General features: G+C 33.4%; 1 protein-coding gene and 2 pseudogenes across 1 annotated transcript; all 3 read right to left on the minus strand.

Annotated features, from left to right (window-relative positions):
* Window positions 1-3,023: 3,023 nt before the first annotated feature.
* Window positions 3,024-3,143, minus strand: LOC136220992 (5S ribosomal RNA; annotated as a pseudogene).
* Window positions 3,144-13,823: 10,680 nt separating this feature from the next.
* LOC136220411 (BON1-associated protein 2-like) lies at window positions 13,824-14,640 on the minus strand. Its single transcript, XM_066008231.1, has one exon. The coding sequence runs from the start codon at window positions 14,572-14,574 to the stop codon at window positions 14,020-14,022; it is 555 nt and encodes a 184-aa protein (XP_065864303.1). The 5' UTR covers window positions 14,575-14,640; the 3' UTR covers window positions 13,824-14,019.
* Window positions 14,641-18,205: 3,565 nt separating this feature from the next.
* LOC136220296 (BON1-associated protein 2-like) lies at window positions 18,206-18,944 on the minus strand (annotated as a pseudogene).
* Between the last annotated feature and the right edge of the window lie 53,145 nt (window positions 18,945-72,089).

Raw genomic sequence — 72,089 nt, forward strand, 5'->3', positions numbered from 1 at the left:
AAATATCATTAATTGAGATATTTTAAAAATCAAATGTGATCAAATAATATATCAAAATTAAACACATGAATATTTTCGATCGATAAACGGGCAAATATTGCTGTCTGCAAACACCAATATTCAAGACCATATTTATATCCCAAATTTTAGGGATAATGTATCGAAATGGATCTATGGTTTTTGGAGAAGTGTGAATTTAAGTTTCACGTACAAAATAGCATCAATATAAGTTTAACTTTTAAAAAATGATATCAATTTAAGCCTCGAGAACGGATTGGACACGTAATTCCTATTACTTTGTTAAGTTCTGATTTCTCCCTCCACGTACAATTGATAGAACTTAACGGAGTAATATCAATGTCGTGCCTCGTTCCGTTATCGAGGCCTAAATTGGTACCATTTTTTAAACGTTAAACCTAAATTGGGGAGAAAATCTGTTGTCCCCAATTCGGTATCCCTTTCCATGTCTTTCTCACAAAAAAAAATGATCATTTTTAATTAAAATAATATATTTTATGAGTCAAGGGGACCCATATAATTAAAATGGACCACTTTTTGTGAGAGGGACATGGAAGGAGACACCGAAATGGGGACATCAGATTTTCTTCCCCTAAATTGATATTTTTCCAAAACCATAAGACATATTTTTGTTAACTTATCCCAAATTTTATTAAATCAAGCAATATAATTAATAACGCCAGAAATTAAAATATGACTACTCAAACTACCCTAGAAGTAACAAAATAATAAACCTAAATCATGAATTCAAACTTGGATCATATAATTAAATGTCTAATACGATGTCGTTTTTTATTGTTGGAGCCCCAAACCTGTACGCCAGTTACAATCCCAAAACCCTTTCACGGCCAATCGGAACCGCCGGCGCCGCCGTAGCATCTCGTCAGAGGCGGTAAGATAAATATTCCGGCAATTTGACCTTCACAGAAAGATTAATAATACCGTTCCTTTCACCACTTGGATCCCTTAACCTATAACTCAAGAAATTCAAATGATTCGCCGGAATATATCCACCGGTGCAATCAGCGATCGGCATTCTTGCGGAACCAATAATTCTATCTCCCCCCAACGACGCCGTTTTGCAGTGGACTTCGATCGTTATAAAGCTTTCACGCAGAGGCATGTCGAGTATGAGTTTTTGATTCCACGATGGATAGCTTCCTCCTTCTGTATCCATCTTCGTTGTACGATAATTCTGATTATTATCAGTTTTAATTAAGACGTATGTGTTCTTCTTCACGTTTTTCCGATCAATGCGTAAATCTTCGCCGGATAATACTGTGATTTCTAGGGTTCTGTACTCGCTTCCGATTTTGTTAAAACGACGTCGGAGAAGAGAGGTGTAGCGTGAGGAATATATACATAAGGAATTGGAGTTTGTGTTTATACATAATGGATAATGTTTGACTAGGTAACTAATTTCAGAAATTTAATGAGGGAAGTTTCTTGGAAGCATCTAATTTATATTATTTAGTAAAATAAATAAAATCAATTAGGGCTAATTTTAAATAAATTTACTGTGGTTTTACGTTTGTGGATCGATACTTGTAGTTTTTTTTTTGTTATAAATCGAACCACTTGGTTTGCAAAATTTTCAATTTTTATTGAATTTGACGAATTTAACCGATAACGATCTCAAAATGAAAATTTTCAAGAATTAAAGTTGCTTAATATCATATTTACTATTGAAACCACATTTTTTATTTTTCAAAATCATCATTTTTAGAGTTTTATCTCTCTAAATATTAAATTTCTCTCTTATAAAAAACAACACCTAATTAAATTACCTCAAACTTAAAAAGTTGAAGAATTAAAGTTGTTAAAAATATTATTTAATTGTTGAAATTTTTTATTTTGAGGTCGTTATCAATCAAATTTGATAAAATCAACAAAAATGAAAATTTTACAAACCACAAGGTTCATTTTGTAACCAAAAAAACCATAGGGACCAATCTGCGAAACGTGAAATCATAGGGCATTTATATATATGAAAAAATTACAAATAAAATTTATTGTTGTTCATTGATTTCACATGGATAGGTGTGTGATTTATAAAGGCTATGTTTGGTAAACAGGGGGTTTAAATTAAAAGTTTAGATCACTTTAGAGGTTTTTGACTAATCAAACTTAAAATATGTGTTTGGTAAATAGAGATTTGAAAGAATTTTTGGGTTAAAACATTTAATTTTGAAAAAACTAGTTTTATGAGCTTTTTCAATTAATTTATCAGTCATCTCTTTTGAATGATATTTTTACGTCTAATTAATACCATTTACTTAAATAAATGTTATTTGTTCCCTTAAAAAAAATAGAACGTATAAACACATCATCTAGTTATATTTTAGTGGTAAATGTGAATTAATAAATCTAAATTTACTATTATGTTTTTGAAAATTATATTTCAATTCAAAATTAATAATTAAATCAATGAATATTATTGGAAATTTTAAGAAGAATGTAAAATATTAAGTTTTTATTTTAGTTAATATTCAATTATAAATTAATTAGTATACATTAGAAAATGTATTATATAATATATTTTTTTGGTAGGAATGTATTATATAATATCTAATATAATATTAGTAATTTAATTCTAAAGTTGATGAAAAATCTTACCTTTATTAGTAAAAATCTAAAAAATAATTTTATTATTTAAATATATTTGGTATGCACTATAAAGATCTTAATTATAGCATGTATATATGTCATTTTTTAGAATGTAATTAAGAATATTAACTATTAAAAAAATAAAATAAATACCCATAAAATATCAATGTTCTTATTTATCTTCTTACATAAACACCTATTAGTAGTCCGCTAAGTTTTATCAAACATTACACAAACAACTAGTTAAATCAGCAAACCAAAAATGTAATTAGCTAACAGCTAACAACTTTGTCAAAGAATGACAAAATTAGCAAAATAAAAGAAATTGATTTGACTAATAATATTTACCAATGACGTGATATTTGAAATGTTTTATTTATTTTTTTAATTAAAAGTTTGGGGTGCGATATGAGAACTTTCCAAGATGTCACCAATCTTAGTACGACTCTCGTCCCAAGCACGTTTAACTTCGAAGTTCTGATGAAATCCGGTACATTAGTGCTGGTATGATCGTACCCTTAAAATGTTATATTTGATAATTGGTAGAAATTAATTGATTTGGTTGATTAGAAATTCGATATTCCACTTCAATTGAAGTTAAATATTAACACTTCTAGAAATTAGGCGTGGCTGTTCAAATCAGTCGATTCAACTTTGAACCACTCAATTGAAGTTAAATATTAACACTTCTAGAAATTAGGTGTGGCTGTTCAAATTGGTCGATTCAACCTTGAACCACTCAAAATTGGGATCCGAATTATACCATCTTTATTAAAATATGTATTATGCACTCGAGGGATTTGATCCTTACTCTAACTACGAGTGCTTAATCACCAAGCTAATATTTACTTCTCGCTTATTATTAACAATGTAGATATATACACGTATTCTACCAATTAAGCATTTATGGTTCTTTACTCACGGTACTATTACACCCGGATCTTAATTCTAATCTAATGGTTTTACTTTCAAAAGTTGAAGCGGTTTTGAATTTTGAGTAGGCCTATCGTTATAAGCAATTTCAGCTATAAGGTTATTTCTAAAAATTTCCCGCACATATTGGCTCAGGTTGTAGTGAAAATTATTTTTAACAATTAATTCAGGTTCATTAAAGCCGCAACATTCATCAACGTATCGCTATTGCCTACGAGGACGCCAATATGTTGAATAAGAAGTGTTTCAGAGGGAATTTGGTCATGAAAATTGCTATTCAGAAGGCGTTCAACACACTTGACTAGAATTGTTTTCTTGAGATTCTGGAAGCGTTCGGGTTTTCTCTCAATTGCAGGGATTGGATTTTTGGCATTTTTTCCTCTACTAGAATTTCCATTATGCGAGGTTTGGAAGTTGGCTGCTTATTGTTAGAATTATGGTTAGAACTTTGGTATTTCAATTGTAATATAATGGAGTTGGTAAATATATGTTGAGGTCATCGAATGACTAATGTAGTAGGAATATGAATTATTGTAGAATATATATTGAAGAGCAATGCCAAAATAAATAAATAAATAAATATGATATTATGATATTTGGATAAATTGGAGACTCCTAAGTTTTGATTGTGGTCTTTCTATTTCATGCCCGATGCCGATTGAGGCCGTCTAGGGTCGGGTGTAATAGTTTGGTATCAGAGCCTAGATTAAATTCTTCGAACCTAAGGTTGATAGTAATTGAGGAATATCGATATTTGGTGATACCTAAGAAATAATCGATAGTAATTGAAGAATATGAATATTTGGTGATAGCTAAGAAATAATCGATAGTAATTGAGGAATATGGATATTTGGTGAAAACTAAGAAATAATTTGGAATTTTTCGAGGATTGAGTAACTAGCTAATGATGGGAAGAAATGAGATTTGATGGTTAGTAAAATATTGGGTGTATGAAAATTAGTAAATTATTTGATATTTGGCGATATAGGTAACATACATGATATTAAGTATGACTTGGAGATGATATTTGAGAGTTTAATAGTTAGCTTACAACCATATATATATGAGATATGAGTAAATTATAACTTTGAGCTAGAGATAATAGAGAATTGTCTATATAGGTGCTGCGGGAGAATCAGATTCGTATCTGAATCTTATGATGCATTTTTCTACCAGATAGAGGATGAATCTGTCATAGAGTTAAATGAAAGTTCTTTATTTTTGTCTTACGTTTCTAGGGGTTTTTGAATCGTCTTAATCGGACTCCGTATGAAGAAGTTAGGTTGGAAACGACATTTGTTAGTCTTTATTTTTCTCTCAGTTATTTTCTTTGTTTGAGAGGTGTACGGTCAGGGGACCTACTATCTCCAACTCTCTTCGGGATTGTGAAGGACTTTCTTAGCCGCTTGTTGACTAGTTTAGCATTCCAGAATTCTGTCACTATTATGACTTACACGAGGACTACTTCCTTCCCCACACATTTTTTATACACAGATGATGTTCTAGTTTTTGGTGCTGCTAATATCTTTTATTTAGACACATTAAGTCTGATTTTTTTGTTAAGCATTTTTTTTGTTAAATTAGCTAATTATGAATATCTGATTCAGTTAAAAGAAATGTTCTTCATTTCATATATATTTAAAATAAGATTTTTTTTATTATTCCAGATAAGGTTTTTACAAATTTCGTATAGTCAAATTATAAATATCAAAAACTGATTCTGTACTATAAACGTAAAAATTTCGAACGCATATAAAATTATTATTAATTTGTGTTCAAAGCTAACTTTAGTCATCAAAGATTTAATGTGATTAGCAATAAAAAAAATTATGAATTTAATTTGTTCAAATAAAAAATAAACAGCTTAATGCAAAAAAAAAAAAAAAAAGGATCAACGGATTTTTTGCCTATTATAAATATAAAAACACGATATAAAAAGTTAGGTCCTTTCTACATAATATGATACAGGGCGTTTGGTATTCTATTGGGACAGAGATAAGGATAAAGGTTGAGATAAGGATAAAAATATGATAGTCAAGAATTATTATTCAATGTTTGGTACGTGGGATAGAGATAGAGATAAAATAATACATTTTACTATTTTAATCTTATTTAAACGGCATGACATTAATTTGAGGGATAAGATTGACTTTTCTATCCTATTAAAATCGCATGAGCTTATCCCACCTCCTTATACCATCATCCTCTTAGGTATAGGATTTGAGAGATAAGAGACTTATCCCTTATCTGTCTCACTCTTCTATCTCCTAAACAAATACAGAATAACTTATCTCGTGTTTTTCTTTTTATCTCTATATCATCTTTTATATCTCTTATAACAAACACGTGGTTACAATTCACTTTGGTTATCTTCTATATATTATATAAATTTCCAAAACTATATCTAATGAATGTAAACAATATTTTGAAATTCAATCTTAATTAAAAAAAATTAATATTTCAATTCAATTCTCAATTTTTTTTTATAATCTTAATCTTTTTATTTTGAAACTTTAATATACTTCAAAAATCTTTAAAATCCGTGTTCAATCCTAATTAAAACTATTACAATAAATATTTCAATTGGTTCTTCCTATACAATATGGTTCCAATTCAATATGGTTTTCGGCTATATATTATATAAATTTCCAAAACTATATCTAATGAAAGTGAACAGTATTTTCGGTTCAGTTTTAAATTAAAAAATCAATATTTTAATTCAATTTTGAATCTTTTTATTTCAAAATTCAATCTACTTGAAAAATCTTCAAAATCCGTATTCAATCCTAATTAAATCTATTAAAATAAATATTTCAATTAATTAGCATTTTTTCAACCATGGGATGAAATTTTAATTATTGATAAATAAAATGCAAAATTACATATATAACCCCAATATTCAAGACCATATTAATCCCAATATAATTAATAATTCCAGAAATTAAAATATGACTACTCAAACTTAATAAAAAAAATTGAGTAGTCATATTTTAATTTCTAATACATTGATCAAATATATAATTAAACTTCTGTTTTTTTTTTAAATATATAAAATAACAAAATAATAAAACCTAAATCATGAAGTTTTTATTTTTTCTGAAAGAACTAAATCATGAACTGAAACTTGGTCAAATGTATAAGTAAACCTCTAATACGTTGTCGTTTTATTCTCGGAGCCCCAAACATGTACCCCAGTACAGTTCCAACGCCAAAACTCTTTTCACGGCCAATCGGAATCGCCAGGGCCGCCGCCGTAGCAGAACATGTTTTTTGAGGCAATTCCACCTTCACTGAAAGGTTAATAATACCATTCCTTTCACCTCTTGGATCCCTCAACCTATAACTCACGAAATTCAAATAATTCGCCGGAATATCCCCGCCGGTGCAATCTGCGATCGGAATTACTGTGGAACCAATAATTCTATCTCCCCTCAACGACGCCGTTTTACAGTGGACTTCAATCGTTATGAAGCTTTCACGCAGAGGCAGGTCGAGTATGAGTTTTTGATTCCATGATGGATAGCTTCCCCCTGAATCCAGAGTACGATAATTCAGAGTATCAGTTCTAATTAAGACGTATGTGTTCTTCGTCACGTTTTTCCGATCAATTCGTAAATCTTCGCCGGATAAAACTGTGATTTCTAGGGTTCTGTACTCGCTTTCCATTTCGTCAAAACGGTGTCGGAGAAGGGAGGTGAAGCTTGAGGAGAAACATAGAAGAAGCTTGGTTATGGTATATTATATATACGTAGGGAATTGGAGATTTTCTTTTCCTTTTATGGATAATGTTTGAATAGGTAATTAATCTCGGAAATTTAATGCGGGACGGAATTTTGAATTTTGTTAACGTGATATGTTGGTTCTGTTTGGTAAAAAGTTTATTTTTGGTAAAACTAAAAACTTGAAACACTTTAGAGGTTTTGACTGGTCAAATCTTTAATAATAATAATTGGTGAATAGAGATTTGAAATAGTTTATTGAGTTTTAAAAGCTAATTTTGGAAAAGCTAGTTTTTTAAACCTTTTCAATTAGCTTATTGCTCCGTCTTTTTACCCTTAATTACTACTCTTTAACCCCAACTAAAGGTTTTACTATGTCCTTATTTGTTATTTTACACAAAGAGCTACTAAGCAATCAGCTAAGTTTTACCAAATAAATTTATATAATCATCTAGTCAAATCAGCTAACAAAAAAAAAAATAATCAACAAATAGTTAATACAATCAGATAATATCTATCAGCTAATTGATAAACAGAGCCATTAGTTTAATGTAGACCTCGGCATGGGCCGGGCCGGGCCGGGCTCGGGCCGGGCCTGTCGGGCCTGGTGATAAAACCTGATAAACCCAAGCCCAGCCCAAGCCCACACTAATTAGATTCGGGCTCGGGCCTAAACAAGGAATCCCAAGCCCGTCCGCCCAAGCCCATATCTATATTTAAAAAAATCAATTAAAATAAAATACTAACTTTTTTTTAATAAAAAATAATAAACATAATAGTTAATAAGTCTTGAAAAAATATAACAAACTAATACTTAAGTTCGAAATAAAATTACAACATAACAATAAAAAATAACTATCTAAAATTACAACATAACAATAAAATATAGCTATCTAAAATTTATATAATTAAATTTATAAATATATATATATATATAACGGGCCGGGCCGGGCCCGTCGGGTATTTATATAGCCCAGACCCGCCCATTTACCAGGCATGCTTAATCGGGCTTGGGCCGGGCCGAGCCCGACACTAATTTTATGTGTCCAAGCCCGGCTAAATGGGCCTGGGCTCGGGCCGGGCGGGCGGGCTCATCGGCCCATGGCAAGGTCTAGTTTAATGTCATGTTACATTGATTTGATTATCTGATACCAAATCAAATGGTTTTAGTCAATTTTTTTTATTTGGTAACTTTGTAAAATATGTGTTTTTTTGTGTGTACAAATACAAATATTATATGCTTAATAAATCGATCATGTGAAATTTATTTGTATTTTTTTATATATAATTTAAAGATTATTTAGATGTTAAAATGTTGTTATGTATCGATAGTTGGTAGACATTATTAGTTAATTTTCTTTTAAAATATTTATCCCCAACAATTGCTAATTATCAATTCTAATTAAATATTTTTTTATCTGATGTATGGAGTAAAGAAAACGAGGTAAAAATAAAAAAAATAAAACAAATACTTATGTCAATTTGGTTAAGTTGATTCGGTTTATTATTTCTAGACGCGTTCATGGGTTTGGTCGAACCGGACCTAACTTGAAAGAAAACTGATTCTAAAACCTAACTCAACCAACTAATTTATGTTAAAAAAATTTAATTAGAAATTATTGAAAATATAAATATGAATAACAAAAATACAACAAATTAAAATATTAGTTAATTATTCAATAAAACTCAACAAATATAATTTTATGTAATAAAAATATATTTAACAAATAATAAAAAATATAAAATGTAAATAGTATATGGGTGGGATAGGGCAGGTTGAGTTTGAGTTTTTACGAATTTCAAGTCCAACTCATTCTATACGTTCTTGAGCGGGTTCAGACTAGATCATGCCAATTTACAAATATACATGTACAAACCCAATTTATTAGTTGCTTGTTGCTACACAGATATTAATTGATTTTTATTGGCCAAAAGCATCATGAGGTCCCTGATCTTTCATTGTTTAGTGCATTAAGCCATCAATCTTTCATTTAAACACATTGACCCCCTGATCTTTCATTGTTTGGTGCATTAAGCCATCGATCTTTCATTTAGACACATTGAGCCCTTGAACTTTCATATATGGATGTATTAGGCCCTTCCGTAAATCAATCCATATATGAGTGTATTAAGGGCCTGTTTGATTCATCAAAATATAAAATTATACTGAACTGTTGCTACTAGTTTTAAAATGTATAATATGGACATGTTTTAAATTAATCAACAAATAAATTATAAAATAAAAATTGTATTATATAAATTAATAAAAATAATTTAACTAAAAAATAAAAAATTTATTGAACGCAACAAAACCTTGTTTTTCGATAATTATATTCTAAAAATAAAAATAATGTTAAAAAGGAAACATATTTTGTGCAAATAAAAAGGATAATTTTGTCAATAACAAGTAGCTACTAAAAACAGCTATTCATGAAAAGTTCTTTAGAGCTTTTCGTGAAAAACTCCAAAATGATGGAGTGTCCAGAGAAAATGCTAAACACTTCGGTTATATAAACCTAACCAAACAGGTCCTTAATACACCCATATATGAATTGATTTACGGAAGTGCCTAATACACTCATATATGAAAGATCAATGGCTCAATGTGTCTAAATGAAAGATTGATAGCTTAATGCATCAAACAATGAAAGATCAGGAGTTCAATGTGTCTAAATAAAAGATCGAAGACTTAATATACCAAACAATGAAAGATCAGGTGCCTCATGATACTTTTTTTGCCATTTTTCTTTTAAAAACAACTATCAATATATGTTTCTTAATCCTAATCAAATATTTTGTATTATACTATTAGAAATAAAACAACAAAAATATGCCACAAATACAAAAATAAAAAATAAAAAAACCAAACGCACGCTTAGTATTTTTTTCTTTATTGACGACTTTGGAATTGACTTTGTCTCAATTAAAATCTAATGATCGAAATTGAAATATGTAGCAATTACACGTAAGTAATGTCATCAACGAATTTATTATAGATAAAAACATACAATTCAGAAATACATCGAAAGATCTTTAATATACATATGCAATTTTATAGATTATGATAGAGCAATAATAGACAATGTATACTATTTTTTGCTCCATCCAGAATCGATTTTATAGTTTTTCTTCTTCTTAAGAATGAGCTACTGATTTTTTAATGAATTGGATCTATTTGAGAGTAGAAAAAAGTCACATGTATTTCCATGAATAAGAACTTGATAACTCGTATAGGGAGACAACACTCATATAAATAGATAAAAGTTTGATATTAGTAGATTGGTCAAAAGTTTTATTCAATAAAGAAAAAAAATATAAAGTAAAGAAAGTTTTTATCTTTCAGTTAAAATTCGGAAAAGAAAAATCCAAACCTCCATAAAGAAGTTGAGATTTTTTTTTTACGGTTACAGTTTTACAAATAACAAATTATTTGATAATCTCAAATTAATTTTTTTTTTTTATTAAAGGCTGGTTATCGAGAAAATCTCAGATTAGTTATGTTTAATATATTTTAATCATTATTTATAAAATGAACGGTTGTGATTTAATTATTCAATAATTTTTAATTATAAACTGTTGCTCGTCTTCTTTCTCTTCTTTTCCATGGTCAAATTCTCATAATAAAGTAAAATCTTTATAAATTAATATTCGATAAATTAATAAAATTTTAAGATAATAATTTCTTCTGGTCCCGATCTGGATCAGTTCAGTAAATTTATACTCGATAAATTAATATCTCTATAAATTAATAAAATTTCAAGATCACAACATTATTAATTTATAGAGGTTTGACGGTATATTTCAAACTTTCTTCTTAAATGAAGTTTGTCTTGTTTCTTTCTCCTCCCACCGGATTAGGTTTTCAGTATTTTTTTATTGTTTTTTTAAGTCGGTGTTCATATATTTTTTGATCTTTTTATCAGCCTGAATTGTATCTGCTCTCTATTATTCTATTATTTATACCTTTTTTCAGATTTAGTAAAAGTGGAAATGATTTACTTTATCCGTAGAATAATATAAATCTATGTGGTTGGATAAAAAAAAATTATTCAGATCCGATTATTTACTCTTTATAGTCATTTTAATTCTTACCGCTTTCTTAATATACTTGTTATTATTTCATTAAATGAATATATAAGTATTTTTATATAAAAAATAAAACAATTGATAAAATAATTGAGACCACAACATAACTAAATTGAGAGAATTTGAACTTTTTTTTAGGGAAGAGAATTTGAACTTTTAACTTCCTTAATAAATTTAATTTAATTTAAGGTTAATTATAAATAGATGCAGTGTGGTTTTATGGATTTGCAGATATATATGATTTAAGGTTAATTATAAATACATGCAGTGTGGTTTTATGGATTTGCAGATATGCACCTATGATTTTTTTGTTACAAACAGAATTATATAGTTTGCAAAATTTTCATTTTTTTTAACGACCCCAAAATGAAATTTTTTAAAAGTTAAATGATATTTCAAATAATTTTAAGTTTTCAACTTTTTGGGTTTGAGGTCATTTAGGTGTTGTTTGTTATGAGAGAGAAGGTTAATGTTTTTGAGAGAGAAAACTCAAAAAATGATGATTTTGAAAAATTAAAAATATGGTTCCATAGTAAATATGATACTAAACAACTTTAATTATTGAAAAAATTTCATTTTGATATCGTTATCGGCCAAATTTAACAATGTCAATAAAAAAATAAAAATTTTACAAACCACAGGATTACGCTAGTAACAAAAAATATCACATGTACCAATCTACTACAAATCTGTGAAACCAGAAGACATCTATTTATAAATAACGCTTTAGTTTAAAAGTCGTTTTTTTAAATTTTTGAAAGGATAAGATACCAAAATAGACTTATGGTATTTTGAGAAGTATTAATTTAGCTTTCATATACAAAATAACATCAATATAGACTTAATGTTTAAAAGATATTCTAATTTAGACTTCGAAACATAACACAATAAACCATTTCCTTTTTTTAATAAGTTTAATTTTTTTTTAATAAAATTGAGGAAAATAGATGGATCTTTCTTAAAATTACAAAAAAAAGCATTTATGTTACTTGTAAATGGAAAATACAAGTCAAGGAGCTTTGACCTTGTCAAAGTCAAACAAGAAAAAAAGGCTGCATGGAACAAATTGCTGTCTTTCCGTGCAACTACACGGATAGATAAATACGAATAAATTTTAGAAATAATGTGTAATTTTATCTCTAGTGTTTTGTTAAATTTAGTAAATTTAAAAAATAATTATTAAATTGTCGTTTCGATCATGAGTCTCGTCATCTACACTTTACATATGCGTCAGTTTATTACTAATTAGTAACAAAGTATAAACATATAAGTAGACGTGAAAAAGATATATACTATATTTTATACAAGTTGGAAAAAAATTAAGATAATTTATCGAATTTAGAAATATTAATTTCCAGTTTTATTATTAAATCATAAAAAAATATGAAATCTTTTTTAGAACCAACAGAAACGCAATTGATATAAAATAAAAAAACAAAATATCCGTTTTTATAATGATGTCTCAAATTGACCGAACTTGTCAATATTAAAGGTAAAATTGCTCTTTAGTTAAGAATAAAATTGTAAAATTTTAGACGTTAAGAATAAAATCGCTGTAAATGTTAATAGATATTTTTGCTTTTTTTTTTCTAAACTTTACTACATATTTAGTGCATGAAGTCATTTTTGGTGTTGGATAAACAAAATTAATATCACAGTAAAAAAACAAAATTGATATCACAGTCTATAAGAGTAAGAAAAAGGCATAATATTCATTTTGATTCCTTAAACTAATGCTTCAAAGTTAATTATGATCTTAAATTATTAAAATCATTAATCAGATCTCCGAATTAAGTAAAAATCACTAATTGAGTCCCTATTCTATACAAAAATCATCAATCGAGGCCTCACCAAAATTCATCCAGTTGAACAGTTTCAGACCCTCTTTTCCAAACTCATTTTGAACCAAGGCAGAGATTATTATAGTGTATATCAAATAGTCACAGTTTCTGATTTTAGGATATGATAGAGACTCAATTGATGATTTTGCTTAGTTCAGAGACCTGATTGATGATTTTGATAGTTTAGGATCCTAATTGACTTTGAAACTTTAATTTTGAGAACCCAAATGGATGTAATACCCCCAAAAAATGTAATTATTTATATGATAATTACTTCTATCCAACAACTGTTTTAAATCTACTACTTTAGTTTTTAGGTTTCAAATCTATATAACTTACTAATATAATTAATGAATTATTCACGAATAAAGTTAATAAACATAATTAATAAGAACCTTGTGAGCAAAGCTCGTAATATAAAGCTGCTCGCGAGCGATTCATATACGCTTTTTTAATAAAATGAATTCAAATAGGATGTTGAGCATGTCCATATTTTGTCGAGCCGAGTATGAGCAGATCAAAACTCGGCTTGATTACAACTTTATTTGAATAACCTCAGATACAAGGATGGATTCAAAGAGACTTGAGTAGCAACTAGTCGTCGAAAAATGCCAAAAAATCTATAAAACATATATTCGGAGTTTTAATTTTTTATATAAAAACATCTGAATTATATTAATTTAGCATTTATAAATCTCGTGACGGTTCAGCCGGATTAATTGTATCTAATGAAAGAAAAATCATAAACAAATTAACATATGAGATTTCATTATTAGTTATTCGTTTGTAATTACAAATAATGCACTCGAAATCAATTAAGCACGAGTTGCACACCAGACAGGGACGCCGGATACAACTCCACCGCCGTGATAATACGAATTCCCTTGCACCGGCGACCCCCATCTCGTCCCTGAATAAAAGGAAGAAGAAGAACAATTCTTTCTCACCGGCGGCAAAACATAATCGGCCAAACCTTTCACTACTTTGACAGAAACATTAATAATCCCATTCTTTTCACCTCTTCCATCTCTCAACCTATAACTCAACAAATGCAAATAATTTATCGGAAAATAACCTCCTGAGAAATCAGACACCGGAATCGAAGCTGTTCCGATCAGTCTATTCTCCGATCCATTAATCCTGCATTCAACTTGTACAGTAATAAAACGAGAATGTGAAGCCATTTCCATTTCTAATTTCTGATTCCAAATAAGATTGCTTCCTCCTTCGTGATCTGCTCTCGTTGATCTACAATTGAGATTATCTGTTTTTACGACGACGAACGCATCTTTTTTTACTGGTTTTCCGTTTAGACGGAGGTTTTCTGCTGATAAAACGGTGATTTCTAGATTTTTGGATGATGATTCCATTAATTGGAGGATTAATTAAGAAATAAGTTGAAATTGATAAAGAATAATCTGAAGAGGTGGTTATATATAAGGAAGCATATCGGAAAAAATGAAGTTAGGGAGACATGAGAGAGAAAGACTGCCGATGTTTCCTTTTTTTTTTTTTATACCTCATACGACGTGTCGTCAAGGAAGCTTCTTCTTAATATAACAAAAAAAGACCAGAGAAGAATTCTTTTAGAATACGTGTGGTGTGTGTGACAACGGTCTGATTAATAAATTAACATTATCTTGTGTACTTTAGGTATTCCCTATGTTTTATAAATTAACAAAATGTGTGAGATATGTAAATGGATATCCTTAGTTGAGCTAGATTTATAATTAGCTCTAAAAATATATTCAGTAAAACATCAATTAATTAATTAATGTGTATGGATTGAATTAAAAAATTAAATATTATAGGATAATTTTTTTTTCTAATGGATCGGTTTAACCTTCGTTTAATATTTAGGGTCCGTTTGTTTTACCTACAGTTTGTTGTTACGGTTTGCTTTTTGCTATTTACTGTTGCTGCTTGCTGTTACGGTTTGTTGTTTGTTATTGGAAAAAGCTGTTTTTCCAAAAAGCAGAAAAATTCTCTGCTTTTATAAAATGCTGCTTTTCAGGTGTAAAAAGTAAACAGAAGGTCACTAACCAAACATCTAATACTGTTTTTTAGGTGTAAAAGGCAAACAAGAGGTCACTAACCATACACCAAAAACTCTCTATTTTAAAGTGAAATGACAAACAGAAATAATATACACCTTAAGAAAAGAGATAAACAGAAATACGAAAATCAGCAACCAAACACCACCTTAAGAAAAGAGATAAACCTTTCTTTAAATGGAAAATAAGGATAAATACAAGTCAAGAAGCGTTGACTATGTCAGAGTCAAACAAGAAAAAGCTAAAGGCTGCATGGAACAAATAGTTGTCTTTCCATGCAACTGCACACATGAATATGATAAATCTCTTGTGCATGAAGTCATTTGTGTGTGGGATAAAAAAAAATTAATGTCACAGTAAAAAAAAAATTGATGTGACATCTTAGATTTTAGTATTTAAAATCTATACTAGTTTATTCATAAAATTTTATATAAATAAATAGATAAAAAGGGATTTTTTTCCTAAATAATGCTATTTTTAGCATTATTTCCTTATATAAATCCATATTAAAAATAATATACACTGTAATATTTATTTTTTTTAAATTATAGGGCTCGTTTGTTTTACCTACTGTTTGCTATTTACTATTACGGTTTGTTATTTGCTGTTTACTGTTACGGTTTGTAGTTTGCTGTTGGAAAAAACTGCTTTACAAAAATACAGAGATTCTCTGCTTTTGTAAAAGGCTGCTTTTCGGGTGTAAAGGGCAAACAGGAGGTCACTAACCAAACACCTAATACTGCTTTTTAAATATAAAAGGCAAATAAAAAGTTAATAACTAAAGACCTAAAATTTTCTCTTTTGAAGTGAAAAGATAAAAGCGGCATAAGAAGGCAGCTGAATCGGTGAATAAGGCACCGGTTTGAAAAAGTATAAAGACCCTAGTTGTTATTTAATAACTGGGATCAATACCATGTCTGTCAAAAGCAAATATAGAAATACAAACTGGTTTCACTGACACCGATAAATGCATCACTGGTATCAGATTGCATGTGAATCTCACCTAATGTTTCGTTGAGTTCGAAACATTATTGAAGAAAAATATATTCTATCTAGATAATGTTTCGTCACTTTTTTTTTTTTTGAGATGCATATGTTTTGTGGTTTTAGACCGAGTCAAACTGGATAATGTGTTGTTCCCCCAAATATTTTTCGTATGGTTTTAGGTACATGAGAGCATCTCCAAGGGACTCTTAGTGAGCTCTCTAAAAATAATATAAATAATTGACTCTTAGTGATTTAAGAGTGACTAAGATATATCATCTCCAACAATGTTCCATATATTCACTCCTTATTTATTATTTTATTATTAAGATCATTCTTTATTGTTACATTACCAATAGTGTGAGGAGAGAGACACATCAATAATAAATTATTAATAAAAAATAAAGTTAGGAGACACTAAGAGGTGGAGAGAGGCTTTCTATTAATAGAGATGATGGGGAGACTCTTAGTGATTTAAGGAGCCACTAAGTGGCTGTTGGAGATGAATTTTCATTCTCCCTTCTCAAATTTTAACTTAAGAGCCAATTTAAGAGACTGTTGGAGATGCTTTGAGCTATGAGCTATTTTAGTATTTGACTTGTATTAGTCACGTAATTTTCTTAAAAAACCATTATGTTTTAGGCCTAATACACAAATAACCTTTTGAATTTATTCAAATAATTGCCCCTCAAACTTTCAATTGTAACAACTTACTCCTCAAATTTGTTCAATTGTAAAACATAATCTCTCAAAATTCTCCAATTGTAAAACATAACCCTAAATTACTGATATGAACTGCAATTGAAGAAACACGTGAAATACAAAAGCTGCAATGCTCGTGGAGTGTGATAATTAGATCTTTGGCGTGATACGAATCCGGGGAAACATTTTTACGATTGCTTCAAGTATAGGGTAAAAAAATTCGCAATTTGGGGTAATGTTTTACAATTGGACAAGTTTAATGGATAAGTTGTTACAATTTAAAGTTGGAGGGGACAGTTGCAACATTTGGACAAGTTCAGAGGGTTATTGTGTATTAGGCGTATGTTTTAATTAAATACTTTCTTGGTTTTAGGGTTACTTATACAACTGGCCTAATTAAGAAACTGATTTTCATTTTTAGATCCATTACGGCACATGCTACTTGTATTGTCTATTTTTTATAAAAGAGATGAGTTTGCGCTTAAACATAATGAATCTTGGTTCGATAGCTCACAAACAGACCCAATTATAGATTCATGAACAATCTCGATTTTAATTTTTATGAACAATCTTGCGAGTAAGTTCGGTTTGATTATTTTTTAATAATAATATTTGTTTTATAGAAGAAGAAATGTAAAACTACGTGGTTCATAAAATTTAAGTTTTGTAAATTTAAAAAATATGGAGCTTATGAAAATAATTAACGAGTTGTTCGTTAGTAAAGTTCATGAACCTAATTAACAACCTGCTTATGACCAAAACTCATAAACAAATAAATATGCTATAGAGAGCAGCTCACAGTCAGATAATTTTCTTAATAAAATTTCAAACAAGTTTGTCAAAGATTTTTTTGGTCATTCATGTGCTTTCACGTTTTGTCATACAGACACCTGTGATTTTTTTTTGTCAAAAACGAGAACTGAGGTTTATTTAACGACTTTATCCTATTTAATAATTATATTTCTATAAAAGGAGAAATATAAAACTATCGTAGTTTTATAGGTATCAAAATTAGTAGTTTATGAACATAATTAATAATAAGTTGTTCGGGAATAAAATTAATTAACAGAATTAGAAAGCTTATTGCGAGCAAAATTCGTAAACAAATAAATGAATTGTTCACGATCATATCATGATCATATAATTTTTTTTACTGAACTCAATCAACAATAACAAATGGTTGAGTTCGAGCTCGAGTTTGTCCATATTCTATCGAACCGAGTATGAACAAGCTAAAAATCGACTCCATTGTAGCTAAAAATCGACTCGGTTACAATCGAGTTTTTGAACAACCTCGAACCGATTAATTAGATCTAATTAAAAAAAACCAATAACAAATTAACATGAAATTTCATTGTTCTTTATTCATTTGTAATTACAAATAATGAACTGAAAATCAATTAACTACGCACACCAGACAGGGACGCCGGTTACAACTCCACCGTGATAATACGAATTCCCTTGCACCGCCGATCCCCATTTTGGCTCGGAACAAAAAGAAGAAGAAGAATTTCTAACCGGCGGCAAAACATAATCGGCCATCCCCTTCAATACTTTGACAGAAACATTACTCTCAACCTATAACTCAACAAATGCAAATAATTCACCGGAAAATAACCTCCTGAGAAATCAGACACCGGAATCGAAGCTGTTCCGATCAATTTATTCTCTGATCCATTAATCCTGCATTCAACTTGTACAGTAATAAAACGAGAATGTGAAGCCATTTCCATTTCTAATTTCTGATTCCAAATAGGATTGCTTCCTCCTTCGTGATCTGCTCTGGTTGATCTGGAATTAAGATGATCTGTTTTTACGATCACGAAGGCATCTTTTCTGAGTAGTTTTCCGTTTAGACGGAGATTTTCTGCTGATAAAACAGTGATTTCTAGATTTCTGCATAACGAATCCATTAATTAGGAATTTAAATAATTTGGAATTGATAATAATCTGGATTTGAGAAATTAGGAAGATAAAAGGTGGTTATATATAAGGAAGCATATCGGAGAAAAGAAGTTAGCCGGAAAAGAGAGAGAAAGACTGCGGATGTTTCTCTCTCTTTTATACCTTCTTCTCCGACGTTTCGTCCAGGGAGGAAACTTCTCCTTAATAATATAATAATAATAAAAAAAAAAACAGAGACGATTTCTTTTCAAATACGTGTGGTAAAATACCTGTGACGTTAATAATTTAAACTTATCTTATATATATAATTTTTTTTATAACACTTTAGACCCGGCCATGGGTCGGGTCGGGTTCGGACCGGCCAAACGGACTTTTTTTATAGAAGTCCTCGACTCAAGTCCAGCCCACTAGTAATATAGGCGGGTTCGGACACGAGCTGGACTCGGACTTAAAAATCAAAATCCAAACTCAGCCCATGTAAACCCACCTAAATATATATACATAATTTTTTAATTATAAAAAATAAATTTAATACTTAAAAATAAATATTTAATATATAAATATATAAAATTTATTAATTAATATTAATAGACGGGCCGGATTGGGCCGGCCCGTGCTATTTTTATTAATCCCAAGCCCGTCTAAAAAATAGGCGGGTTTTAGCAGGTCTGGACCGGGCCGGGCCTAACAACAATTATCATTATCTCAGTCCGGCCCAAGGGATGCGGGCTTGAGCGGGTACCCGGGCCCGTGGATAGGTCTAACTTATCTTATGTATTTTGAAATTTAGAAAGAAAAAAAAAACTTTAATTGATATTTATATCCTTGTAAGTTTTATCTACTCGCGCACGTTGAACTTTTAAAATAATCTATCATATATTTATAATTGGTCAACTATTGGTATATAATAGGTTTTTATTAAGGATGACAACGGATACTGTATTCACACGTACCATGTACTACCCGGTCTTAATAGAACTACCCGTACCCTGTATAAAAGGATATGGAATGGATATGGGATCAAAATCATTACCCGTTAGGATAATGGGACGGGTATGAGAATATCCCCAGGGTACCCGGTATCCGCTACTCATTATAACTTTTTTTTAATAAATATCATTGTTTTTTAGATGTAAGATTTGAACCTAACCTTTCGTTTTTCAACCATTGAATTATACCACTAAGATACTTTATTCTTATTAATTTAAGTTTAATTTGTTCAATTTTTAAATAAATAATTTATTAAATTTATATTTGTTAAATTTGTAATATTTTTTATTTTATTTATTGATTCTTAATGAGTAAGGGTTGGGACGGAGACAGGGGGTTCGGGCCCTTCTGGCCGTTGGAACCACCATGGTCAAGTAGTTTCGGTCCCCCTATCTCTATAAAATTTGAGGTGTTGTGATGTTCTCGCCCTTCTGTTTCCAAATATTTAGATCGCATGCTGAATTAGCATTCAAAATTGCCCTAGTCCTGTTAGGTTCTCTCTAAATCTAAAATTCTATTTTTTTTTTTGCATGTTAGGACCTCTCTAAATTCAGATTTCTAATGTTAGGACCTTAGAATTTTAATCCACCTAAATATAACGGTAAATAATCAAATTTACGTGGTCATCAGGATCCATATGAACGCAACCGCTAAATATTATTGACCCTTAATTTTACATTGATAATTTCCCCGCTCGTTGACTTTGGTCTCATTTGTTTTTGTTTTCCGCCCAAAACCAAAAGGGTAAAATACATGAATAGTAAAAAATTACAACTAAATCATATCAATAAACTTAATTCTTAATATGTCATTATTCTCTATATATTATGATTTTATACTATAATTTAAAAAATTTAGACTTCAATTCATAAATCATAAATCCTAGAAAATATATTCTAGACTTCTGATTTATAAATTTTAATTCTTAAAATATATTAAAAGTACTGATTTTACTAGTATAACATAATCAAACATAACATAATCAAACAATTATGACTTGATATATTTGTAAATAGTTTTTAAAAGATGAATTTCTATGTAATTTTCCCAAACCAAAAACACACCAAACGTGTATATTCCATGCCACCTCATTGTAATTTTCAAAGTCATAACTGCCAATTAATCACATAATCGTTGGAAGAAATTTTAGAATAGCACCACGTGAATTGAATTAAAAGATGATTGACATAAAAAGTACTTATCTAAATTAGTTTCAAATTAACTATAAAAAAATAAACCTAAAATTTAATTCCAACGTTTTAAGAAAAATCTAAATTTAGTTTTAGAATCTGTTTGGTTCAACTGTTTGCTAATAGTTGTTGTAGTTGCTGTTAGCTGTTTATATTTGCAGTAAACTATTAGTTGATGCTATTAGCTGTTTAATAATTATTATTTTTAAATGAAAAAGTATCAATTAATCAAGATGTAAGTCTTTACACAGTGTCTGCAGTAACCAACTTGAAGCTTCAAACGAATAAAAGACGTTAGCATTGGAACGGACATGTTGAGCAACGGCATGAGCTGCCCTGTTCGCTAACCTCAAAGAATGAGACACTTTAAAATCGTGTTGGTTGAATAAAAGTTGTTTACAGTCTTTGATAATGCTACCGAATTCTGATAAATCATCCGATGTCGAGTTGATACTGTTTGCTACTTCTAATGCATCACATTCATAAATCACATTGGTGCAATTTAACGAAATAGACCATTGCAAAGCTTCACGAAGTGCCAGTGCTTCCATAACTCTCGATTCAGACATAAACGGAAAAATGTTTGCTTTGACAGCCCATGAATGTACCATCGGAACTCCTGAGTATTACTCATGTTCCTCCGGTTAAGCTTTCCGAAAATAAAGCGGCATCACAGTTGCATTTCACCTATGAATGTTTGCTATTAGCTGTTTAATTATTAGTGTTTGGTAAAATTATACTCCGTCTGTTTCATATTACATGTCGTTTTTTAAAGAGTTGCATAGAAATTAAGGATATTAGAAAACGACATTGTTACCCCTTATTTATTGATTCTGTTATTTATTTATTCTATAATAAGTCTATTATTTTAATTAATTTTCATAAACCCACGTTTTATAGCAGGATAAAAGATGGTTTAACGTGTACTTATAATATAAAATGACATGTATAATGAAACAAAAAAAAGTCTCTAGAAAGACATGTAATATGAAACAGAGGTAGTATTAAACTGTTGTTGCTCGGATTTAAAATGTCTAATATGAATATGTTTTAAATTAATCAACACATTTTATTTATGTTTATTATCTATTACTAATGATAATAAAATGATGCGCATGTGAAATGTAGATGACAATATTCATGAGCAATAAGACTTGCTCTTGTTGTCAACGTTAGGGGTATAATTGCACCATTTTAGACGTTAAGGGTAAAATTGCTCCTAGCTATAAACGTTAGAGGTATTTTTGCACATTTTTCTATTATAAAATAAAAAATGTGTTACACAAATTAATAAAAATAATCTATATAAAAAAATAAAAAATTTATTTCACGCAACAAAACATTGTTCTTCCCATGATTATATTATAAGAAATATAAATAATGCTAAAGGAGAAAATATATTATAGAAATAAGAAGGATAATTTTGTAAATAACAAATAACTACAAATAATTGTTTATGAAAAGCTCTAAATATGATTTTTTCATGAAAAACTCCAAAATGCTGCAGTTTCCAGAAAAAATGCTAAATGTTTCGGTTATATAAGTCTAACCAAACGTTATATTTCCTATGGTTTGGAGTGAAACACTAAACGCTCATCCAAAAAGCTGAAACAAACAGGCATGTTTGGTTCAGCTGTTAGCTAATAGCTATTGTGGTTGCAGTTTGCAGTTTGCAGTTTGTTAGCTATTGTTGTTAGTTGTTTGTTATTAGTTGTTTAATTACTAGTGCTTGGTAAAATTATATTGAACGGGTGTTGTTCGGATTTAAAATGTCTAAAATAGACATGTTTTAGATTAATAAACGATAAAATTATAAAAGGGAAAATGTGAAAAAATGCTTTTAAAATTTACAACTAGGAATAATTTTACTCTTAACGTCTAAAATGGTGCAATTTTACCCATAATGCTGGTAGCTAAAATCAATTTTACCCTTAACATTGGCAAGTTAGGTCGATTTCAGATATTATTAGAAAACATAAATATTTTATTTTTTATTCTATACCAATTGCACATATCAGTAGTTTTAAAAAAGAGATTTTTTTTGTGATTTAATAATAAAATTGAAAATTAATATTTATAAATTCGGTGAAATATTTGAAATTTTTGTCAAACTCGTACAAAAGACGGTATATATTTCTTTTATTTTCTTAAAAAAACACGTCTAATCATATGTTTGTTATCTGTTACTAACGATGATAAAATGGTGCACATATGAAGTGTAGATGACAATATTCGTGACCGAAAAGACAGCTTGGTAAACTATTTCTCAAATTGACCCAACTTGTCAATGTTAGGGGTAAAATTGCTTTTGGCTGCCAATATTAGGAATATAATTTCACCATTTTAGACGCTAGAGGTAAAATTGCTCCTAGCTATAAACGTTAGGGGTATTTTTGCACTTTATCCTATTATAAAATAAAAAATGTGTTACACAAATTAAAAAAAATAATCTATATAAAAAATAAAAATTTTATTGAATCCAGCAAAACATTGTTCTTCCGGTAATTATGTTGTAGAAATATGAATAATGTTAAAGAATAAGCATATTTTATGGAAATAAGAGGATAATATTGTCAATAACATATAACTACAAACAACTGATTATGAAAAGCTCTAAATATGAGCTTTTCATTAAACGCTCCAGAACGCTACAGTTTTCAGAAAAAATGCGAAACGATGCGGTTATATAAACCTAACCAAACGCTATATTTCCTCCGGTTTGGAATAAACGCAAAACGTTCATCCAAAAAGCTGAAACAAAACATCCTCTTAGTATGGAACCAATTTTTTTTATTTTCCAAAATTATTATTTTCAGAATTTTCTCTCTCTAAACATCAAATTTTCTCTTTCCTCGCCAAGTCTTTGAATTTTTCAAATTTGAAACCGTCAACAGTCATTTAATTTTAAAGCTATTGTTTTTAGGGAAAAAAAAATTTAGTGCTCTTCTAGTAAAAAAAAATTCTCAGTGCTCTTCTGGTTAAAAAAAAAAAACTTCAATCCTCATTTGGAAAAAATATATTCCACAAGTATCTGTTTAACAAACTTGAATATAAGGGCAGATACATGTTGGTCCGGGTCCTTCCGGCCGCCGTATTCCCTATGACCAGAGATTGTTCGGTTCTCCTGTTTTCATAAAATTTGAGACTATGGTAGTTTCGGTCACATGTCTCCAAGAAATTTTGAGCTTGATCATGTTTAGGTCTTTTGTAAATCTAAAATTCTAATGTTTTTTACTAGTTGGACGTTTATTAAATTCAATTTTTTTGTCTTTTTAAATCCAATTTTCTATATCCGATTTTTTTATGTTATAGATAATTATTTTTACATGTTAAGAATTTTAAACATAATGTAATTTAATTTTGAGAAGGTTTACGTTGGTATTTAAAATTAGTTTTTGATCACTCAAATTATAACAAATATATAAAAAAAAATTAAACAAATTGGATTTAGTTAAAAAAAATAAACTACACACTTGTGTAAAGTCCATCCAATCGACTAATCTTGTATACGTGGCTGCCTATACGTATATTGTGTGGGACTATACCCAAGTAATTATGTCATTATCAAGAGATATGTGTTGACTGAATTTGAACTTTATTAGTTTTTTGGTAAATTACACCATGGCTATTGAACTTTATTCATTTTAACATTATGGGTACTGAACTTTAATTTTTAAAGTTATGACCACTAAATTTTACTCTTTTTAACATATGTGCCTACTAAACTTTAATTAATTCCCCAAAATGACTTGTAATGATCTCAAAATAAAAATATTCAAGAATTAAAGTTGTTCAAAACAACATTTACCATGAAACCACATTTTTTATTTTCTAAAATCACATTTTTAGAGCTTTCTCTCTCTACAAATTTACCCTCTCTCCTAAACTAAAAACACCTAAATGACTTCAGAATGAAATTTTTTAAGAATTAAAGCTCCTTAGAATATTATTAACTCTTCAAAAAATTTATTTTGAGACCATCAAATATCGTTTTGAGACGTTGAGTAGTCACCAGTATTAAAAAGTGTAATATTCAATGATCATACCTAGGGGTGCACTCGAGCCGAACCGAGACCGAACAGGGTCCGGCTCGGCTCGAGAAGTGCTGAGATCGGACTCGGTTGGAGCTCGAAGCTCGCCGAGCCTGAAATTTTGAAGCTCGGCTTGAGCTCGAAGCTCGTCGAGCGGTTCGTTTTGATTTTTTTTAAATCATTTTTTGAATATATTTAATTTTACTTGATTAAAATTTTATTATCTAATATCAGTGTTCCAATTAAGGAATACCAAATTTAAATTCCAAAAAACAAATATAACATTTAAATATGTTTTTTTAGCCTCATACAAATTGAATGTCTTTATATTTTTTTAGGATCAATTAATATAATTATTTTTTATTATTATTTGTTACATCATAAATTAAATATTAATATATATACTAATTAAAAAATCAATCGAGTCCGTTCACGAGCTTTCGGGCCGAACCTAAAGAAACTCAGCTTGGCTCATGAATGTCTCGAGCCGATCCCGAACTCAAACTGAGCTCTATCAAGTCGAGCTTTGACCGAGCCGAGTTCGGACAGTTTGTGAACCACCCTGACTTATTTGTACCCCTAGTCACACCGTTAATAATTGAAGTTTAATAACCACACTGTTAAATGGATAAAGTTCAGTCGTCATAGGTGTAATTTACCAGTTAGTTTTTCTATGAGCAATTAAAAAGAAGCTTCCTTCCTCCTTGACGACGAAGCGTCGGAGAAGATATAAAAGAAGGAGAAACATCCGCAGTCTTTCTCTCTCTTTTCTTGCTAACTTCATTTTCTCCGATATGCTTCCTTATATATAACCACCTCTTATCTTCCCAATTTCTCACATCCAGATTATTCTTATCAATTTCAACTTATTTCTTAATTGAATCCCCTAATTAATGGATTCATCATCCATAAATCTAGAAATCACAGTTTTATCAGCAGAAAACCTCCGTCTAAACGGAAAACTAGTAAGAAAAGATGCGTTCGTCGTCGTAAAAACAGATAATCTCAATTCAAGATCAACCAGAGCAGATCACGAAGGAGGAAGCAATCCTATTTGGAATCAGAAATTAGAAATGGAAATGGCTTCACATTCTCGTTTTATTACCATACAAGTTGAATGCAGGATTAATGGATCGGAGAATAGACTGATCGGAACAGCTTCGATTCCGGTATCTGATTTCTCAGGTGGTTATTTTCCGGTGAATTATTTGCATTTGTTGAGTTATAGGTTGAGAGATGGAAGGGGTGAAAAGAATGGGATTATTAATGTTTCTGTGACAGTAGTGAAAGGCTTGGCCGATTATGTTTTGCCGGCGGTGAGAAATAATTCTTCTTTTTGTTCGGAGACAAAATGGGGATCGCGGGTGCAAGGGAATATGTATTATCACGGCGGAGTTGTAGCCGGCGTCCCTGTCTGGTGTGCTTAATTAATTGATTTTCTATCTGATTTAAAACAGTTGGAATTGTAATTACAAATGAATAAAGAACAATGAAACTTCATGTTAATTGGTTTATGATTTTTTGTTGGCTTAATACATCATTTTGACGAAAACGTCAAAGGTGGACCGGGTACAATGGACCTAACCAATGAAAAAATAGAATCATGCTACTTTATTGGGTGATGATTGGTGCAAGGAAAGAAAGTGCATAATTATCACATTTCTATTGGTAAAGTCCAATGGATCAGATCATAGTAGAATTTCTCCATTTTGACCCTTACTTGTCCAAAAAAGTTAGAGCCCTGAACTTCAAAGTATTTCGATAGCTTTTATAACTTGCATAAAATGTAATCAATTAATCGTTCGGTTGTAAAAAATTAAGTTAGGTGAAGAAGATATGTTGCACGCATTAAAAAGGTAAAACGAACAAGGTTAGGGTATACGATTCTGATATTAGGGAAGAAAATCAGTAAGAACTTTTTTAATACGTTATAATCTATTTTGTGAATTATGTAATAACATTCTAAAGCACGTGCAACATATCTTTCGCATTTAACTTATATTTTTTACAACCGAGTGATTAATTGATTATATTTTATGTAAGTTCATGAGCCTATTTGAAACTTTGAAAGTTCAAGGGGGCAAACAAATTTTTTTGACAAGTTCATGGGACAAATGATGTATTAAACCATTTTTTTCATTAGATCCTAATATGAGGTTGTTAAAATAGGGTTCGAACCGAGTTGAGTTTTGGTCTCCTCATGTTCAATTCAGTAGAATATGGATGAATTCGTGCTCGGGCTGAGCTCAACATACTCTATAAGCTCGGTTCATTAAGAAAAATGATGATCATGAGCAATTCATTTATTTGTTTACAAACTTTGCATGCGAGCAGCTTGTTTATTCCGTTCATAAGCTACGTAATTTTAAAATTTACAAAACTAAAATTTCACAAACTACATAGTTTTATATTTCCCCTTTTATAAAAATACTATTAATAAAAGATAATCGAACCGAGCTTACTCACGAGACTGTTCATGAAGATTACAATCAAGCTTGTTCATGAGCTTATTCATGAACTTATAACCGGTTCTGTTCCAAAGGTTTCTAACGAAGTTTTATCAGTTTAAGAGGTGTTTGGTTACCTACTTTTCACCTCATGTTTGTCTTTTCACTTTGAAATGAAGAGTTTTAGGTGTTTGGTTATACACAACACCTGTTATATTTTCCCGACGATGAGAAAGAATTCTTCTTTTTGTTCGGAGACGAAATGGGGATCGCCGATGGAAGGGAATAAGTATCACAATGGTGGAGTTGTAACTGCGTCCCTGTCTGGTGTGCTTAATTAAAGTAAAATACGGATCAGGAATGAACGAGTTGATTTTAATCGTAAATCAACAAAAAGTTTTTTCTCTCACTAAACTAAAAAAAGTTAATCTCAATATTTCACGAGCTAAACCTGTAGAAATTGTAAAATCTCCATTGTTAAAGGGATGAACCCTAAACAAAGCTTCCAAAGAAATAATTTTAATTGATTGATAAAAAGTTAATTCATTAAAAAAAAAGATGGATTTATATTATCTCAAAACCTAAAGATAAAATTACAATAAAGGGAAAATCCATACAATTATAATGGATGAAGCTTAAAGGGTAAAATGAGATAGAGGTAAAAGAATGGCAAGCTTGTAATAAGCTTGGAGCATAACTTGTAAATAAGGAGTAACAAACTTGTAATAAGTAGAAAGCTAGAGAAAGTAGTACTTGCTGATTAAGTAAGTCCACACGACGTGTGGGAAAATCGCATTCTGTATGGGTTAAATCAGAGACTTCTAAAAATGGTTGGTTTCAGGCATCACACTGTGTGGGTGTTTTGTTAATACTCCTCTTCATTTCTTTTGAAGTCACACATCGTGTATGACTATCTGTGAAATGGTACCAATTTAACTTCAATGCTATAGTTACATTATTTCACCAACGAAGTAGGTACACCTTTAAAAATTAATATAAAAATATTAATTGATTCAACCTTTATTTAATATTTAATGAAAAGAGATAGACCCTCTTTTTAAATGAAAAGCTTAATACATCCTTTGCATTCTGAAATTGCATAAAATATAATCAATTAAGTACTCGGTTGTAAAAAAAAATAAATTAAATGCGGAATATTTGTTGTACATGTTTTAAAATATTATTACATAATTCAAAAAAATAGATAAAAAATATTAAAAAGTAAGTTTTTATTTGTTCAATTATAAAACTTTTTGCTTCTCTAATATTAGAATCGCATACTTTGACCTTCCTCGTTTTACTTTTAAGATATGTGCAACATATTTCCGCGTTTAACTTAGTTTTTTACAACCGAGTGATTAGTTGATTATATTTTACGTAAGTTTAGATAGCTAACTGAATATTTTATGCAATTTCAAGAGGTTAGCAAAACACTTCAAAAGTTTAAGAAGTCAACTAAACTTTTAGAACAAATTCTGAGGATAAATGAGAATAAATATAACAAAACAACGTCGCTTAATTGGTATTACAGTTTGAAATAGGCAAAAAAAAAATATTATTAGGCTTCTGATCTTTCATTTTTTAGTTCATTAAGCCATTGATCTTTTATTTGAATACATTAAGCTCTCTGATCATTTATTTTTGGTCTCATTAAGCTTTTTATGACCAAAGAAAGTAATTTTGAATATAAAATTCGGTTAACTGGCTTTTATTCATTGCACCTGCATTTGAAGTTTTTAATTTTTCACTGTTTAAAAGCAATTTTGGATGTGTAATGTGGTTGTAGAAAAACTGTTAAAACCTTAATTCATACTGTAAAAAATATTTTTTTAAATAATTTTAAATACAGATGAAGTTAATAACGTATTTTTAACAGAATTAGATATTTATAACTTACTAATTTGGTCATTAAAGGTTTAATAAGACCAAAAATAAATGACCAGGGATTCGATGTATCCAAATAAAAGATCAAGAACTTAATAAACAAAAAAAATGAAAGATTAAAGACGTAATGATACTTTTTGCCTTTGAAATAATTCTCTTAAAAAAACTAAAAAAATGAGGATAAATACAAGTCAAAAACATTAACCAAGTCAAAGTCAAACAAGAAAAGATGGCTGCACGCATAATTGTCTTTCCGTTCAACTACACAGAAAATTAGGGTAACTTACACCTAGGTTTTACCTATTTCAATATTATAGCTGGGTAAAAACATACCGCCTCCCTCCCTCCCTCCTCTTTCTCCTTATCTAAATTTCTAAAGCTTTCTTCTTCCCCTTTTCTCTTGTCTCCAGCTTTCACCATCTCGCTTCCTTCTTTTGTTCAAGTTCCTTTTATCTTCCTTCTTCCTCCTCCCATTTATGTTTTAATCTTTGTTTTTTTAGCTTCGGTTTTGTGTTTCTTCCTAGTTTGAAGTCTATATTCTTTCTTGAATATCTTTTCCGTCAGATCTACACCTGTTAGCTGTACTTTTATCATTTATTCTTTTTTCGGTCTTAGCAAGAGCGAAAAGTTTCATCTTGTCCGCAATCTATAGATCTGCGTGGTTGCAAAAAAAGAAATGACTCAGATACGAATATCTGGAAGAGGCTAGATGATGAAGAATGGATTACAGCTGTTTTTCGATGGGATTCGACTTCCGAGAAGTATATGATTTCTATTTTGTTGTATTTGTACCATTTATGGTTTTTTATTGCTCTTTGTAGTCTTTTTACTGCTCGTAGTCTTTTTCTTGCTCTTTATAGTCTATTTTGTTCCCTTTGCGGTTCTTATACTGGATATAGCCTGTATGGATGGGAAGTTGTATTTGTAATTTGTGATTCTATGGAATGAAATATGACATTTTTATCAAAAAAAAAAAAAAATATTATGGCTGGGTAATGACATCCATGGTCACTCAATTTTATCAATTTTAACATTATAGTCACTGAACTTCAATTCTTAACGGTATAGCTACTAAACTTTACGCTTTTTAACATCGGTGGCTACTCAATTTGAACTAACTCCTCAAAGTGACCGTTAACGACCTCAAAATGAAAATATTCAAGAATTAAAATTGTTCAGAATGCCATTTACCATGGAACCACATTTTTTATTTTCCAAAATCATATTGTTTGGAGCTTTCTCTCTCTAAAAATTCAATCTCTCTACTAAAAAAACAACACCTAAATGGCCCCAAAATGAAAATTTTCAAGAATTAAAATTTCTTAGAATATAATTAACGTTTTGGATTTTTTATTTTTAGGCTGTCAACAGTCGTTTTGAAGCGTTGAGTAGCCGCCGGTGTTAAAAAGTGTAAAATTCAGTGGCCAGTTAAGAATGAAAGATCAGTGGCCATAATGTTAAATAGGTAAAGTTTAGTGGCCATGTGTGTAATTTACCCTATCATGGCTACTCAACTTCAATTTTTAATGTATAGCGACTGAAATTTATACTTTTTAATATCAGTGAGCACTTAACATCTCAAAACGAGCGTTGCCGGTATCAAATAAAAATCAAAGAGTTAATGATATTCTAAAGAACTTTAATTCTTGAAAATTTTCATTTTGAGGTCATTTAAGTGTTGTTTGGTTGAGATGAGTGAATTTTTAGAGAGACAAAGCTCCAATAAATGGGATTTTGGAAAATAAAAAATTTGGTTTCATGGTAAATCTCGTTTTGGAAAATTCTAATTCTTGAATATTTTCATTTTGAAGTCATTAACGAACATTTTGAGGAGTTAATTAAAGTTGAGTGGCAACCAGTATTAAAAAGTGTAAAGTTCGATGATTATACTATTAAGAATTCAAGTTCAATGGCCATAATATTAAAATGGATAAAGTCCAATGGTCATGTGTATAATTTACATAAATAAAAAATGTGTTTTCATAGAAAATATCATTCTGAACAATTTTAATTCTTGAATATTTTGCATTTTAATAATCGTCAAGGTTCAATGTGAAGAGTTAGTTAAAGTCTGGTGGTCACGAATGTAACAAAATGTAACTTCAATGACTTTTTGTGTTACATTTTAAATTTTAATGTTCATGCCATGTAAATTGATAAAGTTCGATAGCTATAGGTATAATTTATCTTAAGTTTCTTATAAATGGTTTGGTAACACAGTACCGCCTCGTTTGTTTCACCTGCTCCTATTTGTTGTTTGTGTTACTGTTAGCTATTTGATGTTATTTGATATGTAGCAGATATTAGTTGTTTTTTTTTCTGTAAAAAGCAGATGTTTCGAATTTTTACCAAATGCGTTTTTCTCTCATGTTTAGAGTTAAAAGACAAAAAACAGTTCCGAAAATTGAAAACTAACGGACACTTCATATTTTAAACATAATTGATGCTTAAAATATTCGTAGCTCTAACAACATAAGTGATGCTTAAAATATTCGTTGCGGTAAACTGTTAGAGTTGAATTTAGGGATAAGGTACTAAAATCGGCTTATAGTTTTTGGGAAAGTATCAATTTAGGGCACGCGTACAAAATAGTATAAATATAGGCTTAACGTTTAAAAAATGTATCAATTTAGACATCGAGAACGGATGGGACACGTCATTCCTCTTAATCCGTTAAGTTCTGATTTTTCTCTCCACGTATAATTTGCAGAACATTACGGAGTAATATCAATAACGTGTCTCGTTACGTTATCGAAGCCTAAATTGGTACCATTTTTTAAACGTTAAGTCTATATTAGTTAGGGATGTAAACGAGGTGGGGCGGGGGCGGGGCGGGGAATGCATTTTCCATCCCCATTCCCGCGAGTTAGAGGGGGACAGATGTGCCCCCCATCCCCGTTTAAAAATAATTTTTCCCTATTCCACATTCCTGTCCTCGTGGGGAATCACCATTTATATTTAAAACAAAATCAGTATATATTTCTTTTCTCTTCTCTTTTCTAATTATAGGTTTTGTTCGAAAGAATGGTAGAGATACTATATTTTAAGGCCCGTTTGTTTTACCTACTGTTTGTTGTTGCTGTTGCTATTTGTTGATGTTGTTGCGGTTTGCTATTTGTTATTGCTGTTACGGTTTGTTGTTTGCTGATGGAAAAGTTGCTTTTCCAAAAAGCAGAGATTCTCTGCTTTCGTAAAATGTTGATTTTCGGATGTAAAAGGCAAATAGGAGGTTACTAACCAAACACCTAAAACTCTCCCTTTTAAAATGGAAAGGTAAATAGAAGTATGAAAAAGAGCCACCCCTAAATTTAGTTTAGGTTAGAAAAAATATTCATTTAATCCTTAGCTAATATTTTTTTTACTCCATTTGATTTTCTATTTAAAAATAAATCTATTAAATCTAAGTTTAATGTTATAAATTATAATATTTAAAGTATAATTTTAATTATAATTGGGAATAATTGGGATCCGTCGGGGATTAACGGAGTGGGATCGGGGATCCCCACAAGACGGTGATACCATTCCCCATCCCGCCTCATCCTTGTCACAGGAGATAAAATTATCCATGTCCCCATTCCATAAGGATTCTTATCGGCGATTCCCCGTCCTCGTCGGGACGGATCACCGACAGGAAATCAGCACCCCACTTACATCCCTAATATTAGTACTATATTATATGTGAAACCTAAATTAATATTTCTCAAAAATCATACATCTATTTTGTTACTTTATTCGTGAGATTAGAGCTGTTCGTTTACATATTTCTATGAGAAAAGAGTGGAATTTTGCTGCTATAACTGCTGTTTGGTACATTTGGTACATCAGAAATATGGCTATTTTTGAAAATGAACTCCCTTCAATCCAATTCCTGCAGAATCGGCTTTACTTTTACATTCAGGAACCAAAATGGATTGTTAATTTGCCGAGCCGTGCTAGACCGCCGCCGGAACCTATCATTGTTCGTTGGTGCCCGCCGCCGTCGAACTGGATAAAAGTTAATGCCGACGGCGCGGCGGACGGTGCGCCGGGTATCACCAGAGCTGGTGGGATTTTCAAGAAATTTTCGTGGGTTTATTATTGGCTGCTATGCTATTAACCTCTCTAATTCCTATGCACATATTGTCGAGCTGTCTGCCATTATTTTCGCAGTAGAATCTGCCTGGGAACGGGGGTGGCACAATCTTTGGATTGAATCGGACTCTGCATATGCGGTGGATATGCTAAACGGAAAGGTTTCTATGGCCCCCTGGAAAATTAGACAGGACTGACTTCAGTGTTTATCTAGAGTCTCGTATATGAATTGCAGAATCACTCATATCTATCGAGAGGGCAATCAGGCGGCGGATCAGCTTGCTCGTTTTGGCAAAACAGCTTCGGCTATTACATGGTGGCATTCAGCTCCTCATTTTTTTGTCAATCGTCTGTTTTTGACGACCTTTGCAATGTTGCTCATGTTCGATTTTCTTAATTTCTCTGTTTTGAACATTTTTTTCTCTTTCTTTTTCTCCCTTTGTAATTTTTCTTTTTTTTATTAATAATATTTCTGGTTGATGTGGTGTGTTAGGGGTGCCAACCTAGTTGGGATGTCTAACCACTTAATCGCGTCCCAATCTTTCATGCAAAAAAAATTTTTGTTACTTTATCCCAATTAAAAATAATTATGTACCATATCATAAATTAGTAGTAATTATGTACCAGAATGAATGGTGTAGCTGAAAGGCGAAACAGTACTTTAAAAGATATGGTAAGGAGTATGATTAGCTACTCCACTCTACCAGAATCCCTCTAGGGTGAGGCATTAAAAGCTGCAGCTTATATCCTCAATAGGGTACCAACAAAAGCAACATCTAAAACTCCTTATGAGCATTGGACAGGCAAAAAAACCTAGTCTAAAGCACTTGCATGTGTGGGGGTGTCCAGCTGAAGCTTGGCCATATAGGCCAAACGAAAAGAAATTGGACTCTAGAACAATTAGTTGTTATTTTGTTGGTTACTCTGAAAAGTCTAGGGGTTTTAAGTTTTTTAATCCCACTACTAAGGCATTTTTTGAGACGGGCAATGTAGTATTCTTTGAGGATGTTGAGTTTGCGGGGGGAAATTTGGTTAAAGATATTGTCTTTGAGGAGGAAGAAATAAATATTTCTCCAATTGCTCCTGATAATGATCAGGATACAAATATTATTCCTGACATTGTTGCAGAAGCAGATCAAGAACAAGACAATATCATTCCTCCTCTTCAAGAAGAACAACCTCAAGAAGATATGCCTTTAAGGAGATCCACTAGAGAAAGGAGAAGTGCAATTCCAAATGATTATATGGTATTTCTCCAAGAACATGAGGAAAGCACTGGTTTGGCGGAAGAAGATCCAATCAACTTCCAACAAGCAATACAGAGTTCTAATTCTCATAAGTGGATTGATGCCATGAATGAGGAAATGAAGTCTATGAAAGACAATGAAGTTTGGGATCTTGTCCTATTGCTAGAAGGTGTGAAACCCATTGGTTCTAGATGGTTATTTAAAACGAAAAGGGATTCAAAGGGCAATGTGGAAAGATACAAAGCACGCCTCGTTGCTAAAGGCTTCACTCAGAAAGAAGGAATTGATTATAAAGAGACTTTCTCTCCAGTTTCTTCGAAAGACTCTTTTAGAATCATAATGGCATTGACGGCATATTTTGATCTTGAGCTTCATCAAATGGATGTTAAGACTGCGTTTCTCAATGGTGACATTGACGAAACTATTTATATGGTGCAGCCATATAATTTTGTCATTGGTGATCCAAAGCAAATGGTCTGCAAATTAAAGAAATCCATTTATGGGCTTAAGCAGGCATCCCGTCAATGGTACCACAAATTTCACCAAGTTGTCATCTCGTATGGTTTTGAGATGAATTTGGCTGATGATTGTGTATACCACAAGTTCAGTGGGAGTAAATGCATTTTTCTGGTTTTATATGTCGATGACATATTGCTTGCCAGTAATGACTTAACTCTATTGCATGAGATTAAGAAATTTCTATCAAAGCATTTTGAGATGAAAGATCTTGGTGATGCCTCTTTTGTATTAGGAATCCAAATACATAGGGATCGCTCTCAAGGTATTCTTGGATTGTCACAAAAGGGTTACATAGAGAAAGTACTTAAGAGATTTGGCATGCAAGATTGCAAACCAGGTAATACCCCTGTGGCTAAAGGAGACAAGTTCAGTCTCAAACAGTGCCCTAAGAATAATTTTGAGCTTAAGGAAATGGAAAAGCTTCCTTATTCATCTGTTGTAGGGAGTCTTATGTATGCTCAAGTATGTACGCGTCCAGATATTGCGTTCATAGTTGGGGTGCTAGGCAGATTCTTGAGCAATCCTGGAATGGAACATTGGAAAGCAGCCAAAAGGGTATTGCGCTATTTACAGAGAACAAAGGTCTACATGCTCACATATAGAAAATCAGATCAATTGGAGGTCATTGGGTATACTGATTCTGATCATGCTGGATGTGAAGATACCCTCAAATCCACTTCTGGTTATGTCTATTTATTGGCTGGAGGAGCTATTTCTTGGAAAAGTGCTAAGCAAAAGCTTATTACTTCCTCCACCATGGCAGCTGTAGACATCGAGTCGGAGGACCTGTGACGAAAACCTGAAACAAGACGGTCGAAGCGATTGATTCCGGAAGTTTTGAAAAATATATAGAGAATAATAAGCTGAGGAAAATTAACGGCACGGCGCGGGCACACAACGGCATCCCGCACGCGGACGACGATGGTCGAACGCCCGCTTGACGGCTCGAGACGTGCGCGCGGCGTCCGTCGGACGCACCGCGAGTGGCACGCTCTCGACGCCCGAGCAATGCCTGGGACCGCTGGCGGTGTGCGCCCTCGTGGGCCGTTGAGCACACGTGCCTGGCAGCGCGGAGCGCGCGTTCGGCGGCCGCGACGTGCGAGCGTCTAGCTGCGCGGAACGCGCGCTCGGCGGCCACGGAGTGCACGCGTCCGACGGCGCGGGGCACGCCCCGAGGGTCGCTGGGCGGGCACCCAACCGCTTCGGACGAACGCCCAACGCATCGGGCGGCCGCCCGACGAGGGTTGGGCGCGGGCGCCCAACCTCGCGTTGGGCGCTCGCCCAACGAAAGTTGGGCGATCGCCCAACATTGTTGGGCGGTAGCCCAACACTAGGTTGGGCGACCGCCCAACCACAATGGGCGACGCCCAAATTTTTTTGGGCGTCGCCCATTGTTCCGGGATCCGTTTCCCTATATAAGGGCACGGATCCCAAGGTGGAAAAGAAGAAAAGAAAAGAGAGGGGCTTTTTGGGGGGGGGGGAAACTTTCTCACTCTAAACATTTTTAGAGAGAGAGAGAGTGGATTTTTTTGAGAAAAATATTTTTTTCTCAAAAATTCCAAATTTCCTAAGTTCAATGTTTACTAAATTTTTATTAAAATCGGGAGCTCGCGGTTCGTGGAATCAATCGTCTTCGACTGTCAGATACCGAATCAAAGGTATTATCCAAGGACTAGACTCTTTATTTTATTTAATTTATTTCTCTCCTTCTATTTATTTTTTATGCTATAGTTTTTATTCCTTTAGTCATTTATTTATTTTGTCACGTTTTATTTAGTTAGCGCATTTATTTAATTTTCGTTTCGTGTTAAATAAAATTCGGTTTTGTTTTAAAATAAAAACCTCGTTTTGGATATCCCAATACGAACTGTGATCCGATAAAAAGGTAGTTCGGGTATCGAAAATGTTGTAATTATAAGTTCTTTTTTTTTTCCAAATAACGTTTTAAAATAAAAACATCGTTTTAGGAACTTCCGTTTTCGACTATGATCCATCTTTGGTAGTTCGGAAGTCCAAAACGATTGAATTAGATTTAATTTAAAGCTTTTGAATAAATCTGGAAAATATTGGAGTGCTGCTGTAATTTGTCAATTCTGTCACTAAATGCTGTTTACCGACGGATTTTCCGTCGGTAAATCTGCCAAAATGTAAAAAATGTCATTTCGGTCCTTTTTTCTTAACTTTTAGACTTTTAATCCCTAGTATGTATATATGATTATGTAATACATGTTTTTCAAATTATTTTAGAACTTTAGTATATATATTTATTTTAGAATATTGGTATATTATTTTTATCTTATTTTACAATATAAGTATAAATATATATATAAGTATTTCCTTTTTCTTAACTTAGGCTATGTTTAAATATTAGTTATTTGATATTTTGAGAAATAATTAATATATACTAGTATATGATATTTTTGGTATTTAATGTGTATATATATATAGTTTTGGGAATAGTTGAGTTATTTTAGTGATTATTGAGTGTAAATCATTTCTTATAAATATTATTTTCTTAGTTATAAGATTCATTTACTACTTTCACATTTTCAAAGTATAAGTATATAGTACCTATTATTTTCATATATATATAGTTCATTTTGTATTAGTTTTTATCCTCATATCCTATTTTTGATTTTAAATGTATATATGTATGCATAAATTACTTTCTTTATTCTTTTGGGCCTAATCTTATGTCCATATTTCAAGTGGGCTTTGTTTGAGTATTGATGATGGTTTAAATGGGTTGTTAACATAGTTATAATAATTAGAGATCCATTAAATAGATGGGGGAAATAAAAGACAAAAAGAGAGTTTTCAATTGAATTATTTAAATTAATGAGTTTTTTTAGATTTCTAATGCAAATAAATAGAGTCTTTCTTGTTAATATTTCAAATTGTCTTCAAAACACCATGTTTTAAAACCTTAATCCGTTCCAAAGGCGGATTAAAGGATCATTGTAATTAAAATCGTTTTCTTTGCGAATAATAGAGTTTTGAACCATTTTCTTAAAGAATTTGTACAAAATAAAATTGACTTGTATGTTTAACCATGTTTTCTTATTAAAAGGCTTTTACTTTAACGTTTTCAATTACTCGAGTCGTTCCAACGGCGATTCGGGTAAGCTTCATCGAATGGGGTTTTAAAACGCACCTAAATCGTTCCAACGGCGATTAAGGTGCGAACCATGTAATAAACATCGTTTTGGGGAAATAAGTTAATGTAGAATAGACACACAACATAACATTTAAAAACGGTTGTAAATAAATCACTTCTTTCTTCCCCCTCTCTGTGTATGTATAAACATAAATGGGTGATTCTTTACTGATGTGGCTTTTCAATATCATATGCTCAAAATGATTTCCAAAAAGAGAAAAAAAAGGGTTTCAAACGAATTTTAAACTTAAAGAAGTATACGATTAGTCCGTTATCGCCTAACATGCTGAGTAGGAGGCCGGTGGTTCATAACCGGGCGATGTCGGGGTGCCTAGTAGCCTTTCTCCGGAAAGGAGCTAGCCTTCTCGGCTCGTACCTAAGTTTCCCGAACCCACACCGGTCTCCCGCAAGGGATCGGTGTTCATTTTCCCATTCGTGGGTGGCGACTCTTCCATATCTCCGAGCTCCGGTCCTGCCGAGCAGCTTGATTCCACGATTGGTTGCTTTCGGCGCCAATCACCGCTTACGTCGCCATGAGGTTGTCCACCCCCCGGTCTGCCCGGGAGATTAGGCCGCGGCACCTCGTCTAACAAGTGGCGACTCCGCTGGGGAAGCGAGAAATTTGATTCCGGAAGGCATGCACTAAGCCCTTAATGGGGACGGATCGTTTTACTTCTTTTCGTATGCATACATGTGCATTATTGCAAACCCTTTGGGTAATTTCCGCGAAACCTCTAGCGAGAGTCCATTCGTCGCTCGAAAGAGGATAGCGTAAGTTCCCCCTTACAGTAAGGAGCCAGAGGGTCCCCATCCATTCGTTAGGGGCGAATCTGTGCGGTCCTGTGAGGTCCCGCGGTCAGCCGTGTCATATAGTAGCCTTAGAAGTTTCCATAGGATTACCCGTTACTATTTTTGATGTGATAAATGAATCAGTTCGTGTTTTCAAACCGCCATGATACGTTCTAATCCTAAATTATGTAAAGAAAATGAGACGATGCGTTAATATATACTCATGAATCGACATACTAATTACCCTAAAACATCGAAACGATTTGAACTAAAGACGACTTAGTCATCTCATATGAATGAACATGTGCGACCCGCCGTGTCCCTTTCGGTGTCCCGACAAAGGCACGTGTTCAGGAAATATGTTATGACGTAAGCACGTATTAGTATGAATCGGTTCGGTGTTAAGGATAGTTACATTTCGATACAAAAGACTATATTAACGGTAGCCGTTATTCACATTCTTTAAATAAGTTAGGATAAAACGAGATCATGACGAAACGAAAATGAAGAACATTTCTGTTTCGAACGACCTTGTTGTAACGTGAAAAGTTTCGCACAAGTAGCCCGTCCCTTCCGAATAAAAGACGAGCTTTTACGTTATGCCTTGTGTCATTCTTAAGAGAAATGGACGTGTCCGCAAAAGGTGACTAAGAAAATAAAAAGACATAAATGAACTAAACGACCAAAATCATTCTGAATCTACGATATATGTTAATCCTGCGAGTAGTTAAAGAAAATAAACCAATGTCGTTGAATACGTGCCTCGGACGAGAGTATACCCCGTTTAAAATCTCGAAGCCGAATTAAGCCAAACCATATAATTGCGCCATATGGACGAGACTGCGGGTTTTGACTAACGACTCGATCATTTCGACCGTTACCAAAACTGCAAGAAATATGGCCCGATATACGTGTTTGCTTAAATTCGCGCCTAAAGGAAGGAAAACGGTGATATCCTCGCTTCGAATAAACATGCGATTCAACGAAAACGTTGATTTTCTATAACCACACTGAGATGATATACCCCGTGGATTGAGAAAAACAACGAATTGTTGCTAGCCAAAAGGTTACCGTGCGCTCAAAATAAGACTCGCCATCTTTTCACGTAGCAAAATGAGCAAACGGATCCTCGACGCTAAGAACAAACGCGTTACGCGATGAGTCCGTTCCCTAAAATAAAATCCAAAAGTGATTCCATCACTAAATAAACACGTGGTTACGTCTCTCGATAGATCCAAAAGATCCCATTGTAATCGAGACACGAACCCACGCGAACAAAAGGGAACGAGTCATTGACAATACCGAACGATTGGACTAGAAGAATAACTCGAACCACGTCTAAAAACTGAGATGCGCTCAAAGGGCGTCAAAACCCGAATTAATGCGTCTCACGAAAGGATGAAAGACGAGTTATTTCGAAAGGACAATCCAACTTGGTCGATTTCTTAGTCACTGAACGTTGATACGTCAAAACGAATTGTATTGTCTGATGGATGATTTACTTTTCCGCAATAATCGACGGCATCACGCGTCCTCTGGACCACGATGTGAGCCCATACCAAAATCCTAGGAAAGAGACTTGGACCAACGAGTGTGTGGAGGAATAAGGATGGAAGAGAGATAATGTGATGAATGTGATTGTTATCTAACGTTTTCTTTCTCTTATTGCGATCTACTTACGCGTTATGTACGATTTTTCGCTAACTAGTTTGTTTGTATAGATTTATATATTGTTGTACATCAGTCAAGTCAAATTTAAGTTATAATACATTCTATGCTTAACAAATCATTGCAGTCATACCATGTAGAGCGTTGCATGCTAACCAAATTGCGTGCAGCCATTCTAGGTTTCATAGACTTAGGACGTATTTATTAGGAATGTGAGAAAGAGTCGACCCCAACGTCGTGTGTCATTCTGGAGGCATACTAGTTATGTCGTGACGTATCCTATACGTCTTTTCCTTATCATACCTAGGTGTTGGGATGCATCCTATGCATCCTTGGCTCGTCTCGTGCGTCTTCACCGTGTTGTTTGTATGCTAGCTAGGAGGCATGTCCATTATGTCGTGACGTATCCTATGCGTCTTTGCCTTAGCATACCTTATGCATGGTAGTGTACCTCGTATGTTTTTTCAGTGTCGTAGGGACTAGTCGGAAGGTACAACCCTTATGTCATGGTGTATCCCATACGCCCTTGTTTTGGCATACCCCGTATGTCACGGCACCTCCAATATGTCCTTACCCTATCAAGAGGCGTACTATTCTCTCGTGACGTATCCCCTATATCCTTGCTGCGTCGTGTCATCACGTGTCCACCCGTCATGAGTCCCACCTGTCATGGGGTGATGTATTCCTTGCATCTTTACTTTGTCATACTCCATGAGACGTAACACACCCCGTGCATCTTCCATTAATCATTCAGACACCGATCAAGAGGCGTACCTACATATCTCATATGTCTTTTCCGTGTTGTGACCCATTCCTTGTGTCTCTACCATGTCATTACACACCGGTCAGAAGGTGTACTGTATGTGTCATAACGCATCCTGTACATCTTCACCTCTCTCCTTGCGCCAAGCGAGGGGCATGAGTTGCATGCCCCATATGTCAGGGCATGTCAGGTGCTTGTTCACCATGCTATGTACGTTAGATGAAAGGCATACCATTTGGGCCGTGACGTATCCCATACGTCCTTACCCCGTCCCATCTTCCATATCGTGGAGTGTCCTATGCGTCTCCATCACGTCAGCTATACGCTAGTCAAGACATGTACTCGATGCGCCACCGTGCACCGCGTACATCCAGGCATTGTCAAGGTCGTACATCATGATAGGTTACAAATGCGTCGTCCATATCAGATACACTAGTCCAGAGCCATACCCCACATGTCACGACTTGAGTTCTCACCTTGTTAGGTGCCTAATGAAAGACATACCCCGTATGTCATGATGAATCTCGCACGTCTTTACCAGGTCTTGCATACCCGTTAAGTGGTCTACCTCTAGACCCCGAGGTGTTCTCTACGTCTTCGCCAGGTTATACTTTGCGTGGGATGGGTCGGACATATCTTTATCGTCCCGTTCATACCATTAGGGGGTATACCGCCTGCATCGTGACCTGCCACACGCACCTTCGCCATCGTGTTTAAGCCATCCGGAGACATATCCCATATGTCGTGACGTACTCCGCCTCCCTCTGTCATGGTTAACAATACCAAACTGCTTGGTGGTCGTACCTTGTTGTCCTAACATTCACATAGTGGGGAAAATTCCGTTCACTTTCCACATGGTCGACTCGAGACATACTATGTGTGTCGCCACGTCACTTACAACTTATCGATAGTTCAAAAAAAAAAGAAACATTGTCATGGCATCGGTTCCCCCGAGACTCGAATTAACCATTCGTCACATGTCTCACACACGTCCTACTTATGTCTCAAGACATACCATGTATGTCGCTACGCCTTAGCCAACACATCTCAAGATTATGACTGGTACCTTGATCTCAAATAGAACCATAATCTCATGGGTCATCGTCACCTCCCTTTCGTATCTCAAAACATACCCACGAATGTCGCCACGCTATGCATAATGCCCAAGTGATTCCAAATATATGTTGTTATATTATCCATGCCCCTCACCTCGTAGGTTGCCATCATGACCTTCGCACGCTAAGACATGCCACGCGTGTCGGTGCGTCGTGCACCTATACTCCAAAGTTACGTGGTTGTAAGATCAAAACCTTAGGGTCGAGTGAACTGTTTCACATGAATCTCGTTTACATGTCATCATTCGCATCTGGGGAGGTATTCCATACGTAGCACCTCCGTATTTCCAAAATTATGGGCAATACCCTGAGCTTCGAAACGAACCCTTGACTGGTATGTTGTCCACGCTTCCCATTTGTACCTTTAGGTGCGCCATGGGGGTCATCATAGTGTCCCCTCTTATTTACACCATCCCACTATCCGGACCCCAGGTTCGCATTAACCCTCTGACGCACGCTTCACACGAAGTCATGGTGTCACATCCGCGTTTTAACTGGCACCTTATATGGCACCTCGTCACATCTAATAAATCCATGCGTCATTGCACTAAACTCTTAGCTAGTAGGTCATCCTCATGCCCCCATTGGTACTCTCGACCGTACTTTGTATATCGATACGTCATTGTACTAAGGTAACCCGCGCATCCTCGGCCTTCTTGAGACACACTGTCGCATCTTCAAAAATGGGCAAATCGATATGAGACATACCAGGTGTGTCATCATATATCGTAACACATCAGTATTCCAAACATGTGACACTAGTCCTTCGAACACGTATCAGCTTTCGGTGCGTATCCCGTATGTCACCACTTGCGCTTTAGTCATACGTTGGGCCTTGTCAAAATGTGCCCCACATGTCGCCTTGTCAATATTTGTAGCCCACGAGTATGTCATTAGGCTATCCAATTCTGGACCGACCTTTGACGCGCGTTCCGTAGGTCATCCCTCGCACCTTACTCACATGTCGAAAACTGAGTCGTTTATACCATCCAGTCAAGGTTAAGCTTGTGGCACACACCCACATACGCGGTTCGGTACGTCTTGTTCGCATGTCAAATGTCGAGTCACTCATGTCATTGAGTTCCAGTCGAATCTGGGGCAAGTTCATATATGTCATCACGTGCATCTTGCTTACACCCCCAATGTCGAGTCATTTGTATCGACAAGTTCAAGTTGAACTTTTGGCCCGTACCTGTCATATAGAGTGATTCATGTCATCGAGTCCAAGTCACACCCTTAGGCACGTACCCTATGGGACATCTCGGGCATCCCGCCCATACCTTGACACACTGAGTCGTTCATGTCATGAGGTTCCTATCAAACTCTTGACGTACGCCCTGTAAATTGTCACTCATATCTGGAGTACGTCTCAAACATCGGTTTGTTTCTATCATCAAATCCTCGACATGCTCTCCCTACATCATTGGTACCACTGTCCATGTGCCCCCAAACTCCGACTTGCCTTATCCACGAGTCTGAGACACATGCCCTATGTGTCGCTATTTGAGTCTCACTCGTATCAGTAGTATCGAGTTGTTCATACCGTGGCTAAGTCCAACATTTGGCACTTACCTCGAAGGTCTTGGTTCGCGTCCTCATTGTTCCTCGAGTTGTTCATAGTAATAGGTTCCCGTCGAACTATGGATGTCCACCCTGTGTGTCATCGTTGGTATCTCAAATATCAATGATGGACCGAATACGTCAGACATATCCGCGTAAGATCTTTAGTGATTCTCATAAAACATATCTTCGTCGGGTTTGCGCTATGAAACAAATTGACCTTCGATACGTACCAGGTAAGTCTTCATTTCCGTCTCGTTGATACCTCGATCGGATTAGGACACCTCTCATTCTACCGGACGCACTGATGTCCGCAAATCCATCGAGGTATTTGGGTCCCTAGCTTAAGTTAATCCTTGAACCACACCCTGCGTGTCGGTATCGTGTCGAGCTTACACCTCCAATGTTGTTAGAAGGTACCTCTCGAGTCATCTCTGTACCCAAAGTTGGTCAGATAATACGTGTGTCATATGCGTACCCTATTCGTGTCTCGTACCTAGCATGTTAGATTTCCCCCACAATGGTCGAAATCCCAAAATCAAGCCATCACATCATTCGTGAGTTACGTATAAGTCAATCGTGGGGGCACATCAAGTGGGACTCCCGTCATGCCTTTTGGCTACCTCTAAGGCATACCAAGTACGTCATCGTGTTTCCTGAACGCACCACGTTTCAAACCACTATGTCAAGATGCTAGTGAGCCAAGTAGGAGTTAATAATTGACACGTACCTCGTACGTTGACATATGCATCCTATTCGTACCTCGAGTGTCGGGAATTCCGTGTTCGTTATCCCGTCAGATAATACCCATCATCGTAATAGTTGCTTTCCAGGAGAAGCTGACGATTAGCGCATATCACATATGTCACTCGAGCCTCCCCTATGCCTTAACCTATTTAGGGCATGTCCCGTGCATCACCACTTTCTGCATAACACGCCAAGGTTCCGTTGGTACACCTACGTATTCGGTCTTGGGTTTAAACTAACCCTTGACCCACACCCCATATGCGGTGGTCTCATCCCGCTTGCTTCTAGTTTAGGACACGCCCTCTACGTCGGTCTGTTTCGGGAAACTTGTGTTTCCCAGAAAGACGGTTCCCTGTTATCAGTATCGATACCAAGTAAACTATGGACAAATGCCCCGCATGCCTCCATCACGGTCTGTTTGAGTCTCGGACATACCATGAGCGTCACATCAGTCCGTGTAACACCGCCTATCTTCGAAGTACGTCATTGCCACCAAGGATGGCAATCCCTCATATACACTTCAGGCATGATCGCTTAGGTTGTTCTTTTTAGATCGTGAGTCGTATCGATGTACCAAATATGCCATTCCCACCACTCATGTCGCTACCCCTCCAATGTATCTACACGTCACGGATATCATCGGGGTACACTCTCATTTACCTAGTGTCATAGGGGATTTTACGTATCATAAGGGTCGTCTCAATCTCACAAGTGTCAGTCGCGTCAAGCGTCATTCAACATTGTACATCTTGTAAAGCATTGCAAGGTGAACTTGTAGGGTTCGTACTAATGTGTGTATAACAGTTGAAATGGTTTTAGGCATCGGCACTTCCAAACAGGTAAGTTAGCACAAACGACCAAAGTACTGCCGACGGCTCTGGTAAAAAAAAGAAAAAAAAAAGAAAAGAAAAAAGAAGAAGGGGTTTAGCTCCAGTCAAATCGTGTTTATGTTGTAAGAAATAAAGCGCAGACCACGAATCATGCATAAATCATACATCCATCTATAGGAGGCACAAGTAGATAGCTTTAGCATTCGCATCGCACGTGCATCATCAAAATTCATAATCCCTAAAAAGCTCCACTCACCGATCCTTTCTCTTTCCTTGTTAGAAACCCAACTCATGGCCCAGTCCAGCAATTCAAACCACAATCTTGAGAGCCGTGTGCAAGGGGCTTTAGCCAAATACATCTTTTCTGATGAGTTCAAACGTGCTCTTAATGATCCGGAGAATACTAAGCATGAGGGGGTTGAAAATTCCCAAGAGATGATAGGAGATTTCAATCTCAGAGCAGAAATCGAGCGAGTTCTTCCCGATATCCTTGCTTCAGATGAATTCAAGATAGAGCTGAAAAGGTTGGTCAGGGAGGTCCTGAGCGAGTCACTGGTTGCGGAGATCCCGAAAGCTGCTATGGAGAAACCTATGTTCCAGCTTGCGTCACAAGTTAATCCACAAATATTCACTCCACCAAGGGTAGTCTCACACCATATTTCACGAACACAACCAGATCCACGCCATCGGGGACATGAGATTACCAGGGTTGTTCGCCCTCCGTCGCCCACTCAGTATAGAAGGGAGGGAAGGGAATTCTCCACTTTCACTCAACCCTTGTTTGAAGTGTTGGAGGGTCTACGAATGCATGACTTACTTCACCCTCTACCAGCCACGGGAGGTCACACCACTGAATTAGTCAAACGCAGGGGCTACTGCCACTTCCACCTGAAATATGGTCACGAAACAAGCACTTGCATGAAGTTGAAGCATGAAATCCAAGATCTCATCGAAGCTGGGAAGATAAGTGATCCAGATCCTTCTCAGCGGATGAAGTCTTCGACTTGTTCCTTGAACAGTGAGGTCTATCACGGATCAGGATAAGCGAGAGAAGAAGTTCTCTAGATTGAGGACACTTAGGAAGCAGGTGAACTTGAAGCTTCCTGAAGTAGTATGAGAGAGAGGATTGCACTTGTAGTCTTTATCCTTGTCTTTTATTTTATCTTCTATTCCACAAGATGTTATTAACCTCCTTTTGAATTCAATGAAATTTCGTTTCCGCAAATTTATCCTAAACATACGTACTTACATTTGATATCTACTCAATTGAGATATCCCCGCTTCTATCATAGCACGGACGTAAGATCTAGAATATACTTATTGCTCAATACTTAACCACTGAAGAGAGAAAATTAAGAGAGTAAAAAAAGAAAAAAAAAAGCAAAATAAATCATGAGAAACGATTCCCTGACTCTACGATGATAAGTCGGGCGTAGACCCATCAAACGAAGGGTTCTCATCGGCTTTTGGCAGAAAGAAGATTGAGCGACAATCAACAAAGTCCAAAAGAGAGAAAAAGAAAAGAAAATATGGAGCAAGCAACAAGCCCTCAGAGCCATACTTACACTGAGGCACCGACAAAGATTTCTCCCCCTAAAGGGGGACACAAGTACAGGAGTGCGCCATTTAGAACGAGGCGGGGGCAACTAACCTATCAGCGATAAAGTATTTTGTTCCAGGATCAACGAAAGGGTTTAGACCTATGATGACTCAAAGTTAAACAAAGGAAGAAGAAAAAAGAAAAAATGATGCTAAAAAGGCCCTGGGGCAAAGTCAAGTCAATCGGAAGTAAAAGAAAATAAATCAAAAGCTGACGTGATCAGCCAAGAGGCGTCAAGGTGGCAAAAGCGGTTGACATTACCCAGCAAATGTGTAATCAAATGTACGAGAAAAGCTCACTGTAACGAAGAAAGATCAAATGCGTAGTCAAGTGAAGCCGAAGGCGGCAACAAAGTTCAGAACTTTAATCAATCTCGAGGGAACCGAGGAATCCTTCTCATGAAAATAAAAAAAAAAGAAAGAAAGAAAATCCCGATAGGTTGAAAATCCGCAAAGGACGGCCTATGCAACAATAAGGGACACCCCAATAAGTGAAAACCCCACGGGGCGCTTATTTGAAAATTCCGGGGTAAAAGGATAGAGTTAAAATAACTGAAGTGTGAAAACCCGAAAGGGCATGCTTTGGTGACAGTGGTTAATAAACTGAGCAGTAAACAATTCAATGTATCTTTGCCAGGTGCTTTATTTAAGCTAGACGGTTGCATTTGTAATGAAAACACCCGCATCAATAGACACCCCATCTCAACTGAAATCACCCCAACACCCATAAACCAATCCAAAATCTATAAAAAAGAAAAACTAAAAAAAAAGAAGACTATTCCTCTCTCTCAGGCTCCATGAAGTCTGGTTCCTCTGCTCCTATGTGGTCCTCTCAAGGGTCAAACTTCGACCGAAGCGTCTCTCCTCCATAGCTACTCCCAACGGCAGTATCCCTAGTTTGGCGCACATGAAATCTCACCTCGAGTTGGCCCGCATCAACTTCTAACCTACACCAAGACGGTAACTTTAATCGGGGGCACGGACCTACAATCAGATCAACATCCATCTCACTCCGGAAGCTTCTCCATTAACGAAGGCATCGGGCATGAACTCATCATCAAATGATTAGCATATAAATGGCCCGTGAATATAAACCCCCTGTGCTATCCGGTATCATTCACAATCAAGAAAGAAAGAAAAAGAGAAGAAAAATTGAACAAAAAGGTTGGATTGAAAACCTCCAAAGAGGCGATCCAAGCAAAAGGAGAGATAGAGAAAATCAGTGAGATATAGAAAAGATGAATTGAAAACCCCTAGGGGCAGTTCATGCAAAAGGAGAGATAGAGAACATCGGAGAGATCCCGTTGAGTTGAAAACCCGAAAAGGGCAGCTCAGGCAAAAATTAGGGAAAAAATGAATACGTCAAACTCTGGTTAAAAGCGAGAGCCCCTTTGACACGAGCTCATCAAGACCAAATCCTTGTCCTTACAACCCTTGGTTTCAAACTTAACCTCGCCCTCATCCTCGCACTCCTGGGGGACGGCCCGAAACATCGTTTCTTGATCTGAAGCTACAAAAATCCTCCAAACCTATGAAAAGGGAATCCATCCGAGCATTTCATCCACATGTACATAGTTTGCATACACACATGTCCATACATCCGCATAAAGCAAAACACATAAGCCACACTTATGCACATTCAAACACACGCACAGTCACCTACACACACACATAGGTGTTTACATGCATCCATAGACTAGGCTACATTCATCCATCTATATGCATCACTACACACCTGAGGTCGATTTAGAGACCATGGTTGCTTTTGAGCCATTTTGACTCACGGTCGCAGACTGGAGTTGCTTTTGAGCCATCTGACTCGCGGTCGCAGATCGGAGTTGCTTTTGAGCCATTTGACTCACGGTCGCAGACCGGAGTTGCTTTTGAGCCATCTGACTCGCGGTCACAGACCGGAGTTGCTTTTGAGCCATCTGACTCACGGTCGCAGACCGGAGTTGCTTTTGAGCCATCTGACTCACGGTCGCAGACCGGAGTTGCTTTTGAGCCATCTGACTCACGGTCGCAGACCGGAGTTGTTTTTGAGCCATCTGACTCACGGTCGCAGACCGGAGTTGCTTTTGAGCCATCGCTTTTGAGCCATCTGACTCGCGGTCGCAGACCGGAGTTGCTTTTGAGCCATCTGACTCGCGGTCGTTGACCGGAGTTGCTTTTGAGCCATCTACGGTCGTTGACCGGAGTTGCTTTTGAGCCATCTACGGTCGCAGACCGGAGTTGCTTTTGAGCCATTTGACTCTCGGTCGCAGACCGGAGTTGCTTTTGAGCCATTTGACTCTCGGTCGCGGACCGGAGTTGCTTTTGAGCCATTTGACTCTCGGTCGCAGACCGGAGTTGCTTTTGAGCCATTTGACTCTCGGTCGCAGACCGGAGTTGCTTTTGAGCCATCTGACTCACGGTCGTTGACCGGAGTTGCTTTTGAGCCATCTGACTCACGGTCGTTGACCGGAGTTGCTTTTGAGCCATCTGACTCACGGTCGTTGACCGGAGTTGCTTTTTAGCCATCTTCACCGCAATCTTGAAACAGGGTAGCTGTTTAGCCATTATCCCCGTAATCTTGAAATAGGGTAGCTGTTTAGCCATTATCCCCGTAATCTTGAAATAGGGTAGCTGTTTAGCCATTATCCCCGTGATCTTGAAATAGGGTAGCTGTTTAGCCATTATCCCCGCCACCTTGAAACCAGGGTAGCTGTTTAGCCATTATCCCCGTAATCTTGAAATAGGGTAGCTGTTTAGCCATTATCCCCGTGATCTTGAAATAGGGTAGCTGTTTAGCCATTATCCCCGCCACCTTGAAACCAGGGTAGCTGTTTAGCCATCATCCCCGCAGTCGTAAACCAGGGTAGCTGTTTAGCCATCATCCCCGCAATCTTGAAATAGGGTAGCTTTTTAGCCATTATCCCCCCGATCTTGAAATAGGATAGCTGTTTAGCCATTATCCCAGCAGTCGTAAATCAGGGTAGCTATTTAGCCATTATCCCCGCAATCTTGAAATAGGGTAGCTGTTTAGCCATTATCCCCGCGGTCGTAAACTAGGGTAGCTATTCAGCCATTATCCCCGCGGTCGTGAACTAAGGTGTAGCCCGAAGCAGAGTCTGATGCAGTCAGAGAGCAACGCCGGAGCGCGCATCGCAAAGGTCAGGTATGTTTCCTCCTACTCGTTACGTGTCTTTTACTTTTATATGTTTTACATTGCATGTGTTACGTTAGCAAAAACGTTTTCGAACCACACACATCACTGTCAAAATAGAAAAGTAGGGGCAACTGTAGACACCGAGTCGGAGGACCTGTGACGAAAACCTGAAACAAGAGTTAAAGTGCGGGCACACAAGCTGAGGAAAATTACCGGAAGTTTTGAAAAATATATAGAGAATCATAAGCTGAGGAAAATTAACGGCACGGCGGGGGCACACAACGGCATCCCGCACGCGGACGACGATGGTCGAACGCCCGCTTGACGGCTCGAGACGTGCACGCGGCGTCCGTCGAACGCACCGCGAGTGGCACGCTCTCGACGCCCGAGCAATGCCTGGGACCGCTGGCGGTGTGCGCCCTCGTGGGCCGTTGAGTACACGTGCCTGGCAGCGCGGAGCGCGCGTTCGGCGGCCGCGACGTGCGAGCGTCTAGCTGCGCGGAACGCGCGCTCGGCGGCCACGGAGTGCACGCGTCCGACGGTGCGGGGCACGCCCCGAGGGTCGCTGGGCGGGCACCCAACCGCTTCGGGCGGACGCCCGACGAGGGTTGGGCGCGGGCGCCCAACCTCGCGTTGGGCGATCGCCCAACAAGGTTGGGCGGTAGCCCAACACTAGGTTGGGCGACCGCCCAACCACAATGGGCGACGCCCAAATTTTTTTGGGCGTCGCCCATTGTTCCGGGATTCGTTTCCCTATATAAGGGCACAGATCCCAAGGTGGAAAAGAAGAAAAGAAAAGAGAGGGGCTTTTTGGGGGGGGGGAAACTTTCTCACTCTAAACATTTTTAGAGAGAGAGAGTGGATTTTTTTGAGAAAAATATTTTTTTCTCAAAAATTCCAAATTTCCTAAGTTCAATTTTTACTAAATTTTTATTAAAATCGGGAGCTCGCGGTTCGTGGAATCAATCGTCTTCGACTGTTAGATACCGAATCAAAGGTATTATCCGAGGACTAGACTCTTTATTTTATTTAATTTATTTCTCTCCTTCTATTTATTTTTTATGCTATAGTTTTTATTCCTTTAGTCATTTATTTATTTTGTCACGTTTTATTTAGTTAGCGCATTTATTTAATTTTCGTTTCGTGTTAAATAAAATTCGGTTTTGTTTTAAAATAAAAACCTCGTTTTGGATATCCCAATACGAACTGTGATCCGATAAAAAGGTAGTTCGGGTATCGAAAATGTTGTAATTATAAGTTCTTTTTTTTTTTCCAAATAACGTTTTAAAATAAAAACATCGTTTTAGGAACTTCCGTTTTCGACTATGATCCATCTTTGGTAGTTCGGAAGTCCAAAACGATTGAATTAGATTTAATTTAAAGCTTTTGAATAAATCTGGAAAATATTGGAGTGCTGCTGTAATTTGTCAATTCTGTCACTAAATGCTGTTTACCGACGGATTTTCCGTCGGTAAATCTGCCAAAATGTAAAAAATGTCATTTCGGTCCTTTTTTCTTAACTTTTAGACTTTTAATCCCTAGTATGTATATATGATTATGTAATACATGTTTTTCAAATTATTTTAGAACTTTAGTATATATATTTATTTTAGAATATTGGTATATTATTTTTATCTTATTTTACAATATAAGTATAAATATATATATAAGTATTTCCTTTTTCTTAACTTAGGCTATGTTTAAATATTAGTTATTTGATATTTTGAGAAATAATTAATATATACTAGTATATGATATTTTTGGTATTTAATGTGTATATATATATAGTTTTGGGAATAGTTGAGTTATTTTAGTGATTATTGAGTGTAAATCATTTCTTATAAATATTAGTTTCTTAGTTATAAGATTCATTTACTACTTTCACATTTTCAAAGTATAAGTATATAGTACCTATTATTTTCATATATATATAGTTCATTTTGTATTAGTTTTTATCCTCATATCCTATTTTTGATTTTAAATGTATATATGTATGCATAAATTACTTTCTTTATTCTTTTGGGCCTAATCTTATGTCCATATTTCAAGTGGGCTTTGTTTGAGTATTGATGATGGTTTAAATGGGTTGTTAACATAGTTATAATAATTAGAGATCCATTAAATAGATGGGGGAAATAAAAGACAAAAAGAGAGTTTTCAATTGAATTATTTAAATTAATGAGTTTTTTTAGATTTCTAATGCAAATAAATAGAGTCTTTCTTGTTAATATTTCAAATTGTCTTCAAAACACCATGTTTTAAAACCTTAATCCGTTCCAAAGGCGGATTAAAGGATCATTGTAATTAAAATCGTTTTCTTTGCGAATAATAGAGTTTTGAACCATTTTCTTAAAGAATTTGTACAAAATAAAATTGACTTGTATGTTTAACCATGTTTTCTTATTAAAAGGCTTTTACTTTAACGTTTTCAATTACTCGAGTCGTTCCAACGGCGATTCGGGTAAGCTTCATCGAACGGGGTTTTAAAACGCACCTAAATCGTTCCAACGGCGATTAAGGTGCGAACCATGTAATAAACATCGTTTTGGGGAAATAAGTTAATGTAGAATAGACACACAACATAACATTTAAAAACGGTTGTAAATAAATCACTTCTTTCTTCCCCCTCTCTGTGTATGTATAAACATAAATGGGTGATTCTTTACTGATGTGGCTTTTCAATATCATATGCTCAAAATGATTTCCAAAAAGAGAAAAAAAAGGGTTTCAAACGAATTTTAAACTTAAAGAAGTATACGATTAGTCCGTTATCGCCTAACATGCTGAGTAGGAGGCCGGTGGTTCATAACCGGGCGATGTCGGGGTGCCTAGTAGCCTTTCTCCGGAAAGGAGCTAGCCTTCTCGGCTCGTACCTAAGTTTTCCGAACCCACACCAGTCTCCCGCAAGGGATCGGTGTTCATTTTCCCATTCGTGGGTGGCGACTCTTCCATATCTCCGAGCTCCGGTCCTGCCGAGCAGCTTGATTCCACGATTGGTTGCTTTCGGCGCCAATCACCGCTTACGTCGCCATGAGGTTGTCCACCCCCCGGTCCGCCCGGGAGATTAGGCCGCGGCACCTCGTCTAACAGCAGCAGAGTACATAGCGTGTTATGAGGCATCTGGTCATGCATTGTGGCTGCGTAATTTTATCACTGGGCTGCGTATTATGAATGGTATTGAAAGACCACTTAGGATATATTGTGACAATAAATCAGCAGTCATGTTCTCCAATAACAATCATAGTTCTACCAGTAATAAGCACATAGATATTAAGTATCTGGTAGTTAGAGAAAGAATTCAGAATGGTCAAGTGTCAGTAGAGCACATTGGAACTGACTCCATGATAGCGGATCCGCTCACTAAAGGTTTACCACCCAAGGTCTTTCATGAGCATAGTGCTCATATGGGTGTTTTGATGTTTGATGATATTTGAGCTCAGTGGGAGTTTATGTTTTGGTGCTTGTATTTGACACATTATGCAGTTTTCTGTTTGTTGAATTAATAAAAGCTTTTATGTTGTTTTCCCCATTCTGATATGTTGTTTGATCTCCACTAAAGTAGGACCAGTTGGAAATAGGCATGTTAAGGTCACATTACATGTAATTTCCATGCTACACATCCATACTTAATTCATGTCATTTGATTATGCTAACATATGTGATCATTGTTGGTAAGGTTACACGAAAGGTGATTGATTCTGCTTTGGTTCTATGTTAGTATGATTAATGGACGGAATTGTTGGTATATGCCTATAGTAAATATGATAGCATATTTTTGACGTCATAAAGGATTCATAATTTACAGGAATATACATGTTTCGCCCAGTGGGAGATTGTTGGATTAAAATCCAACGTTATGGGCTTTACATGTATAATTGTAATTATGGGCTATCATATGTATGAGCCCGATTAAGTGATCTAAATTAGTTTATGGGCCTGTGGCATATATAATGGGTATGGGCTTAAATATGTGTAGATACTCAGTTGTAATTTACTAATACTATGATGGGCAGATTAGTAATTGCGACAATTAGGTTTTCAGTATAAATATAGGGTTATGGTCCCTAGGGCATTAGCATTCTGAAATCTACAGCCTCCCCCCATCGAGTGTAGACGTGCTAGTCGCTTTTAGCCCTAGAAGACCAATCAACCTACGTCGCTTCCGATTCCGCTCAATCCGCTGCGCTATGGAATCAGGTACGCTTCCGCTTTCGATCTTGATGAATTAACGTGAGTTTAAGCTTTATATTGTGTGAATCTAATTCCAACAGTTGAGTCGACTAATTCTCCGATTCGATAATCCTCTAGCATTTTCTTCGCTTTATCGGAGTGAATCGATTCGAAGTCTTCTGTGCCGGCAACTAACGAAATACTTCGGGGGCCGCCGGGATGATATTTGACAAAGCGAGTGACCGTTGCATTTTTGGCTATTAGCAATAGCTTCACGCGCTCTAATTGTGTTGTTACAACAACACATGACATGGGCCAATAATATCACTTTTATTAAGTTGAGGAGGTAAATAGGTCGTCCCTTAAGTCTAGGGAGCAAAATGACCAAACGTGACAAGTTTAGGGGGCTACGTATGGTTTAGGCCAATATATTATGTGAATTTTGTAATGAAATTTTAAGGTGCGTGTAATATATTTCCCATATTCAGCTTACTATTTTGCAACTGAGTAATTAATTGATTACATCTTATACAAGTTCAAAGAGTTAACTGAATATTTTATACAAGTTGAGAAAGCTATCAAGACATTTAAAAGTTGGGTTAAGATGCAAAAATACCCCCTAACGTTTTGAGTCATGAGCAATTTTACTCCTAATTAACGTCTAAAAATGGTGCAATTTTACTCTTTATGTTGGAAGCTAAAAGCAACTTTACCCATAACGTTGATAAATTGAGTCAATTTCAGAAACCATTATAAAACACTAATATTTATGTTCCTTATTTTGCACTAATTGCATAATAATTCATTCTAAAAAAAAAGATTTCATGTTTTTTATTATTTAGGCATAATACCCATTTGGATCCTTAAATTAAGGCTTCAAAATCAATTAGGACCTTAAACTATCAAAATCATCAATCAGGTCCCTGAACTAACCCAAAATCATCAATTGAGTTCCCATTCTAAACAAAAATCATCAATTGAAGCCTCATCAAAAAATCATTATGTTCAACAGTTTCAGACCATCTTCCTCAAACTCATTTAAAACCAACACAAAGATTATTGCAGTCTATATCAAATAGTCACAATTTCTGATTTTAGGATTGGATGAGGACTCAATTGATGATTTTTGCTTAGTTTAGGGACCTGATTGATGATTTTGATAGTTTAGGGTCCTAATTGACTTTCACTCTTTAGTTTGGGGACCTAAATGAGTGTAATGCCTATTATTTAATAATAGAACTAGATATTAATATTTATAAATTCGGTGTTCTTTTTTGAATTTTTTTTTGTTTAATTCGTACAAAAAAAACAATATATTTTTTTATTTTTTTATTTTTCTTTCACATCCCAACATATGTTTGTGATTTGTTACTAATAAAATGACGCACATGTGAAGTGTAAATGACAAGATTCATGACCGAGAAAACAGTTTGATGAATTATTTATTTAATTCACCTAATTTATAAACGTTAGGGGTAAAATTGTTTTTGGCTTCCATCGTTAGAAGTAAAATTACATCATTTTAAGTATTAAAGGTAAAATTGTTTCTGATACAAAACGTTAGAAGTATTTTTTGCACTTTAACCCTTAAAATTCAAGGGATTTGGAGGCAAATTATGTATTAAGTCCAATTTTTTTTTATCCAACACACAAATGACTTCATGCACCAAACGTGTAGTAAAATTTTGTGTAGTTGCATCGAAGTGCAAAAATTTGTTCCATGCAGCCTTTAGTTTTTCTTGTTTGACTTTGACATGGTCAAAGCTCATTCACTTGTATTTTTCATTTACAAGTCACATAAATAAATCCCAATGTTTTAAAAATGGGTTACAATTCACAACTGAGTCATGAGAAAATTGATTCAACCCATTAGATTAATTGAATCCGATGACTTTATTATAAAACTAGTTTTTGGCCCGTGCGATGCACGGATTGATCTTAACATATAAATATTAACAAAAATATAATTTAATAATTATAATTAATGATATAAAAGTTCTATATAAATTAAATATTATTATTTTATTTTCACATTTACTTTAAATAATTATATATATATATATAAATATAATAATATAATAAAAAATAATATATTATTTTTTATTTTTTATTTTTTATCAGTAAAAAAAAGGAAGTGACACATCAGTTCCATCGTTACTGTTTTATATTATATATAGATAGATAGATATGCAGAGAATTAGACAGGTTTTAGGGATTAATTTAAATTTTGTAGAACTCTTAGATATAGTACGGATAAAATAATCTTTTTATAGATAAATATAATAATATAATTAAAATCATATTATATTATATTTTTTATCAGTAAAAAGTGAGGAAGTGACACCTCAGCTCAATCGTTACTGTTTTATATTATATATAGATAGATATGCAGAGAATTAGAGAGATTTTATGGGTTAATTTAAATTTTATAGAACTCTTAGATATAGTACAGATAAAATAATCTTTTTATAGATAAATATAATAATATAATTAAAATTAATATATCATATATTATATTATATTTTTTATCAGTAAAAAAGGAGGAAGTGACACCCCAGCTCCATCGTTACTGTTTTATATTATATATAGATTTATTAAAAGTTTTAATTTATATTATATATAGATTTTAAAATTGAAATATTAAATAAACTTTGTTTATAGATCAATTAATTTTTTTAATATATATGTATATATAGGAGAGGGTTCTTGTTTCCTAGGTGAGAACTATCCAAAACTACGTCGTTTTGGGTAGAAAATTTTAAAAAACGTTGAAAAACGCTGCTGCTTGGGGGGGTCCGAACCCTGGCCTCCTCCTTTACACTCCACACTCCTTACCATTGAGCCATTTGCTTTTCTTATGTATTATGTTGTGCACTGCTTAATAAACCAATGCTCTTTTAGCTTCTATTATTTAATATTTGATGCATTCACTTATTAATATTGATTAAATGTGCACAATAATAAATTATTAATAGAAAAAAAAAGAAATTTGCATAATAATGAATTATTAATAGAAAGAAAATGTCCATAATAATGAATTATTAATAGAAAAAAAATCCAAAAACATGCTCCAATTTCTTATTTATTTAATTTCTTTATATTTTTGTAATTTATGTTATATAAGAAAATATATTTTTTAAAACATACGTTAGAACATATATTTTAAACTTTTAAAACACGAACTATGAAGTTTAGAACGTACAACATATTTTTTAGAACATACGTTATGTTTTTTAGAACATGTGTTATGTTTTTTCGAACATGAGTTATAAATTATATTATAGAACAAATGAAAAAACGATCCAGATATCTACTGATTTTTTAGAACATTATACTTCATTTTTACAACACAAACTATATATTTTTTAAAACATACGTTATAACATATATTTTAACTTTTAAAACACGAACTATGAAGTTAGAACGTACGACATATTTTTTAGAACATACGTTATGTTTTTTTAGAACACGTGTTATGTTTTTTCGAACATGAGTTATAAATTGTATTATAGAACAAGTGAAAAAACGATCCAGATATCTACTGTTTTTTTTAGAAAATTATACTTAATTTTTGTAACACAAACTATAAACTTTAGAACATATATTATGTTTTTTAGAACATACGTTATGTTATTTAGAATGTGAGTTTTTTTTTTGAACAAAAAAATGGCCCATATAATTACTATTTTTTAAGACATTATCTTAATTTTTAGAACACAAATTATAAAGTTTAGAACATATGTAACAATATTTAGAACATCGTCTTTAACAATTTAAAATATAAATTACAAAAATATAGTAATAAATAAGAAATTAGAGCATGTTCTTGATTTTTTCTTTTAATAATTAATTATTATTCACATTTGTTTTTTTCTATTAATAATTATTATGCGAATTTAATCAATATTAATAAGTGCATGCATCAAATATTAAACAATAGAAGCTACAAGGGCATTGGTATATTAATTAGCGTGCGGCAAAATATATAAGGAAAGTAAATGACTCAGTGGTAAACAGTTTGGAGTGGAAATCAAGAGGCTAGGGTTCGACCCCCCCAAGCAGTAGTGATTTTTTATTAAATTTTACACCCAAAACTACGTAGTTTTGGGTGGTTCACACCTAAGGTGAGTTCTTACCTAGGGGAGGGTTCTCACCTGATCCCTCCCCTATATATATATATATATATATATATATGTGACAATGAGCTTATAGTGTGACATAATAAAACTACATAGTTTTTGTTAGCAGAGAGAAAATCGTTTTATTTTTTGTATAAAATACATTTTTTGGGCATTTCTAACCTCGTTTTTCGAAAAATTTTATACTGTTAGACTTGTCTAAATTAGACGGTCATTTTGATATCCCTGAAGTTTAGGTAAAAAAATTTCTGGTGAACGGAATCCGGCGATTAGGTGAGCGTTTTCCGGCAAGAAAATCAAAAGTACCCAGAAAATTCTCACGAAATTCCAGAAAATTTAAAATATTATTCTGAGAAACTTTAATTCTTGGGTCAAAGTGGTATTCTTTATGGTTTAGTCCCAATAAAATATTTTCCTTAATTTTACATGCTTCAAAAATTTATTGGGTCAAAATCGTAAGGAATCTCGCTTTAAGCCAAAAATTAAAGTTTTTAAAATGATATTTTATAAGTTTTGAAATTTTTTGATAATTTTCTGGACACAGTTTTGGTCATACCTTTCAGCACTTTGTGTTGGAAAAACCAGCACATACTGCTGGACGCCAGCACATTGTTCTAAATTAGTATACAAATTATTCTAATTAGTGTACCAATTGTTTTAAATCAGTGTATCAATTGTTTCAAATCAGTATACCAATTTTTCCAACAGAATAGTTATATTGTTCAAACAAAATACTTATATTGTTCCGACAGTGTACGAAATTGTTCCAAATCAGTGTACCATTTGTTCCAACATAATACTTATATTGTTCCAATAGAATAAATCAGTGTACCAATCGTTCCAAATCAGTGTACCAATTGCTCCAAATCAGTATACCAATTGTTTCAACAGAATTAATTCTTATATTCTTCCAACAGAATAAATCTGTGTACCAATTATTTCAAACCAGTGTACCAATTTTTCCAACAGAATAGTTATATTGTTCCAACAAAATACTTGTATTGTTCAATTGAATTGTTATATTGTTCAAACAGAATTGTTATATTGTTCCAAAAAATACTTACATTGTTGGGTCGTAGCGAGATTCCTTACAGTTTAGTCTCAATAAATCATTTTTCTTAATTTTATCCATTTTACATAAAAATTTATTGGGATTAAATCGTAAGGAATCTCATTTTGAGTCAAGAATTAAAGTTTCTTAGGATAATGTTTTACATTTTCTGAAATTTTTTGAAAATTTTCTGGGCATTTGTTTTCTCACAGAAAAACAGCCACAGGATCGCCGGATTCCGTTCACCGGAATTTTTTTACCTGAGTTTCTGGGATCTTAAAATGACCGTCTAATTAAGACGAGTTCAACGGTACAAAAATTTTCGAAAAACGCGGTTGGAAAAGTCGGGAAGATGCATTTTAAAGAAAAAAAATAAAACAATTTTCTCTCTCCTGCGATGGCATTAGCACTGATATCATCATCTTCCTCCGTTCTCTAATGCATCATTCTTTTCCTTTTATTTACAAATTTATCACATTCCCCTACTTAATTACAAAATTGGTAATTGTTATACCATAAGCTCTATCACACCATAAGTTTAAAAAAATGATATAAAGATATTTTATAATGAATCGCCCAAAAAATTCACAATTGAGAATCAGCAATGAATTTTGATACGCAAAAATCCGCAATGAATTTTGATTCGTCAATAAACAATTCAGAATCTGCTATTCAGAATCCGCAAAAACATTCAGAATCAGCAAAAAAAAAATCACAATTCAGAATCGACAAAAAAGAGAGTCACGTTTCAGAATCGGCTGCTAAAAGAAATTCAGAATCCACGATAAATTTTGATTCACCCATAAACATAATTCTCACCGATTTATGTAGAAGGAGAGAGAGCCGTAATTGTGATTCAGTGAAGGAGAGAGAGCTGTAATTGTGATTCTGTGAAGGAGAGAGCGAGAATCGATAATATTAGAGAGAGAGAGTCGATAATATTAGAGAGAGAGAGAGAGTCGTGGTATGTGTTTAAGGGAAGAAGAGAGAGATAAGATATTTAATCTAATTATATTTGTTAATTAAATAACTCTAATCTTGTTTGTTAATTAGAACAACTCTATTCTTCTCTTAGAATAAGAAGTAAGGGAATCCCTCTCTATAGCCTGACTATATATATATATATATATATATATATATATATATATATATATATATAGTTGAAAGTTAATTCAGTAGGGAAATGTATATAATGATACCTAATGGTTTCAAGTTTAAATCCTAATCTCGAATATATTTGTTTTTTTTTAATTAAACATGTGTGAATGATTTTAGGAGTAAAATTGATATTGGATGTCGACTTTAGGGGTTAAATTGTATAATTTAGACATAAAATTGCTTTCTAGCAATTAACATTAGGTGTATTTTTGCATACTATCCCTCAAAACAAATTAACAAATAACATTAAAATAAAATCGATTCTGATTGTTATTGTTGTTTTGTCTTCCTATATACGTGTTGTCTCCCGAGTAAATTACATATGTAGTGTAGAATATTACCTTATATAACACTTTAGTGCACAACCATTATTTTTGCGGATTAAACCTTTGTTTGGGGTAATTTTAATAAAAAATTACTCCATTGGATTTGGTTGAAAAAAATTCTTTAGAAGATGCTGTTTTTCAACTAGGGTTAAAAATTGTACTTTTCTTTTGAAATTTTGTTACTACTCAGCAAATATTAAAAAAAATTAATTTTTGAATATAAAAATAAAAATAAAATTTATAAAACAAATATAAAAGAAATTATTTTTTTTACAAAATAAAATTATATATTATAATGATGGTGATTGAATTTTTGTTATATAAATTTTTGATTAAAATTTAAATTTGAGTTTGCTCCCACAATTTTATATATTAGGCTAAATCTGTACTTCGCTTAAAACGTTAAGGTTAAATATTTAGTGATTAATTTAGTACATTAATAACACAGTAAAATATTTTAGACATTTTTAAAGAAATTGTGATTAATTTACATGTAACGGGTTTAGTTTTTTTGGAACTGTCTAAAATATTTTATTATGTTATTAATATAGTTACGAAAAAATGTATGAAACTGCTTCAATTTATCGACAAACTGGTTTAAAAGGTCTGATGTAACTAAATAACAGTCAAATAAATCTTTTCAAATTTTTTGTAGCGTATGGTTAAAATTGATATTCCTTGGAAACGTTAGTGCTAAATTTGCATAATTTCATACGCTAGGGCTAAATTTGCAGTTCACTTGAAGCGTTAAGGTTAAATATTTAGTGCATTAATAACACAGTAAAATATTTTAGATAATTTTTTAAAAAATTGTGATTAATTTATATGTAGCAGGTTTAGTTTTTTTGAAACTGTCTAAAATATTTTATTGCGCTGTTAATACAATTACAAAAAAATTGCATGGAACTGATTCAATTTGTCGACAAACTGGTTTAGAAGGTCTGATATGGCTAAATAACAGTCAAACAAATCTTTTCAAATTTTCGACAGCATATGGTTAAAATTGATATTGATTGGAAAAATTAGTGTTAAATTTGCACAATTTCGTACGTTAGGTTAAATCTGTACTTCGCTTGAAACGTATGTTGAAACACCTTTCCACAGGATTTTGATTGACAAAATTAATTTAGTGAAATTAAATATTCTACAACACACTAAGTTTAAATGCTTTGATTTAGTGTTACTAATGTGTTTGTTCAATGTTGAGTTTATAATTTATTATAAGACATAAAGATCATAAGGCTCAAGCCCTATATGGAAGTCAAGGCCCAAGACAAGGTCCAAGTCAAACAAGCCCAAGATCACTCAGCCCGCGTATTTCAAAACGCTGCCGTTGAAGTGATGAAACGCATGCTGAACAAAGAAGGATCCAGAAGATCCACGTAGACAACTTCGGCATGAAGCTGCTGAGCTGTCTCGACAAAACGTACAAGACAGCAGCTGACCATAAAGCAGCTTCCAGACAAAGTATTTCCTCTTTTAGTAAAGAACAGAAGACGCAGGAAGATGTCTGGTTGACGTTACCTAAAATGGAGGAACATACTGTCACACTGACCAAAGAACAGAAGATGCTGGAATCTGATTGGCCAAGAGAACTGCTGACAGACTGAGTGAAAACGACCTATAGCCGTTTGCCTCCAACAGTTATTTCAAAATTCGAAATAACCAGAAGCTCTCACAGCTCTCTATAAATAGAGCATTCAGAATCCACATTCCATAGAGAACTTGGTGCAAAGCCGTTACGCTGACCAAAAGTATACAAAAGTTCTCCATCAAAAGCAAAGCAAATTCTTACACTACAAGCTTATACATTTGTGTAAAAGTCTAGAGTGATTGATCCTCAATCATCTAAGGTGTTCTAGCAATTGTTGTTTAGGACAAATCTTAATCATTTCTAGGAATTAGAAAGGAGAAGCTGAGTACTCGGTTTTAAGTACTTAGTGAATTAGAATAGAAGTGAGTAGAGGTATAGAGGAAGATACTCTTGTTATACTCAGCTTCTGATTTGAATAGAAGTGAGTAGAGGTATAAAGGAAGGTACTCTTGTTATACTCAGGTTCTGATTTGTAAAGGGTTTTCGAGTCTCTACCTTTAAAGAGCTCAGTAGTGAATTGGAAATCTCGGAACGTGTTCCGGGGACAGGACGTAGGCTTAGAAGAAGCCGAACCTGGATAACTCCGCTGAGTGAAGTATTTCTAACCCTTAACTCCTTAATATATTGCTTGCTTAAAACAAACTAAAGCTGACCAAGTAAAAAGAAGTCAAGCTGAGTTGTGCGCTACCAACGAGTTAGTTCAGGAATAGACTCTAAGTGCTATTTCCTGACCTAAGCAACGAAGCTGACCTAGTCACTAGTTGACTAAGCCAGTGTCTTGCTGATTGCTAAGCGCCGCTGTTATATAATCTTTTCTCAAAGAAAAAGAAATCTGCCATAATCATTTTAAAAAGGTAGAATAGTTCCTAACCCCCCCCCCCCCTTTGGAACTATACTTGCAACATTACAAGGGACCAACAACGTATAGGTTAAATATTTAGTGCATTACTAACGAAAAAAATATTTAGTGCATTAATAACACAATAAAATATTTTAGACAATTTAAAAAAAAATTGTGACTGATTTAAAACTATCTACAATATTTTGTGTAAGGATCCTCTAGAGTTGAAAATCCTCTAGAGTTGGTGGAGTTGTAATCTCAACCATTAATTCTAACATTAATGGATGAGATTTAATTGATAAATTTTAATATTTAATTAATTATTTATTGATCAATCAAATCTCATCCATTCATTTTGTAATTAATGGTTGAAATGATTACAACTCCACCAACTCTAGAGGATTTCAACTCTAGAGGATCTCTAGCCCAATAATTTTACTGTGTTATTAATACAGTTACAAAAAAATGTATGAAACTACTTTAATTTATCGAACTGGTTTAGAATGTTCGATGTAATTAAATAAATCTTTTTAAATTTTCGGTATTGTGTGGTTAAAATTGATCTCACTCGAAAATAATACAAATTTAATTATATCAATATAATTTTATTTTTATAAAATAATAAATTAATTTCTTTTTATAAATTTTATTTTTTTGTTAATGTAAAGTAATAAATCAAATTTTTTTTTATATATTTGTTTGGGGCAATGGCGTAGGCGCCGTAATGGGTAAAAGGTATTTTAAAAAAAAAATAAAATTGTAACCGTGGTTGGAAAATAGCCCCTTCTAAGGGAATATTTTCCAACCAGGTCCTGTGGGGTAATTTTTTATAAAAATTACCCCAAATGAAGGATTAATCCTATTTTTGTATACTAATATATATAATTTTATGGGTGACCTCCCAATAAAGTATACATCCGAAAAAAAAGACATGTTAACGCTAGTCAATATAACATCTGGACACTTTCAATAACTAAAAATTAAATATAAAAAGTGTGACCGATTGAATATATAATGACCTAAACGGTCTTAATATATTTCCGTTCCATCATCTTTTTCATCTCTTGGCTTCTCTCTCATCATTTAAGGACATTATTTTCTCTCTCTTCATTTATTTTCCTCCTCTCTCTATCTCAAAATTTATCTATATTATAATCTATATAATATGTAAACATTTGTCGTATTTCTCTCTCCAACTCCTCTCTCTATCTTTAAATTTCCCTGTCTAACTACTTGACGTAAGTGAGTGGTGCTCCTCAAAATCTTCAGGATCTCCATTACTTTGAGAATTGTCATTTGTTGCTCTATCATGTCTATAAAATTACAAATAGATATTAAAGATCTTTTGATGTATTTCTGAATGGTATGGTTTATAATAAAGTCGTTCGTGAAATTACTTACGTATAATTGTTACGAATTTCAATTTCGATCCTTAGATTTTAATTGAGATAAAGTCAATTCCAAAGCGGTCAATATGAGCTAATTACCTAAAGAAAAACATATATTAAGTGTGTATTTGTTTTTTTTTTTTTTTTTTTTTGTATTTATAGCTTATTTTTGTTGTTTTATTCCTAATAGTATAATACAAAATATTTGATTAGGATTAAGAAATATACGTTGATAACTATTTTAAAAGAAAAATCAATTAATATCTATCTAGCAACAAATAACTAATAATAACATAAGTGGTTAGATATGTTCATAGTCAGTTAGTTTATCCAGACCGCGAGTCTGCCTTTCATAGATTGAATTTGGACATATATATTTAAAAAGTTGGTTTGGTCCAGTCCGAATCCGTTCAAGCGCACATAAAAATAGGTTGGATTTAAGCTTTATCTTAAAAATCTGCATTCAATCTGGTCCGGCCCGCCCTTATACTATTTACATTTTTTATTTTTTATTATCATTATTTGTTGTATTTTTATTATTCATATTTATATTTTAATATAATTTTCAATTAATTTTTTTATATAAATATATATTAGTTGGCTGAGCTATCTGGAATCAGTTTTATTTTCAGTTAGGCTCGTCCAGTCCATACCCTTAAACCTAATCATTCACTACAAAAACATAGGTATAGTCACAAGGTTCGGTACGTTAAGTATTATCTCTAAACTAGTCCATACCCTTCCATTCGGTCTTAACTCAAAAACTAACGTAGACATCGGAGTGGGTTTACCGGACTCCGGTCCCGTCTAATCTACATATTGTTTTATAGGTTCAAAAATGACGTTGGATTATCAGTATAATTTGGACATGTGACCAAGTTCAAATAACAAGTTATCAGTGTTTTTTTTCTCTCTCTTATACCTCGTTTTTTTTACTCCAAACATTAAATACAAAAATGTTTAATTAGAATTGATAAACAATAGTGGATAATAAATATACTAAAAGGAAATTAACTAATAATACCTACCAACTATCAGGGGGCGTTTGGTTTAAACTTTGAAATCGGAATTGGAATCAGAATTGGAATCACAGTTTAATAATTTTGTTTGGTTTAATCCGTAATCGGAATGTAATATTTATTTATTAAATTAATTAGACTAATAATGATTTTGATAAATATAATTTACTAAAATAGAATAGAATATATTATTTACTATTTTTATTATTATTATTATTATTTTATATATATATATATATATAAAACTAATCATGGGTTATAATGGGGATAGTGGGTGGGTTTTACGGTTTGCTCTATTACTTTTTTTTTTTTTTTGTTAAATTGAATAAATAAGGGGGAATGAAATTTGATTAATGGGGTTAGAGATGGGAATCATGATTCCCATAGTTTGGGGAATTAGATTCTCATTCCTAAGCTAATTTTAGTGAATCAAACATTATAAAAGGGAATCAATTACTTTCATTCTCATTCCAAAGTATATTTTTAGTGAACCAAACACCCCTTCAATACATAACAACTCATTAACAACTAAACAATCTCTAAATTATATATAGGGAAAAATACAAATAAATTTCATGTGTTTGCATCGATGTACAAATAGAAGCATATGACATTTGTTTTTATGCAAAATGTATTTTCGGAAGTTACCAAATAAAGAAGTTTTGACTAAAATTGTTTAACATGGTATCTAGTAAATATATAAGGTAGTCAAATCAACATAACACGTCATTAAGTTAATAGTCTTGTTTGGTAAGTATCTCTTACCTGATTACCTTTTTTATTAGATGATTTGACTAGATGATTACGTAAAATTATATAAATTTGTTTGGTAAAGCTTAATTGATTGCTAATAGCTATTTGTATAAAATGACAAATAAGGATATAGTAAAACATTTATTTGAGGTTAGATGGTAGTAATTAGAGGTAAAAATATTATTTAAAAGAGATTGAGCAATAAGCTAATCGAAAATGCTCATAAAACTAGTTGTTTTAAAATTAGTTTTAGACCCAATAATCTTTTTCAAACATCTGTTCACCAAACGCTACTATTAGAGTCTTGGCATTGGAACTGTACTGGGGTACATGTTTGGGACTCCATGAACAAAACGACAACGTATCAGGCGTTTTTTGTTTTTTTTGAAACAACGTATCAGGAGTTTTAATTAAATATTTGATCAAGTTTGAATAGTACATGTTTGGGGCTCCAAGAATAAAACGACAACGTATGAGGAGTTTAACTAAATATACATGTTTGGGGCTCCAAGAATAAAACGACAACGTATGAGGAGTTTAACTAAATATTTGATCAAGTTTGAATTCATGATTTAGGTTTTCTTATTTTGTTATTTCCAGAGTAGTTTTATTCATGTTTTAATTTCTGGTGTTTAATTATATTATTTGATTGGTGATAAAAAAAAAAATATTGTTTGATTTAGCCTATATAAAATTTGGGATATAAATATGTTTTTTAAAAGGGAAAATATAAAAATAAAATTCCTAATTTGATTGAGAATTCATCGTGGTTTAAAAGTTTGTAATAAGGAATATGTGATTTTTTACAAACTCGTCTATTTTATAAAAAAAAAAAAACAAAATTGATGAAACTATTTACTTCAAAAAAAAATAGTGATTTAGACCAATTAAAAAGACTGGTTTTATTCCTACAAAAAAAAAGACTGGTTTTATAAATTATCTAAAATTTAAAACCTAACTGAGCTAATTAACTAAACTACAAAAAATTGAAAAATTGACTATATATCCCTTAACTACAAAATTCATAAAGTATTCATATTTACAAACTTTTAAACCACTAGATTATTTTTGTAAATCAACCAAACCATAAATTTTTTTTTTTTTTTTGAAATAACCAAACCATAAACTCTTGAATATTGGTGTTATATATATATATATATATATACTTGTGTTATGTTGATTATTTTTATATATTAATGTTAAATAAAAAATAAACTTAATTATTTAAAATAAAATAAAAAAAAAAAAAAGAAAAAAGAAAGTCAATGAAGAAAAATGAGAGTGCCATACTCTTTAATTAAGAAGACAAAAAAGGAATGGGAGAGACAAGAAATTGTAATTAGGTAGATCATAAAAAAATTAAAATAAAAGAAAAGCGGAGGCTAAATGTTTGCTAGAAGAGGGACAAAGTGTAAAAGAAAAGTTATTATACTTTGACAAAAAAAGAAAAACCAAAATTTAGCCTTCTATATATATATATATAGGAGATTTTATACCGTGCTATTGTAGTTCCATGTAGGATATCCAAATGGAACTTATATCCAATACAATGAATACACGTTTATTCATTAATACATTTCAGCTGGGCCCACGTTAAATTAGAAAATAAAAAATTAAAATTAAAACTTGCATTGTTTCCTGTGTTTGGTACGTGTTTAACTCAATCGGATTCTACCTTTTTCCACCCTACCTCCGGCAACTGTCGTTGCAACCTTTTTCTACCTTTTTACCTCCGGTGACTGCAACTGTCGTTGCAACCTTTTTACCTCCGGTTCGTTGCTATCTATGGCGACTTCGTTGCGTACTTCTGATTCTTCTAAACCAGCCCAATTTTCGAATCTAATGGCCGAGGTAGAATCGACCGGAGGAGTCAATCCGTGGCCAACCGAAGTTTGACTGTTCTGAAGAGGTTCATCTCCGATCATTTTGATTTCCAGAGTGCTTACACAATTATCAGGCTTGAAATTAAGGGTATATCGTTTTCAAGTTGTTATTGCTATGAAATATATATTCTAATTGTTATTTTATTGTTAGTATTACCCTCTTTTCTCAACAATTAACTTAATTTTTGAGTTTTTTTTATATATAAAAAAACTTAAATTTTTAGTTTAAATTGCATTTTATTTATCAATAATTAAAATTTCATCCCATGATCAAAAAAATGTTAATTAATTCATAATTAAATTAATTAATTGAAATATTTATTTTAATAATTTTAAGTAGGATTGAACCTAAATGGTGAAAATTCTTGAAGTGTGTTGAATTCCGAAAAAAAGATTCAGAATTGAATTAAAATTTTGATTTTTTTTTTGTGATCTAACACTGAACTAGAAAATACCATTCACTTTCATTAGGTATAGTTTTGGAGAAATTGAATTGTAATAAATTGAAGCAGATCATATTTATCCAAACTTTTTATACGTATTTTTTATGTTTATAATAGGCAAAAAGTATCCTAAATCCTTTAATCTTTCATTGGTGTATTAAACTCTTCATTTGTTATTTGGAAACATTAAATAAAAAGTAACATATCTTGGTGTATTAAACTCTTCATTTGTTATTTGGAAACATTAAATAAAAAGTAACATATAAAAGGAAAAAAATATAGTATGATTAATTTAATTATGTCATTTAGCTTAAATTGTATATATTTTGTAAACGTTAAGTTTAAATTCGTATTATTTTGTAAACGTTAAGCGTATATTGTTGTTATTTTGTACGTGAGGCCTAAATTGATGTTATATTATTGTAAACGTTAAGCCTAAATTGATGTTATTTTGAACGTTTAGCCTAAATTTGTATTTTCTTAAAAACCTTGGGTCTATTTTGGTACCGTGTCCCTTAAATAAATTGTGTTTTTGCGGATTCGCAAAAACGATTATTGTAGTTTAAAAGTTTGTAAATAGAGATTTTGTACTTTGTGAAATTTGCATTTAAAAGATATGTGATTCAATTTTTCAATCAAACAATACTTGTAATTTCTATTCAAAAAAACAATACTCGTAATTTAATTAATGTGCAAAATCAGACCTTGTATTCTGAGTACTTTTCAAAGTCAGTCATTTTAATTGCTTCAAATCGCTTCCTTTTGGGGTAAATAGTCACGAAAATATTTTTTGATAGTATGGCTGAGTTTGTAAACTGCACAAAACACAGAATTACTATATTTACAAATCGATCGAACCATAAGATTTATTTTTATACTTTTCCATTTTTCATTTTTTTATTAGATGGAATTAAAAATAATTTCATTTAAAAATAGGCTTAATACATCATTTACCTCCTAAACTTGTCCAAAAAATTTGATTGGTCCTCTAAACTTTCAAAGTATCTCAATAACCCCCTCAATTTGTCTAAAATGTTCAGTTAGTTTCCTAAACTTACGTAAAATGTAATCAACTGAACACTCGATCGCAAAAAAGTAAATTAAATGCAGAAAATATATTCCACACATCTTAAAATATTATTACATAATTCAAAAATAAATTAAAAATGAAGTTATTACTTACTTAACTATACAACTTGTATTCTCTTATATTAGAACTCTATATCCCGATTTTGATCGTTTTTACTTTTTTTAAGACTCGTGAAATACATGTTCCGCATTTAACTTAGTATTTTACGACCGAGTGATCGATTGATTACATTTTATGCAAGTTAAGGAAGCTAACTAAACATTTAATATAAGTTCATTGAACTATCACGATACTTTGAAAGTTTATAGAGCCAATCAAACTTTTTGGACAAATTGAAGCGGCAAATGATGTATTAAACCTTGCAAATAATTTTGTACCCTATAATAATTTAGTAAAAAATGTGCATTTGACTGAATTTGAATTTATTACTTTTTTTTATCAGCAATTAAAAGGAAGCTTCCTTCCTCGACGAAACGTCGGAGAAGGTTAAAACAAAGAGAAACATCCGCCGTCTTTCTCTCTCTTTTCTCGCCGACTTCTTTTCTCCGATATGCTTCCCTGTATATAACCACCTCTTCAGATTATTCTTATCAATTTCAACTTGTTTCTTAATTAAATCCCCCAATTAATGGATTCATCATCCAGAAATCTAGAGATCACAGTTTTATCAGCAGAAAACCTCCGTCTAAACGGAAAACTAGTCAGAAAAGATGCGTTCGTCGTCGTAAAAACAGACAATCTCAATTCCAGATCAACCAGAGCCGATCACGAAGGAGGAAGCAATCCTATTTGGAATCAGAAATTAGAAATGGAAATGGCTTCACATTCTCGTTTTATTACTATACAAGTTGAATGCAGGATTAATAGATCAGAGAATAGACTGATCGGAACAGCTTCGATTCCGGTGTCTGATTTCTCAGGAGGTTATTTTCCGGTGAATTATTTGCATTTGTTGAGTTATAGGTTGAGAGATGGAAGGGGTGAAAAGAATGGGATTATTAATGTTTCTGTGAAAATAGTGAAGGGGTTGGCCGATTATGTTTTGCCGCCGATGAGGAAGAATTCTTCTTCTTCTGCTTTTTATTCAGGGACGAGATGGGGGTCGCCGGTGCAAGGGAATACGTATTATCACGGTGGTGGAGTAGTAGCCGGCCTCCCTATCTGGTGTGCAACTCGTGCTTAGTTAATTGATTTTCTATCTGATTTAAATCAGTTGGAATTGTTGTAATTATAAAAGAATAAAGAACAATGAAATTTCATCGTAATTTGTTTATGATTAGATCCAATAAATCTGTCCGAGGTTCTTGTAATCGAGCTGGACCGAGCCGAGTTTTGAGTTGTTCGTGCTCGGCTTGAGAGAATATGGACGAGCTCAACATTTTGTTTGATTGGTTCATTAAGAAAAATTATCTGATCGTGAGTTTTTCGAGAGCAACTCATTTGTTTGTTTACGAACTTTCCTCTCGAGCAGCTTATTGATTGTGTTGATGAACTTTACTCACAAACAACTTTGTTAATTATAGGGATAATGTATCAAAATATGTCTATGGTTTTTAGGGAAGTACCAATTTAGATTCCACGTACACCAATATAGACTTAACGTTTAAAAAAGATATCAATTTAGACCTCG

Source organism: Euphorbia lathyris, chromosome 2 (genome assembly GCF_963576675.1).
Source record: "Euphorbia lathyris chromosome 2, ddEupLath1.1, whole genome shotgun sequence".
Classification (NCBI taxonomy): Eukaryota; Viridiplantae; Streptophyta; class Magnoliopsida; order Malpighiales; family Euphorbiaceae; genus Euphorbia; species Euphorbia lathyris.

What these genes read in the sequence shown, in the direction of transcription:
- LOC136220411 (XM_066008231.1), bottom strand. Translation starts at nt 14,574, where the DNA reads ATGGAATCATCATCCAAAAATCTAGAAATCACCGTTTTATCAGCAGAA.